Source organism: Triticum aestivum, chromosome 7B (assembly GCF_018294505.1).
Source record: "Triticum aestivum cultivar Chinese Spring chromosome 7B, IWGSC CS RefSeq v2.1, whole genome shotgun sequence".
Lineage (NCBI taxonomy): Eukaryota > Viridiplantae > Streptophyta > Magnoliopsida > Poales > Poaceae > Triticum > Triticum aestivum.
The window spans coordinates 108,547,775-108,619,863 of NC_057813.1; the positions used below are offsets into that span (position 1 = coordinate 108,547,775).

General features: G+C 46.3%; 2 protein-coding genes across 2 annotated transcripts; both read right to left on the minus strand.

Moving 5' to 3' along the window:
* Window positions 1–39,233: 39,233 nt before the first annotated feature.
* Window positions 39,234–40,459, minus strand: LOC123160900 (sphinganine C4-monooxygenase 1-like). Its single transcript, XM_044578745.1, has 2 exons — window positions 40,147–40,459; window positions 39,234–39,999 (listed from the first exon to the last, which is right to left on the minus strand). Exons 1-2 carry the CDS (start codon window positions 40,375–40,377, stop codon window positions 39,427–39,429), a joined length of 804 nt encoding a protein of 267 aa, XP_044434680.1. The 5' UTR covers window positions 40,378–40,459; the 3' UTR covers window positions 39,234–39,426.
* A 4,629-nt stretch (window positions 40,460–45,088) lies between these two features.
* On the minus strand, window positions 45,089–50,313 carry LOC123155690 (uncharacterized). Its single transcript, XM_044573842.1, has 5 exons — window positions 50,231–50,313; window positions 49,062–50,097; window positions 46,532–46,648; window positions 45,944–46,410; window positions 45,089–45,811 (listed from the first exon to the last, which is right to left on the minus strand). Exons 2-5 carry the CDS (start codon window positions 50,010–50,012, stop codon window positions 45,268–45,270), a joined length of 2,079 nt encoding a protein of 692 aa, XP_044429777.1. The 5' UTR covers window positions 50,013–50,097; window positions 50,231–50,313; the 3' UTR covers window positions 45,089–45,267.
* Window positions 50,314–72,089: the final 21,776 nt, after the last annotated feature.

Consider the following 72,089-nt stretch of genomic DNA (forward strand, 5'->3'; position numbering starts at 1 on the left):
GGCAACCCGAAGCCGCGCTCAAAGTGCGTGAGGAAGACGATGTGCTCCTGCCCCTCGGGCCGGGGCCTCTGCTCGCCGTGCGGCAGATGGACGCCGACTTCCGTCTCCTGCGGCAGGCGCCGCAAGGACCGAAGGTAGGTGATGTCGTCGGCGGTCATGGTCGAGCCCATCCAGGAGCCCGACGGCAGTGACATCACCGGAAGAAGAAGAGGAAGAAGGACGACGGAGAAAGTCTCTGCTCGAGGCTGCAGGCGCAGTTGTGCGTCGGTGGCAAGAAGCAGAGCGAGAGCAGGGGGACAGGAGGGCATGAGCGAGAATAATGTCCGCCGCCCCCTTGCCCCCCCCCCAATTTATAACCCCCAGTTCAAACGTGGGGGAGTGGGATCGTCTGCACGCGCTCGTTCCACTACCCCGCAATAAGTGCGCACGTACACATGCACTAACTATGCGGGGAAGTGCAACCGGCCCCAGACGCCGTAATAAATCCGCTCCCGTGGCCAGGGGCGTGCGGCGGTGGGCCCCGGCCCGTCGCCCAGTCCCGTCACGCGCGTGGCCTGTCAGGCCCCTCCGACTTCCGGGCACCACATGGCACCTGCGTGAAGCCCGAGGGATCGCCTCAAGATTCGACGGACTCCTCGGTTCCCGCCACGGCCGGGATGCCGCGATCCGGTTTCCGAGAAAACCGGCACACAGTGGGTGTTGCCGGACTCGGCGTTCGTAGATTCCGCCTTGCTCAAGGGGGAAGCTGTGAAGGCCCACTCATCCGAAGACGGCGGACCTTCATAGCTTCGGGGACTACTGTCGGGGGGATGAACCCTAGGCAGGTAACGGAACCCGGATCTATTTCAAAAACAGCAGGGCCCGCATCGCCCCGCAAACCGGCGTGCGCCAGGCCGGGTCGCTCGACCCAGCAAGGCGCGCAACCCGGCCAAGACCCTCGACTCGGCAAGGTATGTCGACCCGGCCGCAGTGGCCGGCGCAAGGCAACTCAACCCGCCGCAACCTTGGCTTCCCCAGTAAGCCAGCCCATCCGTGGCGTCCACGGCAACCCAGCCACGGGTCAGCTCCCGTCCCATCCAGGTCGTACGATGGGACGAGACCGCAATCACCGATGACCAAGACTACAGTGCCCCCGTCCATTCCCGTGGTCAGCCAGAGCATGGCAATAGTGCCCCTTACCTACCCGCTGACCAGGGCTGGCACGGCAACAGTGTCCCCGCCCTCACCACTGACGACAGCAAGCGGCGGCCTAACAGAGAACACTATGTGCGGCTCGACTCGGCCACACCATGACGATCGACAAGATGGCACACGGTCCCCCTAAGCACACGGGGCCCGCACCTAGGGGAACCCGACGAACCACAAGCCGCCAAGCGGGACCCAGCCCAGTGTCCCGGACGCCGACAATACGGACCCACCGACTCGGCATATTACCATTGTAACCCTGGGTGGGTTGATCTATAAAACCCCCCAGGAGTACACGCCCACAGGGGCACAGCATGATACTTGAGATCCCCGGCACGCAAAGCCACTCGAGATAAAGCAAGCAAGATAGGACTAGCCACTACCTAGCAACACCAGGGAGAAGAAGCAGCCCGAGCCTCGGCCAGCCTCCTTCCTCCTCGATACAGCTCCAGGAGAAACATTGTACTATCGACCATCCAACTAAACTCAGCAGGACTAGGGGTGTTATCTCTCCGAAGAGCCCCGAACCTGGGTATGTTCGGTGTCCCGCGCCCGCGCATATCAACCTTGCCTCCCAAGCCCACCAGTGCCCTTGGCTTCTGTCGTGCGCCCACCATGACACTCTTAAAGGCCCATGATATCAGTGGTCCAACTAAGGCCCGAGATATGTTTCGGCCTGGTAACGGCCGTGAGCTAACTGGGCCCAAAAAGGCCCGGTCTACATTTCGGCCTGCTGAAGGCCCGTCGACGACTAGTGAAAATTGAGGCCCAACATGCATTTTAGCCTGCTAAAGGCTCGTGGTTTCATCTTGGCCGTAACAGGCCAGTACAATATTCAGCCTATTAATGGCCCAACGCTACCTGGGCCAAACTAAGCGTTGGGTCGACAAAAGGCCCAACTAAAATATAGGCTGGTGTAAGTTTGGGCCTGGCGCAATGTGTGAAGGCCCCAATAATTTGGTCCCAAGAAAGACGCAGGCCAGCCCAATTGTGGCCTGCTAAATACCTGGCCCGTTAGAGTCGAATGTTTCGGCCCGGTCGACTACATCTGTTTTTTCAGATAGCGAACGATGGCAGTAACTAGTAGGAATTAAGAACAAAACTACTCTATACAATAAAGGAATTATGGCATAGTAACTAAGAATAAACCTACACTATACAATAAAGGATTTAAGGTATATTACATCTAGTAGGCATCGAAGTTCGCCACCAGTGATCATAAAGCGCAACGAAGAAGCAGATTACAAAAACTGGGCACCATTGCAGCATAACAAAATAATACTGAGCCGAGACCACTTCCAAGACAGTTCAAGAAAGGTTAGCCTTGTGAGGGAACTATTGCACAAGCTACTAAGCAAGGCTGTGAGACCGGCCAGCATGTCGGTCATAGCTTCCAGGTGTAGCTGTTTAGCGATGAGGTTCTCATTGGTATTCTCCGCAATCTTTCTTAGAGATAGGACTTCAAGTCAAAGTTGAGTTACAGAATGCCTTTCTGCTAGAACTTGGGACTGAAGAAGTCGAACTGATTCAGACAACAAATTCTATGAGCTTGTCTGACTGTTAGTCTCAAGTAACTTGAACACTGCATCAAGACAAGACTTTGGGGTTGTCTCGCTATCTTCAAGATGTTTTGCCTTCTTTGCTGCAATATATGTTGGATTTGTCTCACAGCCTTCAACAGACTTGTGCATGCCATCAGGCATATCACCCTGAAACAAAGCAGAGACATGACAGGTTTTGCACGTGTATAAACAAAGATGATAACTGTGTTGTCAATTCCATCCAATTTCAAATTAGAAAATAAAGAGTAAGTTCAAAATATCAATAGCATAATTTGGCATTGTTCATAATGCGGGGAGCTTCACCACACTACTGGATTACCATGTCAACATAACAAGCATAGAAGGCAAAGAAAATCATTGTATCTATTTTGGATAATGTGCATGGCATGTTGTTCATATCATTAGCTACATCAGTAAGATAAAACAGGAGATGACAAGGTGCAAACGTGGGCTGCTTCACCACACACTGGATTATAAATACACAAAAACAAGCATACATATAGGGATTATTAAGTAATGTGCATGGTATGAATAAGGAATTTGGTTTTACAAGTAAAACTTAGAACTTACGGTTCTTGCGACCATGCATTTTGGTAGAAACAGCAAACTAAACAGCAGTAAATGATAGGGAGTATGAGCAAATTAAATAGCAGTTGAGGATAAAGGCTTTAGAAGGACTGACCTACATTAACAGTTAACACTGGCTTTATAATGCCCTTCTCCATGTCAAGGGAAGGATAACTCAAGAATTTCAGCACAGAATCTTCTTCATAAGCATTGCATGTACTCTATATTTTGTAGAGAGTAATTATAGATATGATAATACTGGAAGGGATAGAGGATAATGAAGATAAGATGCATACTGATGCTACATAATCAACTACCAATCCCTGGAAGTACAAGCATTACAGGACAAAATGTACTGACAAGAGCAATAGGCTACACTTCTGCACTGGCATTGTCTGTGTATTCTACTTGTTGGTAAGATTAAATATAGATCTGATCTTTTTTAGTAAATGGTGGGCGAGGGAGATAAGATGCAGAATGCTACAAAATCAACCAATCCCTCTTCCCATAATACAAGAGTGTTTTGAACACTCGTGTACTATACAACACGTTCTTATATTATGGGACGGAGGGAGTAGCTGTTAATGTAAGTACAGTGATATACCACGTTCAGTCCTTACAAGAGGACTGCAGAGCTAAACCTCTTCAAAAGCATTGGGTTGGTTCTAAATTTAGGTAAGAGTCCATACGGATCTTATAATGTCCACCAAATGGACGATTACGAGGCTAACATGTGCAGTGATGCTACATAATCAAACAGCTATGAAAGTAAGTATGGTCATACAGGGCAAGAGGTACTCACAAGAGCAATGCAGTGTGCAGTATAGTTGCAAGATTCTATGGTCCCTTGAGAAGGAATGTTCTTCTGCTAACAGTTTTCATACAAGTGAGACATTAAGGCAAATGCAGAAATGTAGTTCAAATTGTGATGTGATATCATAGAAAGTACCTTACGCTGCAGCCGAGACCAATGTGTAACAAGATTATTCCAGTCACCGTCGGATAAATGTAGCACCGGAGACTTTACAGAAATTTCGTTCAGAGGCTTGCCATCGAAGTGCGCTTGCCTCATGTAGGAACGATACTTCATCAACGAGTGCTTGAAAAGCGCAACCAACCCTTGCTCATCATCACAATCCAGTTTGCTCCTCGCCTATTTAAAAGAATGAAATCTTGTGTCTTCTGTCAGCAGAAACATATGCAGTAATGACCATGAATAACATTAGTACATTACTTACGCGTAAGTTGTGGAGGAAGACTGGAAATTTTTCTGTGTCTGCGGTATAATCTTTCCATGAAGGAAAGATGCGCACAAAGTTCTTGACAACAACATAAGCTTCGTCTTCTAAACTGGGAAGAAATGGAACAGGGGTCCTATTTGCTGTAATTGGGGCTCTCTCTAGTTCGAAAAGGGATTTGGCAACTGGATTTGGTGTACTCTTTGCTGGAATGGGGGTTTTGCATCGTACAGCTGGTGCTATGTCAACTGGCATAATCATACTGTTTGCTGCAGCTGGGGTCTGCTGAGTTGGGGCATTAGAAATGACCAGTGTAGTAGGGCTAGAGTCTGCTAGATTTGGGGTGTTTTGTGGGTCAGGTGATATTGCAACTAAACCTAATGGGCTATTTGATTTATCAGGTGCCACTACCTTTTCCAAATACTTTGCTTGTGCTCCTCCACGATCAGCAATTGCCCTCTTCCTTTTGAACGTCTGATACACAAGAACAGCATTTGAATGGATAAATATGGTATGATGACAGATGGAATATGTACTGAAAATGGATAGGCAGAGCCTATTCACATACACGATGTGTAAACTAAGCTAATGACAGTTCAACAAAGTAGAAGCAATGCAAGGCATTAGTTGCAAGATATGTGCGAGCAATGTAACCTTGGAAAGTTAGAGCAAGTACCTTGATGGGTGAATAAGATAGGGCATCTTCCTCTGACTCCTCCACTAGGGAGCTACATTGACTTAGGTCTCCCTCTAGATCAGAATCACTGTTAGGATCATATTCTGAGCATGAATCTGTAGGTGGAGAGCATTTGCATTGCGTTGCATCCAGACTTGATTTCAGTCCCTTAATGCCAAGTTTGACAGCCATGGCATTGTTCTGCTTTATTCTTTTCATGCGCAAGCTCATAATCATTATGATGTTGTTCAGAATCTGAGATTCATGAAAACATAAAAAGTAGTCAGATTATCTATGGAATGCATTGCGGATTCAACTCGGAAAGTGTCTCCCTATAAACCCCTGCATATGCAAAGTTCACCTCCCTAACCGTGCTGACCAGACCACACACAGAAATACAAACCCCTTATGTCTCTATAACAGGTAGGCACACATTTCAAAACTGAAGTAGGAACATTAGAATCATATGAAATTCGTATTTGAACAAATAAACTAAGAAATTATGAGTGGCATAATGTTTAGCTTCAAGGGTGGAGTGTTGGTAGTGCGACACAAAGCAAGTAGGCAGATTGTATTCCATGTAAAAGATCGAAACCTATGTAAAAGCTGGAAATGACACTTTCTTTCTATACAATGCAGTGTTCGTTGCCCACACATAATGGAAGAGATCACATAGAGCAATACTATTCACTCATGTCTACGGTTCCAGTATTTAGAAATAGGGTGGTCCACCCTAAAAGAATATTGACAACAAATATGACAAGGCAAGCATAGCTGTAGTGAATCAATCATTTACTTGCGAGCTTACTAGGACAAGCATGCAGAACTGTAACTGCAGTAAGAGACCGTCCAAAATCTGAATGAAGAACTTTGTCTAGCACTTATTGTTTGCAACTAATCGACGTGAATAATTGGATATTATATCGAATGAGTAAGAAAGACAAGTAAAATTGTCAACAAACCTGGATTGCAGTAGTAATCTGGGTCAATGTCAGTACGACCAACAATCCAAAATGACTAGTGTCTGTTCTGAGGGCCGGAATTTTGAAAACCCTATGAACTTTAGAGGTACTAAAGATTACCGAAATACATCTGAACCATTAAGTGTAGGTAGCACTGAGCACACAACAAACCCTAATGACAGTCCTGCCTAATGAGTAACGAATCAATTAGAAAATGGGTGATGAGGAGTGGATGCTGAGTGTTGAGGACGTATCTCAGGATAAATCGGGTTGGCTTGGTGGGTGCTGCACTCCTGAGCCCTGAACGGACTGGGAAGGTAGGCACGCTGGCGCGCCTGGGCAGCGGTGACGCTGTTGGGTGAGCGGCTCCTGGCCTCCTGTTAGTCTGGCGTCTCCTCCTAGAGTCATGCCATCCGGGGACGGCAAGTCGCCGGCGAGGCAGGCGGCTAGGGGCGAGTAGAGATCGGAAGCGTGTAGTAGAACAAAGGGGAATCGGGGCCTGGGACAACCCAAAATCCCAGGGTGGGCCGGCGCACCGTGGGCACCCTGTAGAGATACACACCCGAGCGGCAAACATGCATTTTCGAAACTAATTTAGGAACATTTAGCCGACCAATTAAACAACTCTATTTTAATAATATCATATTCGTATTTGAACAACTAAGCTTGTTTAGCTTGATGGGTGGAGCAGTGTTATTATGACACGAAGCACGTATTCGGATCATATAGTGATCATAAAAGGGGGAAACTCTAAGCATATTTTTTTTAGCAAAAGAGTGTTTCCCCTCCAATTTCTATTAAAAAACCACCACGGAACCAACATGATCAATTAAACCCTAAGCATGATCAATTAAACCGTATTATGGTTGTGCCATGGCAGATTTGAAGCTGCAAACTGGAGAAATGATATTTAGCATCCATTGTTTGCTTCGAACTAAGAAATAAATTCTAAGAGCTGAAAAGAAAGTATAGTAACCAAGTTAGGATCTATTTTCTGGTTGAGATCAAAAAGTTGAGGAGATATGAAGTACCACCTCTCTTGCGGCGTCGTGTAGGCATCGAGGGTGCGATGGCTGTCGGTGGTGTTGAAGCAGATCTGCGACAGTAGACGGGTGCATTGGGGGATAAGTCCCGTTGCGGTGGAAGAGAAGGTCGTGTGAGCGGCCCCGGCAAAGAGGACGACGGCGCCAATGAAGCGAGAGGACGCGATGCAAGGCTATTGGTCCATTGTCGTGGATGAGAAATGTCCATCTCTAGCAGTGGACGACATGGTCTTGGTAGGCGCTCCGGCATGGTGGAGGACAGTGGCGATGGATGTGGTGGAGGACGGCGGCGATGGATGGGGTGGAGGACGGAGGCTGGTGTGGCGATGGGGTGTTCTAGCGTGGACGGTGTATGAATGGTAAAATGGAGGAGAGGTACGGGGAACCATGTTTTTGGGATGCTCCTGTCTGAAATATGGGAAAGTTACAAACTTAGCCCCCGTTTAAAATTTGGACGTCTCGTCGGTTGGGGATAGGACGGTAATCTCGCATCTCGCCAATATTTGCCCAGAGCGATTTCGGGCGAGGAGAGGGTGGTTGGCGCCCATGGTTGGCGCCCATGGTGTATGAACGGGGCTGACAGGTAGGGCAGTTGTGTCACGTCTGAGTGAAGTTACAAACCTGCCCCTATTGAAAATATTTGCCTACATCGATTTCGGCCGAGTCGAGTTTGTTTTGCCGTCCACCATGTATGAATGGGGAATGGAGGGAGAAACAGACATCTTTCGGACGAGCTTGAATCAAATGTGTTTTGCCGCCCATGTTTGACGCCCACCGTGTTGGAATGGGCTCAGAGGCGGTCGTGTCACGTCTAATTGAAGTTACTAACCTACCCCTATTTAGAGTAGTGCAAATCAGGCCGATGGATTGTCCGTGTAATGGGTAGACAGTAATTTCCATCTCCCAAACACTTTGCTTTGGGCAGCCGATGTGGGAGTGGACATTTTGCCGCTTCTTTCGAATTTTGGGATAATAAGCATCCACGTTTACCCTGGCAACTAAATTCGAATCCATTTTGTATTCCTATATGAATCTTTATAAATCATTCTATGTGTTTTTATATATCTTCAAAAGGACGACAAAGATGTATTCCACTGTCATATATGAATATGGTTTACAAATGCCGATACTCAAATTCAGAAGCTAGAATCCATTTTAAGGTGAATTCGAATATTTGGAACACTTCATGTCCAACTCAAATGTCACACACAGCATAATGTGTACTCCCATTTAGATATGTACACAAGCGATGTATCAAGATTCAAATACCAAGTCAATCAACCAAGAATGTACAGAACTAACAGACATATAAACACTTATAGAGTATATGGATCAATAATATCAACTAACATACATAAGCCAGGCCGCTGTACTTTTTTTTGGCTACAACAGCATCCTTTTTTTAGCCAGCATCTTGGCCCTTTCCGATGCGTGCCACTTATGGTCCATCTATACTACTACTATTGTTGAATGCACATTCAGCCCGATTGGCATATTTGTAGGTCTGGCACAGCAATCCAAATGAAATGTCTCTGAGTCTTATCAATTAATACAGACTTGTGCTCAAATAAAATTACAAACCAAAAAACAAAAAAAACAATTATTACATGATCTCTGAGACAAATGGTTTTATTGATTACATGAACAGACAACACAAAGGTTATTCAACGATGGAAAGAACATTTCACCTATAATTTACCAAGTAAGAATTTAATTTCCTTTTTTCCTTCAGGACCTTAACAATCTGGTCAGTCTCAGCTTGCTTCGTTTTAAAATCCACCAAATATTTAATGGTTGTCTTGGGTACTTCTTGTGATTGTGATGTTTGCTTCCTCAACATGTCAACTTCATCTCTAAGTGCAGAAGCAGAATCTCTTTCTACCACTAGTTTAGCCTCTAGAGCATCAGCAGTTGGCAATTCATAATGCACGATTGGGCCGGTGCCACTGCTGTGGGATGATGCAACGTCCATGGGGACCTCATTCTTTGATCTTGGGCTAACCTGTTTTGCCATTAAAGTTCCGATTGGATTCAGAAAAGTTGAAGTTAGCAAAACATATCAACTGGGAGTTATAACAGGAAACCAGTTAAACAAACAAGGAATTAAAGAGTTTCAATTGGATGCTGAAAAGTAGTTATTAACATCATTGTAACCCACTATTGCAGCAACAAAGCAGTTAAACAAACAAGTAGATATTTAAGTTAAGGCAAACAGGTAATTCTTAACAGTAAGTATCAAACACGTAGATAGGCGTAGACTACAATATGATTAACATGCTGTGGCATTATGTAATCAGTAGCAAACTAAATTAAGCCAAGCAACATAATTGAACAATTTTGCAATAAGTGCCTAACTAAAATTCCGAAAAGCAGGTAACTGGCCTTATGCTAGTTCTTTGTACAGGCACACTGCAACTTCTTTTTCGCTTACAAGGTTGTACGAAGGAGTCCATGGCATCAATTGCTTAGATACGCAGTCCCAATACTTCTTTATTCCCACACTGCATGGATAAGTCGAATGGTTAATCTGGTAATATGGTGCGTCCTTGATATGTTATATGAGGACGTGAAGTCAGACTACTTGTAGCCACACACATCACACTGGCTTTTACTGTATATTTCATGCAATTACTTTTGGCATATCGAGATCTAAGAAATCTACAATAGGATGAAAAGACTGGCATCCTTCACATTATTGGCGAACTCAGTTCATAGAAACAAGCAACTCAACCATTTTGTGGGTAAATCAAAAGCGCCACTGGAATATTTTTCACTATCCAATCATACATGCTGTCGTGGAATTAACACATCAGATGTCCTTAGTGTGAGGACTTAGTCGCGGGGCCAACGCATCTATGTGGTAGCTTGAGAGGGGTTGAGCGAAATCGAGAGACGCAACACAAGACAAGGGTTTAGACAACTTCGGGCCCCGGGAAACATTATTCGGTAAAAACCCTACATGTTGTTTGAGGCTAGATCTCATTATCATCACGAGGGAGTCGCTGTAAACCGGTTCTCCTCTAATTGTGTCTATCCCTAGAGATTGTTTCTTGCTTCTAGTCCCTCTTTGGGGAGCCCTGCCCCTCCTTATATATGTTGAAGGGGCGGGTTACATGACTAGTCCTAGTAGGATTAGGATTACTCTATTACAAGTGGAATCCTAGTCTTGCTTCCTTTGTAGAAAAATATTCCTTGTGCTTTCCTCATAAACCGGCCCACCATAGCGTGATCCGGCCTTCCATAAACTGCCCGTTGGGCCACCGGGTCTTGTCGCTCCTCTGACCCGCCTGCCGGATGACCAATGAATCTTAAACCGCCAGGTCCAAGTGGGTCGTCGGTGAATCGCCAAACTCTAGCCGGGTCATACATCCGGCGGTTTATACAGCGGGTTATATCCCCGACACATGCAAAAAGGGGCGACGCCACCATAGGGACTGGTATGGGCGGCCGCTTCAGGTGGCTGGAAAATGTGCACCTAGTTTGAGTCGTCCAGGTTGGCCCATGCTAGTTTTGTTCGTCCCAACGCACGAGCAGGAAATGTAAAAATGAAGAAAAATGTTTCGATTTGGATGGGCCAATAACATAAGTGCAAGGCAGGCTCGCGGCCCAAATGAGCGCCTCCCATATCGATCGACAGCAGGAAAAATCCCAATTCATTCGCTCCAGCCTCCAGTCTGGTTTGCTCCTAACCTAGCCGCCGCTGAACAGACCGACACAGCACTTCCTCGCGCCCTCGTTGGAGGGCGGTCGCCGGGCTTCAAGCGAACGGAAGGACAAGAAGATGAAGATCCAACCCTGGGTGTAGCCTGCGTGGGAGGCAGTGGCGGCAGCACGGGCATGGCATCGACCTTGCACAAACGGACAGTCGCAGCTTGCAAGAGTAGCATGCACAACAAGCCCGTACATCACACCCCTGATTATATCTAATTCCACTCTTCAATTTCTCGCCAATAGTTAAACCTGACGGTGTTGTAAAACTGCTTGTATGTAGGGAATCTATGAGAAAATGAAACCAATTTCTACTTATTTTATAACTCCCCCAATCAATACTGAACTGACTAAATCTGGTGTACCTAATCAAGTTTCCGGTGCAAACATACAAGCTCATGTTGTTCTTGAGCCTGAAGTGTCTAATGAACAGACTGCTAATGAAGGATTTGATGCAAACATTTTACATGCTCCTGGTGAAGAACATATAGTGTCTAATGAGGGATCTAATGCAAGCATTTTGCAAGCTCATTAAAGGATTTAGTGTCTAATGATGATCTACTATGTTGAGAGAGACAGAGATTTGCAGCCATTGATGACAAGCAAATTATAGTGCATTTTCATAGCTTGAGGAAATATCGAGGCCATCTACCAGAAAGTCCCCGTATCATTACAACATAGCATAAATACTTTTCTAATCTGTTGTTTGAAACTATTGGCATACTTGTGCAGGATAGATATATTGATATGCAGTTTGCGCACTGGTTATACGTGCAATTACACTTCGATATTTTCAGCCAGAGAACGAATAATTCAAGCAGGTACAGACCATGTTTGTAGTCCTTGTACACCATGTTGCATTTTGTGTTTTTTGGTGCTTGCATCATTTAGTGTTTATAATCTGAACTACTTTGGATCATTAGCTGGTTTTCAAAGTGCATGTAGCTTCACATTTCTCAAGTTATGTTGATTTCCGGAGTGCAAGTGCCTTCGTATTTTTTAAGTTAAATGTTCTCCCCTGGTAACTTGAATTCGTGGATCAGCCACTGCACACAAATCATACACAAATGCCAGTACGAATTAAATGAAATGCAGGGACTTACACTAGCTCGTTGTACAGGCTCACTTCAGCTCTGCTTGTGCTTGGGATGTTCCATGTACAAGTCCATGTTACCACTTGCTTGGATGAGCAGGCCTTGTGCTCCTTGCATCCCCCTCTGCATTTTTGACACGGTGAATGGTTGATCAAATAAGAGGAATCGACCTTGATGTTGTACCGGAGGACAGATACTTACAAGGTTATACGGGTGTGCGGGATGTGTACCAGATCCCGTAGCACCTTCATGCTTCCTTAAAAAATGGATTTGCTTGTTTCAGATGATATCTCCAGAAGAAATAAGAGTTAACGTTAGAGTTGCACAGGCGTGTAAGCTAAGAGAGCAGTGAAAGGATATCCAAACATCGCCGGAATAGTGCACAAGGGAGTGATGTGTGGATACCTAGTTCAGGCCGGCATTTGGGCATGCTCGCCTAGCTAGAGTGTGGGTCACTTCAGAGCCATTGAGGGTGATGCCCTGGCGTTGGCTGGCCGCACACGGATGCAGATCTTGAGTGGCAGCAGAGCGCGACGATGCGGTGGATGAGACCGTTGTTGAAGCCCCAACGGCCTCGGGGGGCGTAGGTGCAACGATGTGCTCGGTGAAGTAGCCCCGGTGAGCTGGGAGACAGTGTCGGTGAAGCGCACCTGATGCGGTGGAACTCGGTGTCTGTGAGGCACGTCGGTTGCAGCGGCCGACATTGTCGGAGGACCACCCAGTGCGGTGGATGAGGGCGTAGATGAGGTAGCTCCGATGCGGTGGTGAAGCGCGACCGTCGTCTTCGTCGTCGTCGTCCGGCACAGAGGTGGGGAACGGTGGGGAAAGAGACGAGACGAGGGGTGATTCGAACTTTGCTTGGGTTGGCGGCGAATTAGGGATTTGAGCAATCTGAGCGCAGAAGGGGACGGAGGAGAAGAGAGATTTTGCAGGGCTGGAATTGGGGCCGCCAGATATTTCAATCCGAAACGTGGAAGCGCAAACTTATTTTGTCGTCGTCCTTTGGGGGGTGGCTGGGTGCTACGTGTCCGTCCGACACACGCGACCACCCCGACAGGACTATGCTTTGGTGGCTTAAGGCACCTGCCTTTGTGTCCATGACATGTGGGCCCAATAGGTGGTTGGCCCACATGTCAGTGACCCAAAGTCAGTTGCCTTTAAGGCACCGAGGCAGCATCCACCCCGACACGACCCTGGTCTGCCTAGTGCGCCTACATTTGAGAATGCAAATGAATCTTCTTTCATTTGCAAACGAATCTGTATGTATTACCATGCCTATGTTTTCCTTGCAATAATTAGTCATTCGAAAGGAGATACTCCCTCCGTTCACTTTTGTAAGTCGTTTCAGACAACTTAAAATGAACTGTTTTGCACATTGTCTGAAATGTCTTCAAGGTCTTATAAAAGTGAACAGAGGGAGTACTATAAATTAATTAATGAGGAGTTATTTGAAAAAAATCGAAACGGTACCCACGCTGACGTGGATTAGAGTGTGTGTCACATAATTAGTTATTTGAATTAGAGTGTGTGTCATGTAGTTAGTTATTTGAATTAGAGTGTGTGTCACGTAGCGATCTCCAATTCTAACGTGGATTTTGCATTTCACTGTATCCATGCTACTTTTTTAATACAAATTCATATGTATATGATGAACACCATGGTAGTGAGAAAACTTTTGGATGGATTCAAACATATGACCTACAAAAAGCACAACAAATTGAGTCAATGTCAACTTTTCGAAACTTAGTATGGCACGAATTCGAAATAATTACCCGTATGCCTGGTCCTCGGTTCAAATCTTACAATGTACACCGAATTGAAACATCGATTAAGTCTCATACTATGTACATTCAAATGTTGTTTTTAGCCCCCCCCCCCCCCGCACAAACGCTACATACTTCCTGTATCAGTCAATCTTCCTCTCCTAACCACCTTAGGAAGCTATCGGTTTCCAACACACGTTCATTCTTTCTCTCCATGTTTCGATCTCTAAGTCTCTCAACTACACAACCCCTTTTTCCACTCTGTTACCAAATGTATTTACCTCACACACCCGCCATTGCACCCCATGTCGAGCTCTCCCTCTCTCTCTCTCTCTCTCCCCTCTCCCTCTCACCCTCTCGCGCTAAATACATGCATTGCCTATCTAGCCCCCCCCAACCTCTCGTGTGCATGCATGCATGTTGTATATCTAGGTCACTCCCTCGAGACTGTCTCACTCTTTCTTCCGCACGGCGGGCCACACTCGCTCAATCTCGCTCTCTTTATCTGAGTCTCGTTTAACCTCGTTTTCTTTCACACACAAATGATATATCTCCCTATTCGGGCCTCGATCGACACACTCTATACTCTCTCACGTAGATTGTCTATCTAGGTTAGTCCATCCAAGCCGCTGCCACTCTTTCCACCTCATGGTGGGCCACGCTCACTCAATCTCTCTCTCTCTCTCTCTCTCTCTCTCTCTCTCTCTCTCTTTGTATGTCTCGATTGACCTCGCTCTTTCTCGGACAAAAACGATATATCACCATGTTTGAGCCCAATTCGACCTATTCACATTGTATACTCTCTCACGCACATTGTATATCTAGGTCACTCTCTCCAACCCATCTCACTCTTTCGATCGCACGGCGACCCTATGTGATCGGTTGACCTTGCTTCCTCCCACACACAAAATATATCTACACGTCTGTGACTGGATCATCTTTCAAGCTCTATCTTACAGCCCTCACCCTTGCCAAAAGCTCAATCGGACAATATCCCTCCAGAGCATATATATTTGTTCAATGAATGTCGGACCACACTCACTTTGTCTCTCTATCTATATGTCTCTCGATTGACCTCGCTTTCTCACACCGTATCTTCCACGCGTTGAAGCTACTACCTCTCCATCCCTCGCAAAGCCGGAGCTATTTACATTGCGAGGGGCACTCCAACCTTGGATTAATTTGTGTAGGCATTTATTCCGGTCGGTTTAGATTATATTTTCGTAGCATTCGGCCCACAACTACTCCAAACACCGTTGCAACCCACGCAACTCCCCTAGTTGATTTCCCTCTGGCTCGGTCATCGCTCTCTCGCACGTCCTTTCTCGCCTTCAACGTCGCACCATGGTATTATTGAAAAAACTATGTTGTTCTCTTTAATTATTATAAATAAGCTACAAAACTACACACCGATAGTCCACTTGGAATGGAACAAATTTCGACCCACAAATTAAAGTGCTACAAACTACACACCGAGGGGCCCACATGTCATGAAACAAATTTGGACCCATATACAAATTAAAAAATAAAGGACGAGGATCGAACATGCGACCGGGCCTTCAAGCCGCACGTCAATAGGCAACATACGTAGAATAGCAATGTTTGTTGTACCCCCCTTTGTTCACATAATGTTTTTATATTACCACAGCCTAATTAATGGATAACATGTAATATTATTTTTAGTACTATTCGCCTTCACTTACTGGTGGGTTCCATGTGTGCTCTCTCTCTCCTCCCCTTCTGCGTTTAGACGCACGGGCAAACAGGAAGAACTCGCGGGCGATGTTGCCGTTGACCATATCTGGACGCGTTCACAAGTCACGGCACCAGTTTCACGTACTAGCAGCACTAGTCAGTGTGTACGTGCAATGCACGTTAATTTGGAAGTATATTAAGTGCATGCGGATATTAAGTACTAGGATATTATTTGCGTGTTGTTATGTGATTAGCACTATTTTTGGCATGAAATTAACTGCACGCTAAACGTGTTGAGCGCTCGACATTGAAGCAGTCTAGGTCGTTGGATGACAAGGAATACATGTGGCTTGATGACGTTTTATATTTAATTCGATACGGCTCTAGCAGAACATTCAATCGATCAAACCATAGATTTCGTTCAGTCTGACTCCGACTTTAAATTATACGATGATCGACATAAAATAAACAGAAATGGTAAACGTTCGGATTTTAAGCATGGCAATCCGAACGTTTTTCATGGCAAATTTAGATTACGCGGCGGCGGCGGCGGCGGCTCGCGGTGGGAAGTGGCTGCTCTGCCGTGCTCTATGTGTCGTCGGGCCACTGACCGACGGCGACGGCGGCATCTTGCACCGTTGTTGGTGTACTCCTGGACGTTGGCCTAGCTTCAAGGAAGGCCAAAATGTTTTGGACTTCGAAGCGAGTCAACTGGCGGGAGGAGGCAACTGGCGTTGGTGCAAGAAAGCGGTCGACGGCGGCCATCCATGCCGCTGAGGGGGGCACTGCCACCCGCGTGGGGACATGCACTGTCAATGGCGCGATGGAGACATTCGTGTGCACGAGCACCGGCACGGGCGCGCACGTCAGTGCACGCGCAGACGCATGCGTTGGCAGGTGCACGGGCGTGCGCGTCAGTGCACGCGCATGCGCTGGAAGGTGCACGGGCGCGTGAAAGTCGGCGGGGACCTCGTGGAACCTCGTGGGATCAAGCTCGGCGACAATGTGCGGCTCCCAACCCATCAATGCCACGGGGATGGGTGCTGGCGCAGTCGGGGCGACGGGAGCCGGAACGGGAGCGGGGACAGGCGCGGCGTCTTCCCGCAAGGCCACTTCAAGCTCGTCCCAAAGCGCCTTATGTTCTTGAGACTCCGGCTGGGTGTCTTCCTCAGGAAACTGGAACACTAAGGGCAGACCATCGTGATGCGGCATGGCGTACGTTTAGGTCAGGCTAGTTGGAGGTAGACGACATGAGAATCGGAGAGGAAGAGAGAAGATTGTAGCGATACGGGTAGTGCGGGGTTGATTTTAAACTGCGGCGCCGGCGACATTAAAAAAGTGGGAGCAGTTGGGACGACGGTGGGCGGCGGAGCCTGGTCAAAGGGCTCGCCTCCCGGTGAGCCTGCACAGCAGTCTGCTCGCACGCCTCCCTGACAGCCGGCGCAGCGGTCTGCTCGCACGCCTCCCGTTGACTCACACGCTTGCTCGGACGGCCCCTGCCGATGAGAAGCGGGGACTCATGGCGGCACGTAAAGGCCCACGGTTTCAATAGTGAAAGCGTTCGCCTTAATGTGACAGGTCTTTGTTCCAAAATACCTTGGCTCTTCATTTGTGCAACTTGTCATAGGCAGCTTGTCTCAAATTGAAGAAAAAACTTACGAAGTAATATTTGTGCCATATCACGTGACCATGCTCAGTTTCAAGAATTTATGCTCACTTTTGGATTTTCTGAAATTTAAGATCCAGGATTCGAAACAATATCATAACCTGCATCATGCAATAAATTTTCAAGCCGTACATCTGTCCTGTTGTATTTCTTAAGAAAGGATTTGGTCAAACATTTTGCTTAGTTAGACTTCAGACAAGTTATATATGCAGAGTAAAAGGATAATCCCTCCGTACCAGTGCATTGCCTGATATATTAACTCAAGTACTAGGCACGAACAAACGGGCTCAATTCTGTGCTCATCCTGGTGTAGTAGTAGTAGTACTAGGCAATGCAGTTGACGGGTGACCTTGACGAGCGGCGACCGAGGGAATTGAACCGTGCTCGGCACGGTAGGTAACGTTGTCTAGTTACTAAAGCATCCCTCCGTTGTTCATCGGTAGTCATTATGGACCGGGGACATGAGGGGAATTTCCTAGGGCTGGAATTCTGGCCGCCAGATATTTCGACTTGAAACGCTGAGGCTCGACTGGTTGGGGTTGCCTAATGTGCGTACCACGCACGCCACCGAAGGACACGAGCCCGGTTTTTTTTAGGATCAACACGAGCCAAGGTCTGGCTGGTACGCCGTTGGGTCCTACCATTCGAGAATACGAAAGGAACCTTTTAAATTGCCGAACGAATCTATGTGTATTACAATACCCGTATTTTCCTTGCAAATACTAATCTCAACGTGGTAATTGATTTATGACGAGTTGTTGAATTAGAGTGAGTTTGTGATATAGTGATCTCAACGTGGATTTCACATTTCATGGTATCCCTAGTAAGTTTTCCAATGCAAATTCAAATTTAAAAGATGAACAATATGGAGCTGAGAAAACTTTGTATGTATCAAGCATATGACACACACACACACACACGCGCATGAACACAACAACAATCCAATAAGTATAGTGCATCTATTTTTCCAAACCATGCATGTATGACACGAATTCAAAAATACTCCTTCTATTCCTAAATATTAGTCTTTTAGAGAGTTCAACAAGTGACTACATACGGAGCAAAATGAGTGAATCTAGACTCTAAAATATGTCTATATACATCCGTATGTGCCAGTCCATTTGAAACCTCTAAAAAGACTAATATTTAGGAACGAAGGGAGTAAAATGTAAGACATCCATGGTCCTCAGTTCAATATTTAAAATGAACATGAAACTGAAACATGAATATTAAGTCTAGTACTACAGTACATGCAAATGTTGTGTTTAGGCGGAGCTATGATTGTCGGGGGTCAACCCCTCGACCTTAGATAAAATTGTGGAGCTCTGTTTAGGGTTGTTTAGATTATATTTGTCCCCACCCTCCCAACCACCGATTGGTTGTGCACCCCCACCCCTCCTCCCCGGGAGAATATCATGTGCCCCCATACCTTAGATGCTATATGCCGATACGAGTTGCTTGGAGCTTGTAGATCTGAGATATAGCAGCTCACATGATGTGTCTTAATATTTTTGCAGGAAACCTTGATGAGTTTGAGAATTGCACACAATTTGTACAAAAACTACTCAGATGCCCTTTGATCCCATATCCAACGACCTCGAAGCTCGTATCACCGTAGCATCTAAGATGAAGGAGGACATCATATTCTCCTGTATGTAAGAATATCATGTGCTACCACACCTTAGATGCTTTGGTGATACAAGCTCTTCGGAGGCGTTGGATTTGTGACCCAACACCTCCTCGGTGGTTCGAATGGTTTTTTGCAGAAAAGCCCCAAAAGAGTTCGGCCACTGCTTACAAGCACAAAGACTGCTCAGATGCCATTGGATCTCAGATCAAACGACCTCCAAGCTCGTATCACCGTAGCATCCAAGCTGCGATAGCACCTTATGTTTTCTCGCACGGGAGAATATGAGGTGCTCCCGCACCGTAGATTCTATGGTGATACGAGTTCACTGAGATCTAACGGCCCACAGTAGGAGGTTTGAATGTTTTTGCAATATACGGCTGATAGAGTTTGGGAAATGCGCAGAAAGTACAAGTACTACGCATGTGCCATCTGATCACTGATCATACGACCTAGATGCTCATATCACCGTAGCGGGTAATTAAGCTACGGGGAGCACCTAATATGAGCAACGGGGAGCCGTTGGATCGAAGATGCAGCGGCACACACGAGGCCTGAATGTTTTGTTTGCAAAAAAACCTTTGGAGAGTTTGGAAATTGCGCATAATTACAAAGACTACTCCCAAGCCATTGGATCTCACTTCCAACGGTGTAAAAACTCGTATCACCATAGTATCTAAGCTGCGGGGTGGATGTGATATTCTATGCCGCTGTCATTTTTGTTCGTAAACTTGCAAAATACGTGTAACTCGTGCCGTTACTTGTCTAACCGCGCAAAGTGTTTGTTCAAAAAAACCATCCTACACTGAAATATCGGAACAACACACGGGGGTCCCACTTGTCATTAATCAAATTTGGACCTAAAACTAACAAATCTGAAAGACGAGATTCGAACTGGCAACCTGGACTACAAAGCGTAAGTCGATAGCCTGAAAAAACAAACGGTTGTTGGCTTTGTCCCATAACTTGATTTTATACAGTACTTGCGTTGAGTAGAGTAGAGGGAGTGCCTCGTCAACACGTGCATGACCGTTGTCTCACTTACTGGTGGGTCCCAGGTCTGCGATCTCAATCTCTCTTCTCTCCATCGTCTAACCTTTGCACGGGCACACACGAAGAGCGGCGCTAGCTTGCCGTGGTGTTATTACAACTAAAAAAGCTTGGAAAATAGAAGAATCGCCTAGAACAAGAGACGTTGTGGCTGGTCGAGACGGAGCTAACCACATCTATCCTCCGTGCCACGTTTGCATGATGAAGCTGTGTGGCTAGTGGGGTGTTTTCGACCGACTGGCTGGGTCCCGAGGTCGAACCATAGGTACTACGTCTGATACAGTATATTTTTACACGCACATTTTTCCTCCGTGCCGAGACGTGGCACACCCTACCGCGCGGTTTCGGGGTCCTCCCGGGTGGTGCACGCATATATTCTTCCTGACGTGGGACGCCCTACCGCGCGTTTTCTGGGTCCTCCTCGGTCGTAGCGCCGAAGCAAGTAAATGAGTCGTCAAATCACGAAAGACCACCTTTCCCGCCGAGTACATCAGTGAAGCACGGTGGCTAGCTAGTTGGGCTAGTTCGACCGATTAGCTAGGCCGCCGCCACATTTGTTTTTTCACCCCTTTTTTATCTACTTGCCGGCAGGTAAATTTAAATATCCACCGCGGCGTTGCTCTGGTGTTTGGGTGCGGCAGGATTTTTAATTTTTTGATTGACGGGAGCAGGCGCGGCAGGATTTTTAATTTTTTGATTGACGGGAGCAGGCGCGGCAGCAATTAGTCACGATGACTCCGCCTGTAAAACCCACTGCTCCCTGATGTGAGAAGTCGTCGACTGGTGTTTTACCGTGGTGAAAACCAAAAGATTCCCCGCTCCTCGGCTGGCTCCCTCCGCCTTCCCGTAGATTGCATTGCCTTTCAGCCGTTTCGCCCCCTTTGCTTCCTCTCCCCATTGCTTCTACCTGGTGCCATGGCGGCGCAGCAGATCACGGAGTCCGAGGTGAGGCGCCTGACACAGGAGCTCCATGCCAAGGATGCGGAGCTCAGGGCCAAGGACGTGGAGCTCCGTGAGCTCAAGGAGGAGAGGAGTGCCATGCTCCTCCGTTATGTGCGGGAGTTCACGGAGCTTCAAAAGCGGCAGGCGTCCACCACAAAGATGCTCGAGGCGTCGGCGGTGTTGCTGCAGAAAGCGGGAGATACGATAGGCCGTCAGGGGAGCCGGCTGGAGCGCGAGCGGGCCGATCGTGACGAGGTCCAGGATCGCCTCAGCCACTTGGTGAACCAAGTTGCCACACACGTGTTGCGGCTGCGCGATGCCTACCGTCGTGCCAGCGCGACGATGCCGGCCGTCGGGCTAAACCCGTTCGACCACCCGGTCGACTTCAACGAGCTGCGGCTTCCTGACCTGGTCTCCTTCTTCACCTATATCTCCGAGGAGCTGAGCCGTCTCCGCGCGATGGTGGGGGCTGAGCTGGACAAGGAGGGGTTGCGGGCTGCCGTCGCCGTTGCCGGGCGAATCCTTTCAGGGCTCCGTCACCGGAATCCATTCGTGCCATTGGACGCCGTCTTTGACGAGCTGGCTCCCGTCGACCGGGAGCGGGCTCTGCGGGCGGTTGCACCCTGCATCACCAACGTCGTGCGCCTCGAGAAGCAGAGGGACTTCGGTGGTGTTTAGGCGCCCTCTGCATGGGCATGTCCATGTCTCGGCGCAACATGACCGTTGGATCAAACTCAGACGGTGCAGATCAGTCACTGTAGCACAAAGCGTGTGGGTGTGTTTGGTTGCATTCTCATCTCAATATAGTTGTTTCCTCTTCGTGTATTTTTGTCAACCTACTAGTGTGGACTCATGCACCCTTCATGCACTCTGCCAAACACCCAAAAGTGGGTCGAGAAGGGAACTTTTGCTCCCATCCCGTGCACCCTTCATACACCCTGCCTAACACTATTCGTGCTTCATATGGTTCATGTTTCGTGGAGTACTGTAGCACCGTACTCTCCGTGCGCTGTGGACCTAGTTCTGTTAACATTGATCTCACCGTTCATTCTCGACCGGACAGTCGAAAAAGCGGTACTATGTTACATATAGGAGTAGTTGACATGCGCACAACATCATTTGTTATCGTCATATCTTACTACACTAGCAACAAGATTGTGTAGTACTGACGTATGAACCACTGCACATGCCTAGTAGTAGGAGCACTGTGTATGTTCAAGTGGCTGCCGTGTTTCGCACTCCTCCGTCGTAAGAGTGGAAACGCTTGCTGTAATCATTTTTTTCTTCAGAAAAACAGTGGACACGCTCTACCGTGCGGATCCTCCTCCAGCCATGCACTAAATTACTCACTTTCGCCGACGTGTGGGACAGCCAGCACCTGGGTCCACCAGCCATGCACTAAATTACTCCGTAGTAGAGTGACGGTAGACTACCCCGATCGAACCGCCGCAGTAATGCCCAATGAGCCGTCAAATCACAAAACCCCCTCCTTTCCAGCAGTAAGTTGGACGGACGAAGCAACCATCATTTCACTCTTCTCTCTCAGCTTCCTCTCTTGAAGAAAACCCCCACTCGCTTCGCTTCTCCCTCATCTCGTTCCTCCTTTCACTCTTCTCTCTCAGCTTCCTCTCTTGGATGGACGCCGGAGCACCGGCCGACGTGATGTCTATGGCTCTGGCCAAAACCGTCGAGGCTCATGGTACGAAGAAGCGCAAGCACCCCGCCGAGACTACCGCAGACAAGCTCAAAGCCATCGCCCTGTCCAAGCCCCCCTCTCCGGGATCCCTCATTAAGCAAGTCCAGGTAATGTCTCTTGTTGACGATCTTTTTCTCGATCTTGATCGTGTTTTTTCATCTAACACGCAGTACTAGTACTGGTAGTACAACTTTCTGGGTGATCTTGCATGTGATTTTAGTGTGCCAAATGACGGTTCTAAATTCCTCTTTTGACCAAAACATGCGAGAGGTTGACACTGATTTCTTATAGATTACTTTCAACTACTCCCTCTGTCCCAAATTTCTTGTCTTAGATTTGTCTAGATACGGATGTATCTAATACTAAAATGTGACTTGATACATCCGTATCTAGACAAATCTAAGACAAGAATTTTGGGACGGAGGGAGTACTTTATGAACATCAATGCTACCTTTTAAGAGGGTATATTTGCCTCAGTAACTTGTGTTATGGATATTGCATGTAATCCCTCTGCTCTCATGCCTTTGAAGACATGTTCTAGTGTCTTTGTTCACTCATTTCTGTGCGTATATGTAGTCATATATGGAGTATAATATCGAAAATCATCTTATATTTCTGAACGGAGGTAGTAATAAAATATGGTTTCTGTTTGAATTAGAACCAGGTCCGCGGTGGAGATGAAGTTCTCAAAGTCATGCCGTGTGAACTGGAAGACCTGATGATGAGTTCTACTGCTGAACTATCCAGCTGTTGTGTCCTTGTCGCCACGTGTCCTGAACTAGTGTTTTCCTGTAGCATTGTTGTCAGGCGTGTTCTCGAGGCTGTACTTGACCACAACAATTTCCTGGTTGTGCCTTCGATTACGAAGGGTGTGGTTCTTGTAAAGCTTCCCAACAAATCTGATGCGGCCTGTCTTCATCATCATGTTTATGAGTGGAAAGACCACTCTGTTAGGTTCTCCAAGGTTGACAAGATGGTGATGGTGCATGTAGACATCTCACACGAAGTCCATGGCCTAGTCAGTTATGCGGGGTTCATCCCGTAGGTCGGTGGCAAGAAATAGTCTGCAGAGTTTAGTTAGTGCAACTTTGCTTGTCTGTAGTAAGTACTATTGTTCAGTACTTGATTTGTGTTTGTGAACCCTGTATTGTTTATTAGTACTGCCGCTTTTGGTGTGTGGTCAGTCCTGAGAACGGTCTATGTTAATGTCTGTCCACTCAATTCAGTCTGTATATTTTGAAGTATCCAGATCATATTTTTTGTGAGGACGGTTTATCAATTATGGTTACACTCCAATATCTGTATGCATTGCAGGGTTTATCGCACCCACCAGGATTTCCAGTCCCATGGATGTTCGGTCCATACGATTTGTCACGACCTTTGGACTGTCCTGCTTGTGGGAGTAGGCGGGGCCCCTGCATGCCACGCGTAGTTGGACGATCAATCTTCTGTTTAGTACTTCAACATAGTGATTTCCTGGTAAGGATTCACTCGTGTCACATCAAGTAAATCTTATTGATTTACTGTCTAAATCTTATTGATTTAATGTCATGTTTTCTTTCTTTTCCTGCAATTTTACGATGCAGGTTTTGCCATGTGACATTCATCACAGAATAAACCGTTTGGTTTGCTCTACGATGGCTATTTTTGCAGGTTTCACTTCTTATGTCGTGTCAGTAACGAAGGCACTGTCCATCACTTATATTACTGGAAAAAATTGGATCAGTCTGTTGTCTGAGTACAAGCTGAATCCCTATGATGAACTGCAGTTTGGTTTAACAAAAACGCCACAATTAGTCCTTCTCGCGTTTAAAAGAAATGAAGAAAAAAACTGGATCACGGTCACGGATCCTAGTCAAGTTAGAAAGCTGATCATAGCAGACCAGACACGATCGCCGCTGTCTCGCACATCGGTACCACCTTCAGCAACGGATCGAGCACCGGCAGTTGCTCTAGCACTGACAGCGGCAGCAGCTCAGTCTGATCCAGCTGAGGATTGGGCACCGACCGCGTCAGCGGATCAGTCTGATCTACCGGAGGATCGGGCATCGACACCGGCACCTGCTCCGACACCGGCACCAGCTCTACAAGGAGCACCATCTCCGGCAGCAGCAGCGGCTTCGGCACCTGCACCAACACTTGCACTTGCATCTGCTCCGGCCCGTGCAGTTGCACCGGCAACAGACTGGGCTGCAGTTCGCACTTCATATACCAAAGTCCTTACAAAAACCGACATGTCCACCTTCTTGGTAAGCATTGGCCGCCCAAGTGCTTCGTTCTTTTTTCTTTCCATGTTGTTTCACATGATTCACTGTGTTGATCTAACTGTTTGGGTATGTCTTCTTGTTTGCAAACAGAGAATTCCTAGAGCAACGAGGGAGTCGTTCAACAATCCGGGCGACCGCGGCCAAGTTTCTCTTACCATGCGCAGCCTTGGTGTGAATGAACCTGCTCAATATACCGTAAGTACAAAGGATGGTCGCATGATGATTGATGCTAAAGGATGGTCAAGGTTCAAATCTAAATCATATCTTGCGGTAGGGGATGATGTCAAAATCGAACTTTCTCGGCAAGGAGAGCTGGTCCAAATCAACTTTGAAATTCTTCAGTAGCAGCACGCAACTGCCGAACTGATCTATCCTCCGAGAGATTTTGATGTAATAATCTGGCATGGTGAAACAAGTGTCCTGTGTGTATAAGTAGTACGACAGTATTATTTATCACATGGTATATCGTTGATAGAATTGCAACTCTGATTGCTGGTTAGGAACTGTCGTTCGATTTCATTCCAACAGCTGCCGTGCTTTATTCAATTTTGTGTATTCGCCTTGCGACAGCATCTAAAACCAGCGCCGTACCGATCGCTTGCAATATGAAAAGCGCTGAGGTAGAACACATGGGCCCCCAAACATGCAGGGTCGGCCTGCGGCCCAAAGTCCAGAACCGTGAGCCTATCTGAGTATTATATTCTCAGCTGAACCCCCATAAAAAAGCTGAACCCCCATAATGCCCGTGCGTTGCAGAGGGAGTATATTTCTCGGCAAGGTGAGCCTGTGATATAAAAGATTTGTATATTTCTTTACAGAGGGAGTATCTCTCTGTCAAAAATATATTTATGTGTAACTAGTTACTCCTGTCTTTCTACTTCCTTTCGCTGATATGTGGGGCAACCGGCAACGGGGTCCACGTGCCATATGCACAAATTAGAGTGCACAACTTCACGGTAGACACACCCCGGTCGTAGCGCCGCAGTAATGCCCAATGAGCCGTCAAATCACAACCCCCCCCTTTCCAGCTTTAGCAGTAAGCTGGACGGACGAAGCGGCAATATTTCACTGGGCCTGAATCCCCTTCTCCCTCGTCTGCTTGTTCAGAGAAAACCCCCTCTCGGCGATTGCATAGGGTTTTCTCATGGAGAACCAGGTACGAATTCTTCATCCATCCCCGATAAATCCAAGTCCCTTGGTCGCAGGTAATCCTAGGATGGCAGCCGCCGCCGTTGATGCATTTTTCTTCCTACTGAATCTAGTGTGTTTCATTTGCAGTGCCCAAAGTGCGAGTACCCTACAGGTTTCTGCGCCCTCGGCGAGACGCCACACTTGTTCCTTCTCATCCTAACACAGCATTTTGAAACGCGCACAGTATGTTCCTAGAATCCTCTTTTCTATCCGGGAGGGTGGGTTTTTTTGAACATGCTGTGTTCTCATATTATTTTTCCTGCAGTGTATTATTTGCTCTGCCAGAACACATGTACTCAAGATGCTCGGCCTTGCCATAACTGAATACACTAGTTTAATGGTCACAGTGAAGACAAGCCATGGATATAAGTTCCGAGTTGGGTTCATGAACCAAGAAGATCGCTGCTTTTTTTATGGCCGAACTTGGATAAACTTTCTCAAGTGTTACGGACTGAAAGTTGGCGCACGAATGTTGATGGAAATAGCAGAACCTGGTCTCATCTTCACTGCGATCTTCCACCCCGACGTCGTTCCAATTGTTCATCCATGTTAGTTTTGTATCTGGTTCTTGCTTGTTGCCTCGATTACTTCTTAATCCACCTATTCTGTCTAACTAATCACAATTTAACTTTAGAAGTAGCAACGAATCTCTCACGAAGATGCTACTTCTAACTAATATTTTCTTATAATTGGTGGCACGTGTAGGTTTTTTCAGAGTTAAGCAGTCTGCTCGTTTGTTACTCTGTAATAACTCGGCTGTTACTGATGGCACTGAAGTTGACTGGATCGACATCCACAAGTTCCTACACTTTATTGATCGTCTTGAGGTCCTTGTGGGGCGTTTCAATGGTGGAAGGCCACGTGGGATATGTGTGCCACTGCTGCACTCGTTGAACAGGTCCAACTGTGTCGAGAAACTTATGGTACGAGCTGTTTTCTGTTATATATGTTGTTCATAAACTATTGCTTATACACAGTTTTACAGCTGTGATCTTCTTGAAACAGGAACTGCCCAGTTCTATTGTTCCTATACAGATGCCTGACCATGGTCGGGTCAGACTTGCGCTTGGTCACAACATGATGTTTATGTCGACCTACTCAATTCCCCTTGGAGGTGAAAAGATACTTATTCATGGGTGGTCTCAAATAATGAAGGCCCGTCCATCTTGGAGAATAGGACAGAAGATTATGTTCATGCTTTTCCATGGCTCTAAAGCGAATATCCTGTTTATTGACCACGTTGCGAGATGAAGCCGCTTTCAGAAGGTTGTGGATGCGCGGGGTGGCGCCTGGGCCTTGTCCTGGGGCTTGGCGGCCTCACCCTTGGTTAACTGTAGGCAAAGTAGCACTGTTCGAGGCGTGCTTTGTACGGTTGAACCTGTATAAGTACTCATACTACTTTCAGCTTTGGTTGTTAAGTGCCCCTGCTGGTTTCAGTTAAGGTTGTTAAGTACTCCTGCTGCTTTTACAGTCTGTCGTGTTTCTTCAGTCCTGTCTTCCTCCAGCCGCCAAAACCAAACCAGCGCCGGCGGGGCCGCCTGCTTCCGCCTCCCACGGCTGGCTGCGCCTCAGCGCACGCATCGCCGCCCCACCGTCTCCTAAATCATTAACGCCGACGTCCTCCGCGCGCTTTGGTGCGCTCGCCGCGGCGCCGCCCTCTCGCGTTGTCAACATGGTCAACAAACAACAGGAATCAGCAGAAGTACGTGGAGAGGATGACAGTAGGGGCCCACCACGTCAGCGTATGGAAAAATAAAATGCTTCCTCCTAGTGTTTTCCTGACATCTGGGACCCACGACATTGTGAGCGTATATAGTCAATAGACAAGAGAACATCACAAGATCGGCTGACACCTGGGACGTAGCTACTCGAGCAGTATTTTTTTTGTTATTTTTGAGACGGAGCAGGGTTTGAACTGGGCTGTGGCCCGTCTAGCCCAGGCTTATATTTTATGTTCACCATGTGACCAGCCCAGCTATTTTTTCTTTGTGAAAATGAGCCCAGTTTATTTTTTCTGAAGAATACCCAATCCAGGCCTACTTATTTTTCTACGCCCTGATGGGCTGCAACTCTTTCAAGACGCCTGCAAATCTTGAAAGTAATATGAAATGGGTTGTAAATATAAAAACAGATGACAAATTGGCAATTACTTTATAATTTCTGATTTTTTTCACATTTTCAGATTCCTATTTCACTGGGCATTAACCTAATTTAAATATATCTTCAAAGTACTTTAAATCTGGCTCGACATTTCGGTATTAAAAATAGTTTGGAACCCACAGAAATATGCGAAATTGGCCCTGGCCAACCAAAAAAACGACTGCAATAAATTGCATAAGAAGTTGCCATGAGCTATATATAAATTATTAAAAAAAGAGGGAGTGGTCTGACTTGTGGGCCTGTTTAGTTGACGCGTATGCAAGATTTTTTTAGTTATTATATATGTCAACAAACGATTCTAGCAGACGTAACCGTTGGATGTCAATCCAACGGCCGTCGTGTTTCTTCAATCTCTGATCTTCTTGCTCCAGCCGCCAAAGCAGCGCCGGCGGGACCGCCTGCTCCCGCCTCCCGTGGCGGCTGTGCTGCCGCGCAGGCCTCAGCGCCCCCTACTACTCCCACCGCTGGCCAGGGCATCCCTCTACTCACCCACACCCCTTGTTATTCTGCGGCGACGACAGCCTCACACCACAGCCGAACCGGTGAACCCTCGTACTCCTCTCCGCGCGGGCTTCCACTGCCGCGTCTTCCTCGGCTCCAAGTCGTCCCCTTCCTAGGCCTCGCTGTCGTCCACCGCCGTGGTGCTCTCGGCACAGCGTGGTCAATGTGGTCAACGGCCGACTTCCATCGGAAGAGTACTGTACGTGGAGAGGCTGACAGCTGGGTCCACGGCAGCTGCAAGGAAGTGCCTCCTTATTACGCGGAAAATAATTATTCCTCCACCTGACAATAGGGACCCACCGGACGGGCCACCAGTATTTCGTGAAAAAAACGTTTCCCACTGACTGCTGGGACCCACCGGACGGGCCACCGTATTTCGTGAAAAAATGTTCCCCCCGCTGTCAGCTCGGCCCACCGGAAGTGCCTCCTTATTACGCAGAAAAAAATGAATACCCCCTGCTAGCTGGGACCCACCTTGGTGGGAGGCTGACTTGTGGGCCTACTAAGTTGACTGGGACGGAGGCCTTTGTCAACTTTAGTCAATATATGAACAATTCTAGCTCCAGTGACCGTACGATGTCCATCCAACGGCCGTAGTGCTTCTTCAACCTCTGGTCTTCTTGCTCCAGCCGCCCAAAGCAGCGCCGTCGTGCCGCCTGCTCCTGACCGCCCGTGGCCGGCTGTGATGCCGCGGAGGCCTCACCGCCCCCTACTACTCCCACCGCTGGCCAGGCCATCCCTCTACGCACCCCACACCCCCTGTATTCTGCGGCGACGGAGCCTCACACCGCGGCCGAACGAACGTGGAACACTCATACTCCTCATCGCGGTGGGCATCCACTGCCGCGTCTTCCCCGCTCCGCGTCGTTCCCTAGGCCTCGCCATCGTCCACCGCCCTGGTGCTCTCGGCATGGCGTGGTCAATGTGGTCAAGGAACGGCTTCCATCGGACGTGGACTGTACGTGGAGAGGCTGACAGCTATGTCCACGGCCGCAGCAAGGAAGTGCCTCCTCATTACGCGCAAAATAATTATTCATCCACCTGACAACGGGGACCCACCGGACGGGCCACCGTATTTCGTGAAAAAAAAACATTTCCCCCTGACTGCTGGGACCCACCAGCTACATCTTCGCACGCAAGGAAGTCCGTCCGGGCAAAAAAAAGATTCGCCCCCTAACTGCTGGGACCCACCAGCTACATCTTCGCACACAAGGAAGTGTGTCTGAGCAAAACAAACGATTCGTCCCCCCTGACTGCTGGGACCCACCAGCTACATCTTCGCACGCAAGGAAGTGCGCCCGGGCAAAAAAAACGATTCGCTCCCCTGACTGCTGGGGCCCACCAGCTACATCTTCGCACGCAAGGAAGTGCGTCCGGGGAAAAAAATGATTCGCCCCCCTGACTGCTGGGACCCACCAGCTACATTTTCGCACGCAAGGAAGTGCCTGACAGTCGGGACCCACCTGGTTGAAGCGTATGTAGCGTTGTCATTCTGGTCGCGAACGTGTACGTACATATATACTGGTCGATGTAGAGGCGTGCACGTGTCATAGTAAAGGCGCGCACGTAGCATGTACACGTACGTACAACAGCCAGGGTGCAAGAAAGAAAATACGGCCACGTACGTACATACGGGCGGGGTCTCGAATGCCTACTCGCATGTACGTACGGCCAGGGCTCGTGTACATGGCTGGGTCGGAATGGAGAAACAGCGTCGTCGTTGTGTTCATGGGGAGCCAACTAGCTGGGTCGGAACGGAATGCGTCGCCGTGTTCATCGGGAGGGCTTGGACGGAACAGGCGATGGAAACGAGGCTTGGTGTACCGCAGAACGGAGGAAACGGCCTTGTGTTTGACCGGCCACGTTCGAAACGGGATCCTGTTCATCGAGAGGGGTCTGGCGTACCACAAAATGGAGGAAACGGACCTCCTACGGTCGAAACGGGGGTCCTGTTGATCGGGAGGGGTGTGGCGTACCGCAAAACAGATGAAACAGACTTGTGTTGGAGCGCTATGGTCGAAATGGGGGTCCTGTTCATCGGGAGGGGTGTGGCGTACCGCAAAACGAGACTCCACGGGATACTGTTCATCTCCACCGTCAACCTCTTCCAGCCTCCACAGGCTACTGTTCATCCACCGTCGACCTCCTCCAGCCTCCACCTGCGACTGTTCACCCACGGGCTCCTGTTCATCCAGCCTCCACCACGTGCTACTCCACCGGCTACTATTCAACCACCCCTCTCCATGGGCTCCTGTTCAACCAACCCTCCACGGGCTACTGTTTATCCACCCCTCCACCATCTACTATTCATCCAGCCCTCCACGGGGTCGTCCTGTTCATCCAGCCCTTCACAGGGTCCTGTTCATCCAACCCCAACCGGCTTGATCGATAGGGGTCATGTTCATCCAGAGGCAACGCCACGTCCTGTTCATCCACTCCCACCGCTCACTTTTCATCCAAACCCCCCGCAACGCTCACTGTTCATCCAGAGAGGTAGCATCGATCGGCTTCAGTTAGCAGCAGTAGCGAAGGAATCGCTCGATCAGGTTCAGTTAACAGCCATCGATCGATCACTCGGGTTCAGTAACGCGTGCAATTGCTCGGGTTAGTAGAGCCCAACGCCTCGCTCGGGTTCAGTTAGAGCCAACGCCTCACACACACGCACATATGTGTATGAGAGAAACGCGCATCGCTCGGCCCCCGACCTCCCACCGTAACCGAGAACTCCCTGAAATTTTCCTCGCCCTCTCTTCTACCATGATTTTTTCCGTCATGGACGGCCCAAAGAATGTCATGCAGCTACGTCTTCGGCCCGCCCAGGACGAAAAGCCCATTTTCTGTCATGATTTTTTGTCATAGAAGTAGGAGCCCACCACATCTATGATGATACGGGGTTTTATCACAATTATCGTCATAGAAGTGTCATATGTATGACAGGAAAAAAATCGTTCGGCCCAAAATGTCACGGATGTGTCTTTTTTTGTAGTGTATGGTGTTCCGCACAGCATCATCGCTGATAATGGGTCGAACTTCGATTCTGATGAGTTCAGAGCCTTTTGTGCTTCCCAAGGCACGAGGGTCGACTACGCTTCAGTCGCCCATCCTCGGTCAAATGGGCAGGCTGAAGGAGGAAATGGATTGATATTCAAAGGACTGAAACCCCGATTGATGCGTGACCTCAAGCATGCAGCAGGTGTCTGGGTCGATGAACTTCCATCAGTACTTTACAGATTGAGGACAACTCCTAATCGGTCGACTAGACGAACTCCATTCTTCTTAGTCTATGCAGCTGAAGTTGTACTCCCGAGTGATTTGCTTCACAATGCACCCCGAGTCGAACTTTTCTCAGAAGAAGAAGCGGAACAGGATCGGCAAGATGCAATCGATCTCCTGGAAGAGGAAAGAGAGATGGCCTTGATTTGGTCGACCATTTATCAGCAAGACCTGCATCGATTCCACGCCAGAAACGTGAGGGGTCGAGCATTTCAAGAGGGAGACTTGGTTCTTCGAGTGGACCAACAGAAACCTCACAAGCTCGCTCTGCTTGGGAAGGCCCCTTCGTCGTCACCAAAGTGCTCCACAATGGAGCATATCGTATTTTCAACGCTGAACACAATAAAGACGAGCCACGCGCTTGGAATGCGGAGCTGCTCCGCCCCTTTTACTCTTAAGCATTTAGACTGTTTAGATGTAATAAGAAATACATTTTAGTTTGATTATCAAAGACATGATTTTACAGTCTTCCGAATGATTGTTGTTCATTTTTTTACATGTTTTAAATCCCCCAGTGGGTGCCCTAGTCGTCAATCCGTTTCGCCTAAGTTGAAAAGAAAAATCCTACCGAGTGGTGAGCAAGCCTCTCACTCGGGGGGCTTAGCTGTGAATCCGTTTCACCTAAGTTGAAAAGAAAAATCCTACCGAGTGGTGAGCAAGCCTCTCACTCGGAGGCTTAGCTACGAATCCGTTTCGCCTAAATTGAAAATAAAAATCCTATCGAGTGATGAGCAAGCCTCGCACTCGGAGGCTTAGCTGCAGTCCAGTACTCGCCTAAGTTTGAAAAATCCTACCGAGCGGTGAGCAATCCTCCCACTCGGAGGCTTAGCTGCAGTCCAGTACTCGCCTAAGTTTGAAAAATCCTACCGAGTGGTGAGCAATCCTCCCACTCAGGGGCTTAGCTGCAGTCCCATACTCGCCTAAGTTTGAAAAATCCTACCGAGCGGTGAGCAATCCTCCCACTCGGAGGCTTAGCTGCAGTCCAGTACTCGCCTAAGTTTGAAAAATCCTACCGAGTGGTGAGCAATCCTCCCACTCGGGGGCTTAGCTGCAGTCCCGTACTCGCCTAAGTATGAAAAATCCTACCGAGTGGTGAGAAATCCTCCCACTCGGGGGCTTAGCTGCAGTCCAGTACTCGCCTAAGTTTGAAAAATCCTACCGAGTGGTGAGCAATCCTCCCACTCGGGGGCTTAGCTGCAGTCCAGTACTCACTTAAATTTGAAAAATCCTACCGAGTGGTGAGCAATCCTCCCACTCGGGGGCTTAGCTGCAGTCCCGTACTCGCCTAAGTTTGAAAAATCCTACCGAGTGGTGAGCAATCCTCCCACTCAGGGACTTAGCTGCAGTCCAGTACTCGCCTAAGTTTGAAAAATCCTACCGAGTGGAGAGCAATCCTCCCATTCGGGGCTTAGCTCCAGTCCAGTACTCGCCCAAGTTTGAAAAATCCTACCGAGTGGTGAGCAATCCTCACACTCGGAGGCTTAGCTGCAGCCCAGTACTCGCCTAATTTTGAAAAATCCTAACGAGTGGTGAGCAATCCTCACACTCGGGGGCTTAGCCATATGCTCCATTCCGATCCGCAAGGACAGCGAGGTGCGGGTCAGCCTTGACCCCCTCCTCAGAGTTGCACCATCAAGAAGAAGGACGAGATTGAGCGTGTTGCCAAGCCAAATCACTTTCAGGAACGTCAAGACCATTGATGAGTGCCTCGCTAATGAGCTGATCAATGCTGCCAAGGTCTCACCCAACAGCTAATGCCACGGCGAGCCGCTTTCAGGAATGTCAAGACCATTGTTGAGTGCCTTGCTGATGAGCTGATCAATGCTACCAAGGACTCATCCAACAGCTAATGCCACGGCAAACCTCTTTCAGGAACGTCAAGACCATTGATGAGTGCCTTGCTGATGAGCTGATCAATGCAGCCGAAGGGCTCATCCAACGGTTGTTCCGACCTGATCCACAAGGATGACGAGGAACAGGTCGACTGCGACCTCTTCCTCAGAAACGCATCAAAAATACAAGAGCTAACCCGAGTGAAGAACAAGTTCCACTCGAAGACAAAACACAACATATTCAAAGATAAATCCAAAGGTTCCGAACCACGGATTAAAGTGCTCGGGCGTCAAGCCCGAAGGAGTTTTCAGCGATTACAAAATCACTCGGCATTCCAAGGCAAATAAAGGTGAAGCATAATGTTTTTCACTCGTCGGGAGAAGGGCTGGCTGGATAACAGAAGCTGTCAACGTCAATGTTGTCTGCAATGCGAGTGGTAGCCTCAAGGAAGGTGTCCATGAAAGATTGGAAGGAGTGTTTCTTAGCATTCGCGACCTTGAGGGCCGCCAGCTTGTCTTCTCTAGCATCCTTGCAGTGCACTCGGACGAATAACAGGGCAACGTCAGTGCCACAGTGAGCAAATGACATCTTCCATTCCTGCACTCAGCCAGGGATCTGATTCAGTCAAGTCATCAATGACTCAAGATCTTGTGAAAGCTCCACCTGGGGCCAGAGTTCGGCATCAATCCGAGTCATCGCCGTCTTCATCCGAGCCAGATAAGCGACAGCACTGTCCATGCGCGATTTCAACCGCAGCAAGTTCATCGCAACGTCATCTTTCACAGGACAATTGATGGGGTCGAGACCCGTCTCGACCCACCCAGTCTCAGCTTCAAAATCCTGACAAAGTTCTGCACAATCAGGAAAAGTGGTGAGTCGACAATATAACAAAATATTCTAGTCGACGGCAATTAACCAGTCGAGTGGTGATACCTTTGAGCTTCAGGACCAGTTTTGCAGCAAGTTGTCCCAAATAGGACTCCATTTTGCTTGTCTTGGCTCTGAGGCTTCCGAATTCATTGGTCAGGTTCTCCTTGTCCTTTTTCAGTCGCTCAACTTCCTGATTGGCTTCAGAGATGGCAGTCTTCAGCTTCGAGTTCTCCTCTTCCAATTTGCCAACCGAAGTCAGCTTCTTGTCCGCAAGCACTGTCTTCTCTCGTGCTTCCTTCTGAGCAACAGCAAGATCTAGATTCTTCTTCTCCAGAGCTTCCTTCATTTTCTCTAAAGAAACAACACTCTTCAGGCAAGCTTGAAGCTAACGGTTTTCACTACGCACATCTGCTCGTGTGAAGTCACTCGGTTCAAAGAGACTGAAAGAAACAACACTGAAAAGCACGAGCCACAAGGTGGGCAAGTGTCGATTGATTACCTCCCATGATGGCAGTTTCTTCTTGAGCAATCTTGAGGTTCTTCTTCGCCAGTTCCAGATCAAGTTCGAGGTTGATGTGCTTCTTGTTAACTCAGAAAGTCGAGCTCCAAGATCACAAGACCTCTGCAGTCAGCGAGAGAGATATGTCAGTCGACAGAAACAAAAGACAATGACAGTGAAAGTTACTCTAAGACTACTGCCGAATCACATATTCAACAGTAGTCTCGGGGACTACACCCAGTGGGTGCACTTAGCGTGCTCCCGCTGACCTAGAAAAACACTCAGCATGGTCTGCCCAGTGTGAGTCAAAAAAAGGGAAATAACAAAAGTAGATTCTCAGACCTCAGTCGACTGCCAGCAGTCCACTGTGGTCTCGGGGACTACACCCAGTGGGTGCACTCTGCGTGCCCCCACTGGTTCGGACAAAACATTAAGACTCAAAACGAGTCGAGTGGAGTGGAAGATCTCTTAAAACTCTAATGCAAGCACACTCCAGTGAGTGATCGGATATGAAACATAGACTCATGATAGTAGATTCACATTCTGGACAGCATTAAAAAGTTCAATCGGGAGATCACTGACCTTGACATTGGTCTGTAGAGCGGTGCTGGCGTTATAGGCCACCTGGCTGGCCTCATGCATCACCTTCACCTGCTCCATAACAAGGTTCACCTGGCGAAGAGCCTCCCTGGCAGCACTCGGCGAGTCATCCGGGGTCTGGTATGCAGTAAAAAGTGATGGCTCCAAGGCGGCTGAAGCAGCCGCTGGGTTAGATGCGTGGAGTTGCACCGGAGCAACAGGAGCAGGAACAGTCGACCCCGACGGGCGATCAGTTGTCAGCGGGTTGGCGAATGTGACGTTGGTCCGAACTAGATCCCCGGATCGCTCGACCACTGCCTCAAGCACCGGCGTCGATTGAGGGACTTGAACTTCAAGCCCCCTCCTGCTTGAACCCCTGCCTCTCCTCCTCCTCTCCTGTAGAGGCACTTCTTCTTCTTCATCGGGAAGCACGATGATGTCTCGTGGAACTGCAGCAAAAGAAAAACATCGGAAATTTAAATGACCGATAACTCAATCGACTAAGCGAGTTCGGGTCGAGCAGACTTACCAGCTCGGGAAGTGGCTGCATCGTCGGTCTCCTCGTCTCCTGGAGCCTTGACAATATCCATGTCAGTCGTAGCATAGGTTGGGCTGGAAAGGAACATGATCCATTCGGTCAGAACGGAAGTATCAGTCGGCCTAGATAAACTCAAGAAAGATGCTCACCCCGAGGCAACAGGGACGTCCATCTTGATCCTCGGCAGAGTCTTCCGAGTCTTAGGAGGAGCGACCCTGGGCTGCTTGGCGACCTTCTCTGCTGGCTCCGGGGTCGACGTCCGAGTGCGCTTCTGCGTTTGGGTGCTTGGAGCCGTTTTTTTCCGCGCCCGCCTATCGGGTCATGGTGTTGCTTGGATCGGCGTTCGGAGTGGGGCGGTGAGTCGACCGCCTCCTCATCGTCTGACTCCTCGCTCTCCTCCTCGTCATCATCATCTGAAGATTCCCACTCACCTCTCTCCTCCATGCTGGCCTCTCCCTCCTGGCCTTGCTCCAGAACTTGTTCACCATTGGGCATCGAATACATGTCTGTAAAAACCTACAAGACAAGAAGTCGAGTGAAAGTCAGTCGAGCTCAAGAGCAGTCAGAATGTATATGCAAAAACAGTCGGAATGAAGAACACACCTTGTCGGGCTGATTGTCACCACTGAAGGGGACGACTCTCCTGGCTCCTCTAGGGTTGTCCTTGTTGCCTGTAATGCTCTTCAACCACATGGCCACGGTCTTGGCTTGCACTTCCTCTGGGTGAACCCGAGCAGTGTCGTCAGCCCCAGAGTACATCCACATGGGATGGTCACGAGCCTGGAGGGTTTGGATGCGTCGACTGAGAAATACTTCCAGCAGATCCATACCAGTGACACCCTCGTTGATCAGTTGGACCACCCTCTCAACTAGCATGTTTGTCTCCATGTTCTCAACAGCAGTCACTTTCAGCGAAGAAGGAGTCTGGACACAGTCAAAGGTGAAGTCGGGAAGTCCGATCGACTGACCTGGGGTTGCGAGGTCCTGGCAGTAGAACCAGGTCGACTGCCAGCCTCTAACCGATTCAGGGAGAGTCATGGAAGGGAAAGAGCTCCTCTGCCTTTTTTGGATACCCAAACCCCCACACATCTGAATGACATGGGTTTTCTCGTCGCTCGTATTTTCTTTCGTTACCGACTGAGAACGGATGGTGAAAATATGCTTGAAAAGACCCGAGTGCGGTCGACACCCAAGAAAGTTTTCACACATAGACACGAAGGCAGCAAGGTACGTGATGGTATTGGGAGAAAAGTGATGGAGTTGTGCACCAAAGAAATTCAAGAATCCCCGGAAGAAGGGGTGCGGAGGAAGCGAGAAGCCCCGGTCGACGTGGGTAGCGAGCAGTACACACTCACCCGTTTGAGGTTGCGGCTCCGACTCTCCCTCAGGCAGCCTCGCTGCACCCTTCGCGATCAGCCCGGACTCCACCAGCTCGTCCAGATCTTCTTGCCGGAGCGAAGACTGGATCCAATCACCTTGGATCCAACCTGGCGGCAGCCCCGAGCGCGACGACGACCCGCGATTCTGCTTCTTGCCCTTCGCTGCCCCCGTCGCCTTCTTCGCGCGTTCCAGCGTCGCCATCTTGTCCTTCACCATAGTGGCGGAGCGGCGGCGTCGAGAGCGGAGGAGCTGGATGCGGTGGAGAAGCGGAGGAAGAAGAGAGAAAACAGACACGCACAGTACAGACGCCTCGGCTCCGTCACCTTATAAAGGACCGCTTTCGAGTGGCTGGACGCGTGGGACCAGACGATCCTGTCAAATCCCACAACAGTCGCGCGCGTCGTACGTGGCGAAAAAGGTGGTGCGGAGATCGAGGCGCTCCTATTTATCCACCCCGCTGACTTCGGCGCGCTCCGTCCCACGCGCTTCCCCGAAATTTCGAATCCCGTGAAATCCAGGATACACTGCAATCAATCGTGCCAAAGATTCTACGCCCCAAAGCAATACTCGACAGATGATGTCACAAGTTCACTCGACGATTTTCTGAATCGATCAAGGCGACTGAATTGAAGCTGAAGTTTCAACAGGAGTCCTTCGTCATGCGTAAAACATTCGCGAGGCGCAAAGCTCAGAGCAAGTTCAACTTCAACCTACTTTCCACTCGGACCTTAATCCACTCAGGGGCTACTGATGAGGATACAGACCCGGGATAGGGTCATAGGCCTGACCTATACGCTCTACCCAAGGTCACTACCCTAGAAGCAAAGAAGTCCAAGAGACGACAAAGAACCCCCAGTCAAAGGTGTCGAGTGCAATCCACTCGACCAATCATATCACTCGGGTACCCTTCTTACCTGAGTCACTCGACCATACAAGGAACCACTCGACCTACTGAAGACCAGGAGTCGCTCAATATTGCAACGGTCAGGCATTCACTCTGTAGTCTTTAAGGTCATTTATAGCACTTATGGCTGGCGTTATCAGTAACGCCCCATCTTTATGTACATTCAACCCTCTGTAACGGGGGATGGCTGGGGTCCTGGCGAACTCTATATAAGCCACCCCCCTCCTTTGAGACAAGGGTTCGCACCCCCTGTAACACCACACACATATAATCCAGTCGACCGCATCCGGGCACCGAGACGTAGGGCTATTACTTCCTCCGCGAAGGGGCTGAACTCGTAAATCTTGTGTGTACACCTTCACCATAGCTAAGATCTTGCCTCTCCATACCTACCATCATTTCTACTGTCAGTCTTAGTACCACGACACTGCCCACTGTCATAGGACAGTCAGCTGCAAACGGCCGTGCCACGTGGCTCCTATTTGCCGGGTGCCTCTACAGGGCATTCGCTATACTATGCATAAGCCGAGTGCCTTTATGTTTGCCGAGTGTATAACCGGCAGGACTCGGTAGAGCTTCCCATGTGCCGTGTCATAGTGTGTGCTGAGACTTGTACTCGGCTTAGATGTCTTTTGCCGTTATACCATGTTCTTGTACTCGGCAAAGACAAAAGAACTCGGTAACGACGATTTTTGTACGGTTAGGCAGTTTCCTTGGCTTTTGTAGATCGTGTTCTTTATATTTCTCTTATCCAAACAACGCCTTAAGGTACAAGCACAGAACATATACATATTCATAAGGGAGCACAAGATATAATATTCATAAGGGAGCACAACATATAAATAGTGAGAAACCACATTATTAGTGCGAGAACATGAGCACGTACGGCTGTAGTGAAGTTCTATATATCTTGCCAAGTGAACATGCATATATATCAGGGGAAACCAAACCAGCTGCTCAATCGGACTTGTGCTGCTCGTGCGCCGCAAGGGCGTGCTTAACCGGGCGCGCCTCTACCCCTCCACCCTCACGGCTCTGGAGCGTGAAGGGCATGTACGTTCCGAGGATCTTGTCCCACACGACGAAGAAGGGCTGCGAGAAGTTGTGCTTGTTGCCGTAGAGCTGGTGGTGGATGTTGTGGAAGGCGCTGTTGTTGGCGAAGACAGCGTGGAAGACGTTGCCGGGCAGCCAGAGGCCACAGTGGTCGTCGACGGTCTTGATGGCGCCGAACGAGATGAAGAAGATGGCGGTCCGGGGGGTCATCCCGGACGCGAGGAAGCCGACGGCGCCGCTGGCCGTGTCCATGAGCAGGCCCTCAAGCGGGTGGCTGTAGAGCGCCCCGAAGGCGTAGGGCACCAGGATGGTGTGGTGCTGCGCGTGGACGTGCTTGTACAGGAACTTGTTGGTGTGGAGATACCTGTGCACGAAGTATTGCCACGTGTCCATGGCGAACATCGCCACGACGAACTGCAGCGCTATCACCGGTGCCGGAGGCTGCTCCCTCGTGTCGTGGCTTCCATCGCCGGTGATCTGCATGCATGATAGTTAGTACAAAGTTAAGTCATTTATTTTGAAATGGGGAAGTACTACTTCATCCCGTAATGTAAAACGTTTTTTCATACTAGACTACCAACTTGTGCATGCATGGCACGACGAGGGGATGGGATTAGAGAGTACCTTGAAGACGATGAGGGAGACGGCGACCTGGACGGCCTGTTGGAGGAGGACGCCCTTGAGGACGGTGCGCTTGGAGGGTATGTTCCTCGTCTCCTCGTCCTCCTTGGGGTGGAGGCGGTAGCAGTCGGCCGTCCCCAGCGCGTCCAGCACGATGTACAGCCCCGAGTAGAGCCAGTACACCGCGATGGGCACGAACGTGCCCAGTAGCTCGTCCGAGACTGCGAAGGCCATCTGGATGAGTCTGTGGCCAAACCCCAACACCCCAGATCTTTACAGCGCACACCGATGGATTGCCTCTTCTAGCTTGGACATGAATAGATGAATGGTTGATGTAGGCCACGGCTGCTGCTGCAGCGACCATTTATAGGGGTTGAGGAGTAGTGACAATGCGGCGGGTCTACGAAGGCCCGCGAGACAGGGGAGAAAACTTGGGGTATCTCTGCACGTGCTTGGGAAGAGAATTCAAGCTAGGGAGGCGGAGGCCGACGGGAAAGCATGCAACACTCGCACGTGTCTTGTGTCTGTACTAATGATCAAAAAAAATGTAACGGACGAGCGTATGTGATCAGTCCAGCTATCTTCTTTACCCTGTGTGCTCGGTAGATCGCTGGAACGATCGAGACGTGAGCTGAAGCGGTCCCGCTTGGTGTTCTGCAAATGTTCTACGTTATCTGACTGCGCTTCGTCAACTCCGCGGAACGACAAAATGTTGTTCGTCCAACTCTATCTGTCAGTACTTGTCTCACCTTCTTTGCGTTTCGAAATGTGCGGGCTGTTCCATTTGGTCAGCGACGCCTTGATAGATATTCCATGCAGCCGCAGCTATCGAGCACCATTTTTCTCCCAAGACTTCGCAAGCATACTCGCTAACATTTCAAATTAGACGTCTTGACCTTCACAGCGAATGACAAATCGTCTCTCATCCCCACGACCTGGGCCTTCACCAGAGATAGCACTAGTGCACGACAAGTCTGACAAATGAGATATTTGAATTCAGAGAATAGGAGCTCTCAGTACTCACGAGTTTCGAGTCAGGCAGCCCATCCTTGGCCCCAGGGTGGTCGGTGGTGTGGAACCTACCGCCTCCGCCGAAAGAAAAATCGAGGAGGCTAGGAGGCGATTGCCCACACTGTCGATAACAAAAACTGTGCAAGCTTAGAATTCCTCTTCGAGTGAATAACTTTTCTTGTTTATAAACATGTGTGTGATCTTGATTAGTGATAACCTAACTGGTCTTAGTTAGCAAGGTAGTAAGAGCAACTCCAACGGGCCGACCCACACGGACGATGATTTTGTCCGTTTTTTATCCGTTTGGGTTGTTAGGCGGACATAAATGTCCACTTCCACATTTAGGTCGGCGTATGCGCCTAACGCTCGCCCGATCCATTTTGACGGCGCCGACAAAAAAAATAGTGCATGCATATTTGAAATAAAAACAACTTAATTAAACATTAAAGCCGGCCAGGAAGGCCGGCGAGAGTCCACGCGTCCATATTAGCATTAAATAAAACTAAAAGCAAACTAAACTACGAGGCGGTGCGCTGCCCTAGGAGTCGTCGTCGTCGTCCTCGGGGTCGGTGAGGTCGATGAGCGTCGGCGCGGGGCCGGCCCAGGGGAACGCCGTGTTCCAGGCGGCGGCGATGTCGGCTGTGGGCAGTGCCGGCGCGGGGGGCTGTGCAGCCGCGGCCTGGTGTGCCTCCTCCTCGGCCTCGCGCTGCTCCTCCTCGAGGTCGCGCTCGAGCATCTCCTCGTACTCGCCGCGACGGCGCTCCTCGGCCAGTCGTCGCTAGCGCCACATCTCGAGGTACGCCGACTCCTGCGCCGGCGTTGCCTCCATCCAAACCGGTGGCGCGGAGACCCACTCGCGCACTACTCCCGTCCAGGAGTAGCTCTCGATGGGGGACGGCTCCGGCTCGGGCTCTGGCTGCGGCTCCGTCTCAGCTTTGACGCGGCGTCAGGGAAGGGACGGCGGGGTCACCGACGGTAGCACGCAGTCGCCCGCCGCAGAGAGGGCAATGGCCTGCGCCATGGCCGCCTCGTTCCGAGCCCCCTCTTTCTCTACCGCCTCCACCCTCCGCCGCTCGTCCTCCTCGCTCCCCCGTTAGACCGCCGCAAGGGCCGCCTGGTCCTCCTCGCGGACAACGAGCGGTGGCGGCGGCACGCTGCGATCGACCTCGCGCACGCCGCGTCACCTCGCCTCCTCGTGCTCGAAGGTGAACCACCTCGCCCAGTTGGGCGAGTCGGTTGCGTAGGCGATGTCGCGGCGCTGCTCCGGCGTCAGCAGCGCCCTCTAGTGCCGCAGCTCCTCCGCGTGCGCCCTAGCCGACCGCGGCGCCGCCGGCACTGGGATCCTCTCCGGATCCAGATGCCAGTCGTGCGGCGGGATGGCGTCGGGGTACGGGAGAGGCACGCGGTGCTGCCAGTGCCACTCCGCCTGATGCACTGGCACGTTCACGCGCTGCCTCTGCCGGCGGAGGCGGGAGGAACTCCGAGGGAAAAGGGATGGCGGGGGCCTTGCCCTTGGCCTTACTGGTACTGGCGCCGGAGAAGAGTCCCATCTCACCGTGGTGGTGGTGGCTAAGGTTTGCCGCCGACCGGAGAGCAGAGCTTGCTAGATGTGGACAGCAATTTGGATGAGAACGGCCCAGCCGCACGGTTGGCTTAAAAAAAGACGACCGCCGTCGCTAACGTGTGGGTCCGAGGTCATAAATTAAGCTGACCAGGTTGGCCGCGGGCGGTTGGACGACCGCCAGGTGGGGCCACGACGGACAGCGAGAAGGCGTGTGTGGCGTCCGTTCCGCGTCGGCGCCGACGCATTTGGGGCGCAAATTTAGGCCGCAAATGCGTCAGCGTGGACGCGAAGCGGACGAGATTTGGGTTTGGGTCGGCTCGTTGGACCACCACTTTTGCCCGCGCCAATCCAAACGGACGCAGGCAGACGAAATGGGTCGGCCCATTGAAGTTGCTCTAAGACATGTGTTTTTTCTGTCAACATGACTGAGTCTATTAAACAAAACAATTAGTGTAAATTTGTCTGTTTCGTGTGACCCATAGTTCAAGTAGCTTCAAACCTTTATCCCACTATAATATGTTCGGCAATTGGTTGTAGGATTTTCACACAAGGAAATCTGGACATAATATTATGGGGGCGGCAGATTTATGTTGGGCTTTGTGGTTTACGAGGAATAATGTCGGTTTTAAAATAAAATGTGCTTCATCTCCGGTGCAGGTTATACATGTATGTATGGGTGGCTCCGTACTTGGTCCTACAGATACTTTTTTTATGATGGTGTCTACCAAAACTAGAGTATACAAAAGGTTTTCTCTCATCATGGGTGGCGGTTTCATCTTCAGATAGGATCTACCTCACGTTAAGTTGGTCCCCTTTATCAGCCATGTGTTACACACACGTCACCGCCGCCAACAATGACCACCATAGCACAAACACCCAGGCCTCCTTTGATTCATAGGATGGGATTTTCATAGAAATAGTAAACTTATAAAAATGAGATGACATGTATCTCAAATCTTATGAGTAGGAATGAGAACGGAGATGTCATTTGGTTCGCATAAGAGGAAATTTTCTTTTATTGAGTCTATGCTCATGTTTATTTTTTTGGCTCATTCGGTTTGGAGGAAATCAAAACGTAGGAATTAGGAGTAGTATAGGAATTTGATAGGATGGCACTTGACATCCTAAATAATTGACTTGCCTCGTTCCTACGCGCAAAATGAGCTTTGAGTAGATGTGTAGTTTCCTCCAAAAACATAGAAAATGAGTAGTATCCCTACGAAATTCCTGTACGCATTTCCTACAAACCGAATGCATATATAGGAAATTTTCCTCCGAAATCCTTGTTCCTATGTTTTCTCTACAAAAATCTTCCAAACCAAATGAGGTCTTGAAATGTGAAGGATAGGAACCAATCCTATTATAGGAATAGGAATCCATTTCTATGAATCAAAGGGCTGTAAAGAAAAAAATTCTATAAAAATCATATCCTATAGAATTCCTCCAAACCAAGAGGCCCAAGCGTGGGAGAGGACAGGAGAACCACCACATTCAGCATCGAACGGAACGTCGCCAACGGGCAACGCCGTTGCAGCCTCCGAGCACAGCCGGAGATCGGTTTCTTCCATCCCACGCTGCAATGCAATCCAGCCACCCTGCATATGCAAGCTCACTGCCGCCACCGGCCACGGACACCATACCACCACGAGGCTCATCGACGACCTCGCCCAGGGGTCGCCGTCCCGGCCTACTCGCGCAGCCACTCTATGCCACCGACGCAGACCAGATCCACAAGCCACTGTCCTCGAACCGACACTCCACGCCCCCGCCGTGGAGCTGCGGATGCCAGCCGAAACAACCCCATCCCAACCATCTTGCCACAATGCCAGCCACACCCGCGCCTCCCGACTCCCGGCAACCGCAGCCAGCTTTGCAACAGAACGCCTCCGAGCATACAGAAGTTCAATAGCGGTAGGTACCAAGGAGGAGACGAGTCAGGGCCGATTGACAAAACTAGCTAGGCTGACCTTCCAGCCATCCCCCACAGATTCGATCAGCCACGAAGACGAAGCATGCTCAGATGCTGCGAGCAAAAGCATGCCCGGGGCGAAAACCCCTACTCCCTCCATTTGGTTTGTAAGGAGAGCACACAGATGTTTCGATCTTCAATTTGACTAACAAATTGTGTGACACATTTCAACAAAGAAAATGTGTGTATGCCACAAAAAGTATATGTTTAGAAACTTCGTTCAGCGAAGAATCCAACGATATATTTTTAGTGGCATATAACACACGTTTCGCTAGCCAGTTTGACGACATAGAAACACCATTGTTCGTCTTACAAACCCAGATAGAGGTCACCAAGTCACCAACCACCGGCACAGGAAAAGTAGAAAACATAGTAACATCAACACAGCAACATGGACAGCATAGTCTGAACCTGAATGCCATTCATCCGGTAAGCAGTTTAACAAGCATACAAGATAAGAGAACAAAACATCCCGACTTCTCACAGTTAAGCTATAGTTTTTAACCAAAAAGTAAACATCCAACGACACAACTGGCAGTACAACCGACCCAAGGCACCGCATGTGAAATGCTGAGAAAATTCATCGATATGCTGGCGCTCCAGCGAAGGAATAGAGTGAGGAAACCGGGGCACCTGGTCCGTTGGCCCTTGCTGTAGGGACAGGTCTCTGACTGGCTTCAGCATAAGCAGGGTTGGAGGTCTGATAAGAATGTGGGAGATCTACGGCACGAGCATTTAGCTGGTCAGAACGGTAGAGCCCCCCATAAGAACCACGAGCATCTATCCCTCCTTGACGGTAGGGATCCTCCATACGAACATCGCGAGCAGCAACCTCTCCTGGACGGTAGAGATCCTCCATACGAGCACCACGAGAAGGAGCCTCTGCAGAGCGGTAGAGATCCTGGTAGAGATCCGCCACACGATCACCGCGAGAAGCAATCTCTCCTGGGCGGTAGAGTTCCTCCACACGAGCACCACGGGCAGCAAGCTCTCCTGGGCGGTAAGGATCCTCCAGGCGAGCATCATGAACAGTGGTTCGGTAGAGATCCGACATGTGGTCAGCACGAGCAGCCAACTCCCCAAGCTGTGCTGCGTAATCCCTTGGAGGTGTTCTGGCAGCAATGCTGAAATTCAAGGAATTTTATATTAGTCAAGAACACGATATATAACTTCAGTAAAGACATGATAGTATTGTAATAACCACAATGTGTTCAACTGTCAGTTTGAATTAGCAAAACATACGAATTTGAACTTACCGCTCATGCACTGGATCCACTCGAGAACGGTAGTAAGAATCATCAGATGAAGGAGCCAAATGGTGGTAATACACTAGTGGGACATGCCGAGGCTCTGGTACAGAAGGCGCATAGTGAGGCCCTGTGGCAATAGGAACTTGGCGAGCCTCGGGGGCAAGAGGAATGTGTTGAGACTCGGGTGCAGGAGGTGCTTGTTGATAATATCTGTGATCATCCTGGACATTAACCAAAAATTGGCCAGGTCGGGACTCGGTAGGAAATGGAGCATAGTGTGTTGCCCTATATGAGTCCTCAGGAGCAGGAACATGTACAACCACCTGCGGGCGCCTGTCTTCAACATGCAATGGATGTGGCCTATCTTCATGTTGATGCCTTCTTTCTTCATGGTGGTACCTTCCATCTAGATGACCCCTTGGAGCTGATTGCTGTACAGTGATAGGCTTGAATAGAGCCATCAGCCTACGAACCTGCATAAATCACATAATATGATAAACAACAAGGTAAAAATGTCATTTATGTTTGAAACTCCCATACTAGTTCTGTTGAGTAACTAACTAATTCAACAAAATTTATCCAAAGGACACTCACTTGTGTAGAGGTGATCTCAGGGTCGAATTTGCGGCTTGCACTGTAGTTCTCTTTGATGGCATGCTTGAAAGTACTCTCAGGAAGAGGAAGGCAATCTTTATCAGTTGTAAATTTCACCTACATCAAACACATCAAAGTAGTTTTCAGAACAATAAGAATATCCTTCTTCAGTACTAACTTCTCTGGCATAAGGTCCAGTTTTAATCAAAAGGTTGTGTGGCATCCTTCACCCATAAAATAGTGCTTGGCCACTGTGAGCACATAAAATTATGTGTCTGCTGTCCTCTGTACCACTTACAGCTATATGTTACAGGGCTAACACATTGAGCTTGAACCCAGCTGTTAGTAAAACAACCAGTCCAAACTCCAATGTACAGGACGACAAAACTTCAGCCTATGATCTCCAGCCTTACTCAAGCCGACTCCAACCACCCAACAGAAGTGCAATCAAACAGATTGACCCTTGAGAGTAAATACAACTACAAGCAAAACTAGATGTGCATACAAAATATAACTATGGTAGATACTAGATAGCATCAATCATTTTAACTATGAAATTTCCAGGGACCACTAACATATCACGCGCCTCTTCATTTTCGCATTCATCAAGTGTCATCATGATAACATTGGCACAATAACTGGAATTGCAATGCACAATATAGATCACCATTTTTCAGAGGAATAAGAAGCATCACTTCTTATATGGTTGTTGCCATGTTGCCACCATCCTCCAAAGGACTACCAAGTAGTATAAATAAAATAAAATTCACTAACTACCAAGAGAAGCATGCTTGCGCAATGAAAATCTTAAACAAAACAAGGTAAATGAAGGATTCATGCACAAGCGATGCTAGGTAGTTATGCTTTTGCCAAAAAAAAAAGAGAGGCAAATATCACTTGCTAGCCTTCATCCTTCCAAGGGCCAACTTAGAGGATAGCATATAACAAGTTGGGCTTCACAGGTAAACTTGTATAAGGGCGGCATAAGCTTGTTAGATACAATTTGTGAAGAAAGAGGCGATGTGTCAAGTAAAAAAACCTTTTACAAATGCTAACGTTGTAAACTTTTTAGACGGACAATTGAATAAGCATTTGAGTATGGAGTGGTTAGATTGGGTCAATGTCAGGGTATACCCCTCATAAATGATTTCTTCATACGAGGGGTTATTTAGATTTACATTAGTTGCATCCTTAAGTGTCATGATATTTCAGTTCTCAACCAATAACTAATTTGAAGAGTCAGCATGCTACCACCCAAAAAAATGATACACGTGATCACGTCTAACTAGACCTTGTGCTGGGCTGACACATAAAGTACACTACTTGTACACTCAACTACTCCCAGATAGAGCCTTAATAATATCAACTAAATCTCATCAAGAACCATTTAACATGAGAAAACCAGTGCATAGGTTTAACTACATATGTCATATTTGGTATATAATTTTGATAACTGCAAAACTTGCTTTACCATGAAGAAACCATGCTTTAGCAACTTCATTGACAGATTTTTTTTCCTTCAGTTTTAACGTTTCTTGTGTGTTGCAATAATTATGAAGTCTACTGCAGAAGAAAGATCAAGCACCAAAAGGGAAGGAAACTCATTGGTGGTTAATATTGGAGACATGGAAGACCATTTAGTTCTCGGCAAGAACGAGAAAACATAGAATAACTGGTAGAGGCATTAAGTTGGCCATTTTTATATGCTATGTAGGAATGCATCTCAATTATAATTGGAGAACGGAACGATGATTCGGTGATGGCCAACTAAATTCACGATCCGCCTAGCTACATCTTCCATAATAACTTTGGTAGAAGAAACAAAACTAAGGAACTCTATGCACATATATGGACGCATGCACATACTGTCCAATAGGATCACTAGTTTATTCTACTAATACATTTTAGGGCTTACAAACAATGGCATATAGTTCTCATCAAGAATGAGAAAACATAGATTAACTGGTTGAGGCGTTTAAGTCGGCCATTTTTATATCTATAGGATGCATGTTATAATTAGAAAACGAAACTATTATTTGATGATAACCAGCTAAAATCATGATACACCTAGCTACATCTTCCATAATAACTTGGGCAGAAGATATGAAACTAAGGAACCCTCTGCACATATATGGACACATGCACATACTATCCAACAAACAGAAGAAGTGTCACCAGTCTATTCTACTAACACATTTTTAGGGATGGCAAACAAGGGCATACATCCTCATTACTAGTGTTTGTGAACGCTTACGAACAATGCACAATTGAAGTTACAATGCAAGATTATCGCTAATTACTGTAATCCATGGCCCTGTTTGGACCTAAAATAGAGCTTATCTTTCTAGAAATAGTGTGACCCAGCAAGATTTCTACTCATGTGTCATGTCTAACATATTCATTTGTGTTGCAAAACTACTGGAGCACCTGAGCCACACACATCCTTAGGAACAATGCATACACCCATAAAATGCAAAACAGCTCACTCCACTACCATATATGGATCTAGGTAATGGAAAATCAAGATTACCTGAGCAGGAAACTTCCCGTTAAATGCATTTCTGATAAGGTTTATCCCGCCCTTTGATGTCGCCTTGTACACTCCATATAGCAGCCTCAAGTCAAAATCATACAGGAATACCTTTGTCCCTGGTCGGACCTTCTCCACCATCTCCTTCTTCCCCATAGGCATGCCAAACACGCGGTTCTGGAAGCACTCCGGCTTAGTCTGTGCATTGCACATGAAGATAAGCCCTCCTCCCCTGCTATCACCACCCCCTTCTTTCTTGGTCCCCTCCTCCTTCCCTATCCCCTTCTTATTCCCCTGCGCCCCCTCCTCCTTCCCCATCCCCTTCTTATTCCCCTGTGCCCCCTCCTCCTTCCCCATCCCCTTCTTATTCCCCTGCGCCCCCTCCTCCTTCCCCATCCCCTTCGTATTCCCCTGTGCCTCCTCCTGCTTCCCCTTTCCCTTCCAAGCCATAAGCCTCTCCTTATGCCCCTTCCTATTCTTCTTGCTACCACCACTACTACCGCTAGCACCCGCCCCATTGCTGGTGGCAGCTGCAGCATCAGCCTGCTTTGGCTTTGGCTTTGGCTTTGGCTTTGGAGTCGATGCTGATGCTTCTTCAGCGGTGTCTGGCTTTGGTGCCAGTACCTGGGCAGCAGATGATCCTTCAGCTACGGTGGCTGGCTTCAAAGATGTCGCAGGCGATGCACCAGAAGGAGTGGACGGTTTCGGCACAGACGCAGGGGCAGGTTCGTCCCTGCCGGCAGCGCCCGCGGAGGTCGACCCATCGGCCGCTGCCACAGCAGGGGCCGCGACCTTTGCGCCGGCGCCAATGGCTTTCCGTTTCTTAAACTTCGACGCCTTCGCTGAACCAGAGCCGGAAGCGCTCGCCGGGGACGGCCTGGCAGCGCCGCCGGCGCCGGAGGAGGCCGCCTTGGCCTTGGCCTTGGGGGTGCTATTGGGGGTCTTCACCATGGCCGCTCCACGGGGCGAGTCCGGGGCAAACAACAACAAAATCACCACAAAAATGGCGCCGCGCCCATCAAAATCGACGAGACATCTGGAAGGGCAGAACGAAACGGGGGATTCAATCGTAGTACGTCCTAGGGGGAATCAGGAACGAATTCGTGCGGGGGAAATTCGGAGGAAACCCTAGGTTGCTAGCCGAACGAGATGGGCCGCGGGCGGCTTACCTGGGATTCGCGAAGACGGCGAGAGGCGAGTGTGGAACTGAAACTGAAGGGCGAGCGAGCCAGCGGATGGGACGGGGCGAGGAATAAATAGAAGGGGGATGATTATCACCGCTACTGATGTCGTATATTTCGTATATTGCGTTTGGACGGCCCGGATTGAGCGATGGCCCATGAATAAATTGGGGGTGTTTAATTCGCTAAGATGTGTATATCTTTTTTTTGTAATCTATTTATTGTAGTTATTTATAGCCATCTATAGGATTTTCTTTCCTGCAAAATTTTTACAAAACTTTTTGAAGAACACCCCCCCCCCCTCGAACAATCTACACATCGTTTTTCTTGTATAAGAGAAATGGAAGACATCCAACAACTTTCGATGTCAATGCACCCTAAGGAAAAGACCATCTTCCTTCATTGTGTTATCTAGGGTTCATTGTATATAATGTATCCACTCATGTACAATGAGACTACCAGGTTCACATTGTTAACGCTCTCTATTCATCTTTGTAAAAACCTCCGAAAGACGGAGGTTAGGGTTCTAAGGAAACAAAGCATTCACACTCCCCTCCTTTGCCCCTGGACTTAGGTAGACTAATTGTTCCATCTTCATTGTGCCATCTTTTCTTAGTATATTGTTTCATTCATGAACAGTAATAATTATACTATGAAGTGTGACATTGTTAACGTCATCTCTTCTTCTTTGGAGAAACCCGTCGGCGACAAAAATTAGGGTTTTGCGAAAATAATTAAAGAGTTCACACAAGCCTCATTTGCCTCATGGACTTGGACGGTCAGTTGTCAATGGTGGTGGTCTGAAACTAGGTGATTTTATGAGTAAGGATGAAAAAGTTGGACAATATAAGGGCATGTCAACAAAATAAATGGCAATGAAATATGATAATATTTTTTCTTGGATGTACCAGGTTGAGCAAGAGGGGAAAATGGTTTTTTTATTTCTCAAATGTGTATTTATCTATTAGGTTTTCATATTTGTTTGCATCTATCTACAAAATTTTGTATCTCAAATATATTCACACACCAATTCTAAAAGCATGACACTAGTATAATTCATCAAGTCAGAGCAATGCACACACCCCTTTTGGCTATTAGAGATTAGAGAAGAATATTGTGTCTCGTCTTTTAGCAACTCAAGCTTTTGACGCCATTTCAAAAAAAAACTCAAGCTTTTGACACGTCCAAGGTAGAGACCATCATTTTTCCTTAAAGGTGCTTAATTACAATTCACATTTCCTTTAACACACATAAAAATTAGGCCAAGAGTCCAGTATGTCGTTCTTAATGCTCCCTCTTCTTCTCTGACGAAGGTAGAGGTGTAGAGGAGCCTAGGGTAAGTATAGGGCTCACACCCACTCTCCGCCTCAAGGTTTAGAGAGGTGTTACTTATATTAGTGGCCAAATGGTGTCAAGTTGTATTGACAATGGATGTTCTTTATGATGTGCATAATAATTAATCCATCTATTAGGTATACCTCCGGCATAATTAATGCTCTCCCTTTATCTATAACGAAGGATGAAACAGAAGAGGTTAGGGTAAGTGGAGAGTTCGCACCTCCTTCGTGCCTTGTAGGCTTATAGAGACGTTACTCATATTAGTGGTCCCATATTTGCGGATATATTGAAATGAACGTGTCCTATGCCGAAGCACACGCCATCTATCGAGTTTTCACTAGTTAACATTCCCTCTTCATCTCTAAAGAAGACCACATCGTGGAGCTTAGGGTTTGCGTAAATAGAGGGTCCACACACCGCTCTTGCCTCCTAGACATCTGTTATCAAAAGAAGTGGCAAGCCGATATATAGGAAGGAGGGGACTTAAATGCCATTCAAATAACTATATTGGGGGTGAGAGCTAGGCGCAGGTGGAGCTAGAGAGTTCACACTCACTATGTACCTCAATATTTTGCAGAAGAATGGTCAAGTAGGAGCAATCCACACCTGTTTTGTCTATCAGACAATAAGATTGTGTCTCATCTTCAAGCAACTTGAGCTTTCGATGCATACCCAAGGTAAAGATATTATTTATCGTAAAGGTGTTTTTATCTTCACAATACCTTCAACACAAACAACAATTAGACCACCAATCTAGTTTTACATAATTAATGCTCACACTTCATTTCTTGCGAAGGCAACAATGGAGAAAGCTAGGGTACGTATAGAGCACACACACCGTCACGGCCTCATAAGTTTAGGGGGTGTTACTTGTCAAGTTTGAAACAATTAGGTTCGTTATCAAGTTTGCCCTAGTTAATGTCCCTCATCATCTTTGATGAGGCCACGTCCGGAAGGCTAGGGTTTGGAGGAATAGGGGATGTGTTGAAGGACACATCGAGAAGCTTAGGGTTTGCAAAAATAGAGGGTCCAGCCCCTCTGTTGCCTCATGGGCTTGGTGGTAACTTTGAAGGACATGAGCAGAGTAGGAAGACAAATAGTCATGCCAACTGGTGGAGACAATACACATGACGGAGAAAAATGCTAACATGTCATCTCACTAGCTAAATTTGGGAGGAGAGGAGGGTGCCGGTCGGGTGGATAGGATTCATAGTCACTATATACCTCGGTTCTCCGCGGAAAAGCAAACAAGTATGAGTGATCAACACATCTCTTTAACTATTAGGCATGAATAGTGTGTCGTGTCTTCTAATAACTTAGGCTTTCGATGCATACCCAAGTTAAAGAGCATCCTCTTTCCCATGAAGGTGATTTGTCTCAATTCTTGTTTCCTTTAACACACTAAATAATTAGACCATCGATCCAGTCTAGGAGGCTAGGTTCAGTATAGAGTTCACACCTCTCCCTATATTTAGAGGGATGTTACTTGTATTGGAAGTTGCATTGACAACAGGTGTTCCCTCAGACGTGCATAATAATTAGGACATCTATCTAGTCTACCATGATTAATACTCTCTCTTTATCTCTTATGAAGTATGCAACGAAGGAGGCTAGGATAAGTAGAGTTTCACACCCCTCCCTACCTTGTGGGTTTAGAGAGATTTTGTCCACATTGCTCGTACCATAGTGGCGGAATATCGACATTAAATGTGTCTTCTAAACCATGCAACAATTAATTAGGCCATCTATCAAGTCTGCCTTAGTTAACATTCACTCTTTTTGTATTTAACAAAGGCCACACCATGAAGGTTAGAGTTTGCAGAAATAGGGGTTGTGTTGGCCACATCGTGAATGGTAGGGTTTGTGAAAATAGAGGGTCAATACCCCATCTTGATTCGTCTCTAACGTATCTATAATTATTTTATTATTCCATGCTATTATATTATCCATCTTGGATATTTTATATGCATTATGGTGCTATTTTATATCATTTTTGGGACTAACTTATTAACCTAGTGCCAATTGCTGTTTTTTCCTTTTTTTGTCTTCTACAGAAAATCAATACCAAACAGAGTCTAAATGGAACAAAACTTTTTGACGATTTTTCTTGGAAAAGAAGACACCCAAGAAGCTTCCGGAGGAGGCCAGAAGAGCACGAGAGAGCCACAAACCCTGGTGGCGCACCCTAGGGAAGGGTGCCCCCGGGGCTTGTGGGCCCCTCATGACTCTCCTAACCCTAATTCCAGCTCCATAAATACCCAAATATTCCTCGTATACTAGAGGGTACACCAAAATACTTTTCCGCCGCCAAAAGCTTCTGTTCTCGTGATATCCCATCTTGGGGCATTTTATGGAACTTTGCGGAGGGGGGATTCGATCACGGAGGGCCTCTACACCAACCTTGCTGCCCTTTCGATGATGTGAGTGTAGTTTACCACAGACCTACGGGTCCATGGCTAGTAGCTATATGGCTTCTTTTCTCTCTCTGATCTTTAATACAATGTTCTCCTCGATGTTCTTGGAGTTCTATTCAATGTAATCTTCTTTTGCGTTCCGTTTGTTGAGATCCGATGAATTATGAGTTTATGATCAGATTGTCTATGAATATTATTTGAGTCTTCTCTGAACTCTTTTATGCATGATTAAGATAGCTTTGTATTTCTCTCTGATCTATTGATTTGGTTTGGCCAACTAGATTGATTTTTCTTGCAATGGGAGAGGTGCTTCGTGATGGGTTCAATCTTGCGGTGTCCTCACCCAGTGATAGAAGGGGCAGCAAGGCACGTATTTGCATTGTTGCCATTAAGGATAAAAAGATGAGGTTTTTACCATATTGCTTGGATCTATCCCTCTACATCATGCCATCTTGCTTGCGTTACTCCGTTCTTGTTAACTTAATACACTAGATGCATCTTGGATAGCGGTCGATGTGTGGAGTAATAGCAGTAGATGCAGACAGGAGTCGGTCTACTTGTCACGGACGTGATGCCTATATTCATGATCATTGCCTTGGATATCGTCATAACTATGCACTTTTCTATAAAATCCTCAATGGTAATTTGTTTACCCACCATATGTTTCTTTCAAGAGAGAAGCCTCTAGTGAAACATATGGCCCTAGGGTCTATTTTCTATCATATTATTTTTAGATCTATAAAACCAAAAACCCAAAAATACCTTGCTGCAATTTATTTACCCTTACTTTATTTTGCATTTTTACTTATCTTTTGTACCTATCTCTATCAGATCTCACTCCTGCTAGCGACCATGAAAGGATTGACAATTTCGCGTCGTGTGCAAGTGTTTGTTAGTTTGTGCAAGTGCATCTATTGGGGACTTGTGTGTTCCTCCTACTGAATTGATACATTGGTTCTTAACTGTGGGAAATACTTATCTCTACTTTGCTGCATCATCATTTCCTCTTCAAGGGAAAAATCAACACAAGCTCAAGAAGTAGCACATCCGTTGCCTCCTGGGATTGGTTGGAATGACATGGACAAAGTAGGGCGATAATAGTCATGCCAAGTGGCAGAGCCAATACACGAGAAGGACGAAAATGCTAACATATCATTTGAATAACCAAATTTGAGGTGAGAGGCAGGTGCGGGTGGGGCTGAAAGGTTTCACCCTTAATGCATGTGTCGGTTTTCTACAAAACAACAAACAAGCAGAAGCAATCAACACATCTCTTTTGGCTATGAGACACTAATATTGTATCTCGTCATCTTAGTGACTCGGGATTTTGACACACAGACACCCAAGGTAAAGATCATCTTATTTCCTGTGAAGGTGCTTGATACGTCTCCGTCGTATCTATAATTTTTGATTGTTCCATGCCAATATTATTCAACTTTCATATACTTTTGGCAACTTTTTATACTATTTTTGGGACTGACATATTGATCCAGTGCCCAGTGCCAGTTCCTGTTTGCTGCATGTTTTTTGTTTCGCAGAAAACCCAGATCAAACGGAGTCCAAACGGAATAAAAATGGACAGAGATTTTTTTGGAATATTTATGAATTTTGGGAAGAAGAATCAACGCGAGACGATGCCTGATACGTCTCCAACGTATCTATAATTTATGAAGCATTCATGCTATTATATTATCTATTTTGGATGATTATGGGCTTTATTATACACTTTTATATTATTTTTTGGACTAATCTATTAACCGGAGGCCCAGCCCATATTGTTGTTTTCTTGCCTATTTCAGTGTTTCGAAGAAAAGGAATATCAAACGGAGTCCAAACGGAATGAAACCTTCGGGAAACTTATTTTTGGAACAGAAGCAATCCAGGGAACTTGGACTACAAGCCACGGAAGCTTCAAGGTGGCCACGAGGGTAGGGGCACCCCCCTCCCCCACTACTGGGCGCGCCCCTTGTCTCGTGGGCCCCTCGAGCATCCCCCGACCGACTTCTTTCACCTATATATCTCCATATACCCCGAAAACATCGAAACGAAAGATAGATCGGGAGTTCCGCCACCGCAAGCCTCTGTAGCCACCAAAAAACCAATCAGGACCCTGTTCCGGCACCCTGCCGGAGGGGGGATCCCTCATCGGTGGCCATCTTCATCATACCGGCGCTCTCCATAACGAGGAGGGAGTAGTTCACCCTCGGGGCTGAGGGCATGTACCAGTAGCTATGTGTTTGATCTCTCTCTCTTGTGTTCTCTCTATGGCACGATCTTGATGTATCGCGAGCTTTGCTATTATAGTTGGATCTTATGATGTTTCTCCACGTCTACTCTCTTGAAATGGATTGAGTTTTCCCTTTGAAGTTATCTTGTCGGATTGAATCTTTAAGGATTTGAGAACACTTGATGTATGTCTTGCCATGCTTATCTGTGGTGACAATGGGATATTCACATGATCCACTTGATGTATGTTTTGGTGATCAACTTGCGGGTTCTGCCCATGAACCTATGCATAGGGGTTGGCACACATTTTCGTCTTGACTCTCGGGTAGAAACTTTGGGGCACTCTTTGAAGTACTTTGTGTTGGTTGAATAGATGAATCTGAGATTGTGTGATGCATATCGTATAATCATGCCCACGGATACTTGAGGTGACAATGGAGTATCTAGGTGACATTAGGGTTTTGGTTGATTTGTGTCTTAAGGTGTTATTCTAGTATGAACTCTATGATAGATCGAACAGAAAGAATAGCTCTATGTTATTTTACTACGGACTCTTGAATAGATAGATCAAAAAGGATAACTTTGAGGTGGTTTCGTACCCTACCATAATCTCTTCGTTTGTTCTCCGCTATTAGTGACTTTGGATTGACTCTTTGTTGCATGTTGAGGGATATTTATATGATCCAATTATGTTATTATTGTTGAGAGAACTTGCACTAGTGAAAGTATGAACCTTAGGCCTTGTTTCCTACCATTGCAATACCGTTTACGCCCACTTTTATCGCTTGCTACCTTGCTGTTTTTATATTTTCAGATTACAAATACCTGCATCTACCATCCATATTGCACTTGTATCACCATCTCTTCGCTGAACTAGTGCACCTATACAATTTACCATTGTATTGGGTGTGTTGGGGACACAAGAGACTCTTTATTATTTGGTTGCAGGGCTGTTTGAGAGAGACCATCTTCATCCTACGCCTCCCACGGATTGATAAATCTTAGGTCATCCACTTGAGGGAAATTTGCTACTGTCCTACAAACCTCTGCACTTGGAGGCCCAACAACGTCTACAAGAAGAAGGTTGTGTAGTAGACATCAAGCTCTTTTCTGGCGCCGTTGCCGGAGAGGCTAGGTAAGTGGCACTAACACCCCGTCAACTAAGCTCTTTTCTGGCGCCGTTGCCAGGGAGGTGAGTGCTTGAAGGTATATCTTTAGATCTTGCAATCGAATCTTTTAGTTTCTTGTTTTATCACTAGTCTAGTCTATAAAAGAAAAGTAAAAAATGGAATTGAGTTTGTCTCATACGCTTCATCTTTTTAATATCTTTCGTGAGAATGATGGGAAGGAAAATTGTGCTCAAGTGCTAGAAGAAGAAATCTATAAAATGTTTGTCACTAAATATGTGAATGATGAGCATGATTGCAATGTTGTTAGTATGAAATCCTTGAATATCCATAGTACTAATGATGATTGCACTAGTTATGATGAAAATGTCTCCTATAAGCATGTCGATTTTTGTGGAGTGCATTGGGTTTGCAAGTACACACCAAATAGAGAAGATAGATATTGCAAGAGGCATAAGCATTTAGAAACTAAATTGTTGCAAGAAAGGTTAAATGTGACTGCCAAAAATTTATACTTCCTTTGCCGTACTTGTGAACTTTGCAATGAAAGTGGTCATTTACATCTGCGATGCAAAAAAATTCATGATCGAATCGTGTCCAAAAATTGTGATGATTTGATCTCCCTTGCACATTATAATGAACTTAGTTTGCTTATGGGTTACGAAGAAATGAAATGTTTAATTAATTACCTTCGAGAATTTGCCCGTAAGAAACTCCTTGGTTTTGATCTAGAGGAAATTTATATGTATTGTGTGGTGAATTGCATTGAAAATCCTTATATTGCCAATTACATAAAGAAAATAAAACAAATAGAAGATGATGAGAATACTAATGAAAGGGAAGAGACTTCCCAATATCCTCCTATCATTGCTTATGATGAATCAGGTAACGAGGAGGAGCTCAAAGAAGAAGGTTGAACCCACACATAATGTGAAAAAGAAAAAGAAAAGACAGAGCAGCAAAGATAGAAAGGTATCTCTCCCAAATGATGTTGCTCCCACTACTCATTGTGATCATGATAATTGCTATACTATTGGTGCTATCCATACTATTAATGATGGGAGTGATTATGCTTATGATATGAAAAGGCCCAAGCTTGGGGAAGCTATGTTTGATGAGGATAACATATTTGAAAATATATTTGCTGCAATTAATGTTTGTCCCAAGCTTGGGGATGCTACGTTTAATGAAGATGATATTTCTAGTCTCCCAAGTTTTGTTATACAAAGTTGTTATGATGATAGCATGCCTCCTATTTATGATGATTATATTGATGAAAGTGGGTTTGGAAGAGTGTCAACTTTAGGAAGTAATGATCCCACTATTTTGGAGGATGTTGAATCTTATTGTGATGAATATGAAAGTGGATTTGGAAGAGTGTCAACTTTATTTAGTGATGATTCCACTATCTTGGAAGAGGTTTCAATCGATTATGATGAGAACAAAGTTGCTACTTATGATGATTATTGTGATGAAACTTATGCTATAAAAAGTAGTGATGATTATATTTATAAAACTTGTCATGATTATGATTACCCTTTTTCTGAACATTACTCTTTTAATGTGGAAACAATTTATAGTATTCAAGTCTCTTATGATACTCCCACCATTCCGAATGAGAAGAATTTTGCTTATGTGTAGAGTAGTAAATTTTCTATGCTTGTAGATCATGAAAAGAATGCTTTATGTCATGGTTATATTGTTGAATTCATTCATGATGCTAATGAAAATTATTATGAGGGAGGAACATATGCTTGTAGGAATTGCAATAATATCAAGTTTCCTCTCTATGTGCTTAAAGTTTTGAAGTTATGCTTGTTTTGCCTTCCTATGCTAGTTGATTATTGTTCCCATAAGTTGTTTGGTCACAAAATCCCTATGAATAGTAAGGGTGTTAGACTTAAATGTTCTAGTCATATTCTTCATGATGATCTCTTTATGTTTCAATTCTTATCTTTTATGTGAGCATCATTGAAATCATCATGCCTAGCTAGGGGCGTTAAACGATAGCGCTTGTTGGGAGGCAACCCAACTTTATTTTGTTCTTTACTTTTTGCTCATATTTAGTAATAAATAATTCCTCTAGCCTCTGGTTAGAAGTGGTTTTATGTTTTAATTAGTGTTTGTGCCAAGTAGATCCTTTGGGAAGACTTGGGTGAAGTCTATATGATATTGCTGTAAAAAACAGAAACTTTGTGCTCACAAGATTAGCTGCCATTGTTTACTGGAGAGTGATTTCAGGTTGATTCTTTTTGCAGATGATTAATAGACAAATTCCTCAGGTCCACCAATTTATTTCAGAATTTTTGGAGTTCCATAAGTATACGTTTGATACATATTACTGCAGACTGTTCTGTTTTTGACAGATTCTGTTTTCATTGTGTTGTTTGCTTATTTTGATGAATCTATGAGTAGCATCGGAGGGTATGAACCATAGAGAAGTTGGAATACAGTAGATATTACACCAATATGAATTTAGAATGAGTTCACAACAGTACCTAAGTGGTGGTTTTATTTTCTTATACTAACGGAGCTTACGAGTTTTGTTTTGAGTTTTGTGTTGTGAAGTTTTCAAGTTTTGGGTAAAGATTCGATGGACTATGGAATAAGGAGTGGCAAGAGCCTAAGCTTGGGGATGCCCAAGGCACTACAAGGTAATATTCAAGGACAACCAAGAGCCTAAGCTTGGGGATGCCCCGGATGGCATCCCCTCTTTCATCTTCGTTCATCGCTAACTTTACTTGGAGCTATATTTTTATTTACCACATGATATGTGTTTTGCTTGGAGCGTCATTTTATTTTCCTAGTATTTGCTTGCTGTTAATTAGAATAATGTTTTACTTCTATATTTTCAATAAAAATGTCAAGGATAGCCTTTACCATGCTTATTTTGCTAGTATACATGTTGCTGTTTGAAAACAGAAAGTTTACCGCTGTTGCAAAAATTCCCTAGAAAAGTAAGAGAATGGTATAATGTTGAAAGGTTTTGCATATTGAGCTCTGATAAATCTTCTATAGCATAATATTTTTCTTATAATTTTTGGAGTTAGGGAAGTATGATGAATCTTGCATTCTTTACAAACTATACTGTTTTGGCAGATTTCTATTATGTTTGCATTGTTTGCATATGTTTGCTTGTTTAATGATTCTATTTGAGGATAGTAGTATTAAATATTCAGAGAGATTTAGTATGCAATGTTGAATAATAATTTAGTGATTTGTTACAGTAGAAAATGATAAGGTTTTTGCATTGGTTTATACTAACTTATCTCACGAGTTCTTGTTGAGTTTGGTGTGGATGAAGCTTTCGAGATTTAGGAAACCAACATATAAAAGGAATTAAGGAGGCATAAAAGCTCGAGCTTGGGGATGCCCAAGGCATCCCAAGATAATATTTCAAGAAGTCTCAAGCATCCAAGCTTGGGGATGCCCCGGTAGGCATCCCACTTTCTTCTTCAACAATTATCGGCTAGTATCGGTTGAGCCTAAGTTTTTGCTTCTTCACATGAGTCGTGCTATCCTTGCAATGCCATTTTTTTGCTTTGCTTGCTGTTTGAATAAAATACCAAGATCTGAAATTCTTAAATAAGAGAGAGTCTTCACATTGTTACATAATTATTTAACTACTCATTGATCTTCACTTATATCTTTTTGGAGTAATTTGTCATTTACTCGTGTGCTTCACTTATATCCTATGAGTAAATGGTTGAATGAGTTGAATGTCATAAATCTGAAATTATATATGTCTCATTTGCTTATCCCATGGGGAGTAATGACTTCACATTTAAGAAATAGAGGTAGTAAATTTATTGAAGGTTAGCAAGCATTGTATTGGTCATCTGAACAATTCATGAAAGAATATTGAAGGAAGAGAGATTTCACATATAAATATACTGTCTTAGACATCTTTTATAATTGTGAGCACTCATTAAGTATGATATGCTAAAGATTTGATGTTGGACAAGGAAGACAACGTAATGGGTTATGTTTTCTCACATCTCAGTTAAAGTATATTGTCATGGATCATTCAAACATGTTGAGCTTGCCTTTCCCCCTCATGCTAGCCAAAATTCATTGCACCAAGTAGATGTTGGAAATATGCCCTAGAGGCAATAATAAAATGGTTATTATTATATTTCCTTGTTCATGATAATTTTCTATTGTTCATGCTATAATTGTATTAACTGGAAACCGTAATACATGTGTGAATACATAGACCACAACATGTCCCTAGTGAGCCTCTAGTTGACTAGCTCGTTGATCAATAGATGGTTATGGTTTCCTGACCATGGACATTGGATGTCATTGATAACGGGATCACATCATTAGGAGAATGATGTGATGGACAAGACCCAATCCTAAGCATAGCACAAGATCGTGTAGTTCATTTGCCAAGAGCTTTTCTAATGTCAAGTATCGTTTCCTTAGACCATGAGATTGTGCAACTCCCGGATACCGTAGGAATGCTTTGGGTGTACCAAACGTCACAACGTAACTGGGTGGCTATAAAGGTGCACTACAGGTATCTCCGAAAGTGTCTGTTGGGTTGGCACGAATCGAGACTGGGATTTGTCACTCCGATGACGGAGAGGTATCTCTGGGCCCACTCGGTAATGCATCATCATAATGAGCTCAATGTGGCTAAGTAGTTAGTCACGGGATCATGCATTATGGAACGAGTAAAGTGACTTGCCGGTAACGAGATTGAACGAGGTATTGGGATACCGGCGATCGAATCTCGGGCAAGTAACGTACCGATTGACAAAGGGAATTGTATACGAGATTGCTTGAATCCTTGACATCGTGGTTCATCCGATGAGATCATCGTGAAACATGTGGGATCCAACATGGGTATCTAGATCCCGCTGTTGGTTATTGGCCAGAGAGCTGTCTCGGTCATGTTTGCATGATTCCCAAACCCGCAGGGTCTACACACATAAGGTTCGGTGACGCTAGAGGTTTTATGGGAATTAGTGTGCAGTTACCAAATGTTGTTTGGAGTCCCGGATGAGATCCTGAACATCACGAGGAGTTCCGGTATGGTTCGGAGGTAAAGATTTATATATGGGAAGTCCTATTTTGGCCACCGGAAAATGTTCGGGATTTTTCGGTATTGTACCGGGAAGGTTCTAGAAGGTTCCGGAGTGGGGCCCACCTGCATGGGGGACCCACATGAACGTGGGTACTGGGGGCAAGGCCCCACACCCCTAGTCAAGGCGCACTAAGATCCCCCCTTATAAGGAATAAGATCATATCCCGAAGGGATAAGATCAAGATCCCTAAAAAGGGGGGATAACAATCGGTGGGGAAGGAAATGATGAGATTTCTTTCCTCCCACCTTTGCCAACGCCCCAATGGACTTGGAGGGAAATAAACCAGCCCCCTCCACCCCTATATATAGTGGGGAGGCTCATGGGAGATTCACCCTTCCACTGGCGCAGCCCTCTCCCTTCTCCAACACCTCCTCCTCCTCCATAGTGCTTGGCGAAGCCCTGCCGGAGAACCACGAGCTCCATCACCACCATGCCGTCGTGCTGTCGGAGTTCTCCCTCAACTTCTCCTCTCCCCTTGCTGGATCAAGAAGGAGGAGATGTCCCCGGGCTGTACGTGTGTTGAACGCGGAGGCACCGTTGTTCGGTGCTTAGATCGGACTCGGCCACGATCTGAATCGCTTCGTGAACGACTCCACCGACCGCGTTCTTGTAACGCTTCCGCTTAGCGATCTTCAAGGGTATGAAGATGCACTCCCTCTCTCTCTCGTTGCTAGTCTCTCCATAGATTGATCTTGGTGATGCATAGAAAATTTTGAATTTCTGCTACGTTCCCCAATAGTGGCATCATGAGCTAGGTCTATTGCGTAGATTCTATGCACGAGTAGAAACAAGTTGTTGTGGGCGTTGATTTTGTTCAATATGCTTACCATTACTAGTCCTATCTTGTTTCGACGGTATTGTGGGATGAAGCGGCCCGGACCGACCTTACACGCACACTTACGTGAGACAGGTTTCACCGACTAACATGCACTTGTTGCATAAGGTGGCTAGCGGGTGCCAGTCTCTCCCACTTTAGTCGAATCAGATTTGATGAAAAGGGTCCTTATGAAGGGTAAATAGCAATTGGAATATCACATTGTGGTTTTGGCGTAGGTAAGAAACGTTCTTGCTAGAAACCTATAGCAGCCACGTAAAAACTTGCAACAACAAATTAGAGGACGTCTAACTTGTTTTTGCAGCATATGCCGCGTGATGTGATATGGCCAAAAAGGATGTGATGAATGAAATATATGTGATGTATGAGATTGATCATATTCTTGTAATAGGAATCACGACTTGCATGTCGATGAGTATGACAACCGGCAGGAGCCATAGGAGTTGTCTTTATTTGTATGACCTGCGTGTCACTGAATAACGCCATTTAATTACTTTACTTCATTGCTAAACGGTTAGCCATAGTAGTAGAAGTAATAGTTGGCGAGACAACTTCATGGAGACACGATGATGGAGATCATGATGATGGAGATCATGGTGTCATGCCGGTGATGATGATGATCTTGGAGCCCCGAAGATGGAGATCAAAAGGAGCAAAATGATATTGGCCATATCATGTCACTATTTGATTGCATGTGATGTTTATCATGTTTATGCATCTTATTTGCTTAGAACGGCGGTAGTAAATAAGATGATCCCTCATAATAATTTCAAGAAAGTGTTCCCCCTAACTGTGCACCGTTGCGAAAGATAGTTGCTTCGAAGCACCACGTGATGATCGAGTGTGATAGATTCCAACGTTCACATACAACGGGTGTAAGCCAGATTTACACACGTGAAACACTTAGGTTGACTTGAAGAGCTTAGCATGTACAGACATGGCGTCGGAACACAAGAGACCGAAAGGTCGAACATGAGTCATATAGTAGATACGATCAACATGAAGATGTTCACCGATGATGACTAGTCCGTCTCACGTGATGATCGAATACGGCCTAGTTGACTCGGATCATGTATCACTTAGTTGACTAGAGGGATGTCTATCTGAGTGGGAGTTCATCAAATAATGTGATTAGATGAACTTAATTATCATGGACATAGTCAAAAAGGTCTTTACAAATTATGTCGTAAGCTCGCGCTTTAGTTCTACCGTTTAGATATGTTCCTAGAGAAAATATAGTTGAAAGTTGATAATAGCAATTATGCGGACTGGGTTCGTAAACTGAGGATTGTCCTCATTGCTGTGCAGAAGGCTTATGTCCTTAATGCACCGCTCGGTGTGCTGAACCTCGAACTCGTCTGTGGATGTTGCGAACATATGACATACACGTTTTGATGACTACATGATAGTTCAGTAATGTTAAATGGTTTAGAATTGTGGCGCCGAAGACGTTTTTGAAACGTCGCGGAACATATGGGATGTTCCAAGGGCTGAAATTGGGATTTCAGGCTAGTGCCCATGTCAAGAGGTATGAGACCTCTGACGAGTTTCTTAGCCTACAAACTAAGGGAGAAAAGCTCAATCGTTGAGCTTGTACTTAGATTGTCTGGGTACAACAATCACTTGAATCGAGTGGGAGTTAATCTTCCAGATGAGATAGTGATGTTTCTCCAAAGTCATTGCCACCAAGCTACTAGAGCTTCGTAATGAACTATAACATATCAGGGATAGATATGATGATCCTTGAAATATTCGCGATGTTTGACACCGCGAAAGTGGAAATCAAGAAGGAGCATCAATTGTTGATGGTTAGTGAAACCACTAGTTTCAAGAAGGGCAAGGGCAAGAAGGGATACTTCATGATATGGTAAATCAGTTGCTGCTCTAGTGAAGAAACCCAAGGTTGAACCCAAACACGAGACTAAGTGCTTCTATAATGAGGGGAACGGTCACTGAAGCAGAACTACCCTAGATACTTGGTAGATGAGAAGGCTGGCAAGGTCAACAGAAGTATATTGGATATACATTATATTGATGTGTACTTTACTAGTACTCCTAGTAGCACCATCGTAATAGATACCGGTTCAGTTGCTAAGTGTTAGTAACTCGAAATAAAAGGCTACGAAATAAACGGAGACTAGCTAAAGGTGAGATGACGATATGTGTTGGAAGTGTTTCCAAGCTTGATGTGATCAAGCATCGCATACTCCCTCTACCATCGAGATTAGTGTTAAACCTAAATAATTGTCATTTAGTGTTTGCGTTGAGCATAGACATGATTGGATTATGTCTATCGCAATACGGTTATTCATTTAAGGAGAATAATGGTTACTCTGTTTATTTGAATAATACCTTCAATGATCTTGCACCTAAAATGAATGGTTTATTGAATCTCGATCATAGTGATACACATGTTCATGCCAAAAGATATAAGATAGTAATGATTATACCACATACTTGTGGCACTGCCATTTGAGTCATATTGGTATAAAACGCATGAAGAAGCTCCATGTTGATGGATCTTTGGACTCACTCGTTTTTGAAAAGATTGAGACATGCGAACCATGTCTATTGGTATATACGCACGAAGAAACTCCATGCAGATGGATCGTTTGGACTCACTTGATTTTGAATCACTTGAGTCACGCAAATCATACCACATGGGCAAGATGACTGAAAGGCCTCGTTTTTAGTGAAATGGAACAAGAAAGCAACTTGTTGGGAGTAATACATTTTGATGTGTGCAGTCCAATGAGTGCTGAGACACGCAGTGGATGCTGTTATGTTCTTACTTCACAGATGATTTCAGTAGATGCTGAGTATATTTACTTGATGAAACACAAGTCTGAATTATTGAAAGGTTCAAGTAATTTTAGAGTGAAGTTGAAGATCATCATGACAAGAGGATAAAATGTCTATGATATGATCATAGAGATGAATATATGAGTTACGAGTTTGGCACACAATTAAGACATTGTGGAAATTGTTTCACAACTAATACCGCCTGGAACACCATAGTGTGATGGTGTGTCCGAACATCATAACTGCACCCTATTGGATATGGTGGATACCATGATGTCTCTTATCGAATTACCGCTATTATTTATGGGTTTAAGCATTAGAGACAACCGCATTCACTTTAAATAGGGTACCACAAAATTCCGTTAAAGACGACACCGTATGAACTATGGTTTAACCTAAGTTGTTGTTTCTTAAAATTTGGGACTGCGACGCTTATGTGAAAAAGTTTCAGGCTAATAAGCTCGAACCCAAAGCGGATAAATGCATCTTCATAGGACACCCAAAACGGTTGGGTATACCTCCTGTCTCAGTTCCGGAAGCAAAAGTGATTGTTTCTTTCTCGAGGAAAAGTTTCTCTCAAAAGAATTGAGTGGGAGGATGGTGGAGACTTGATAAGGTTATTGAACCATCACTTCAACTAGTGTGTAGCAGGGCACATGAAGTTGTTCCTGTGGCGCCTACACCAATTGAAGTAGAAGCTTATGATAGTGATCATGAAACTTCGGATCAAGTCACTACCAAACCTCGTAGGTCGACAAGGATGCGTACTACTTTAGAGTGGTATGGTACTCCTGTCTTGGAGGTCATGTTGCTAGACAACAATGAACCTACGAGCCATGGCGAAGCGATGGTGGGCCCGGATTCCGACAAATGCTAGAGGCCATAAAATCCGAGAGAGGATCCATGTATGAGAACAAAGTGTGGACTTTGGAAGAACTACTTGATGGTCATAAGGCTATTGGGTACTGATGGATTTTAAAAGGAAGACGGACAATGATGGTAAGTATAACCATTAAGAAAGCTCGACTTGTCGTTAAGATGTTTTCCGACAAGTTCAAGGAGTTGACTACGATGAGACTTTCTCACTCGTAGCGATGCTAAGAGTCTGTTGGAATTATATTAGCAATTACTACATGATTTATGAAATCTTGCAGATAGGATGTCAAAACATTATTTCCTCGCCAATGTTCTTGAGGAAAGGTTGTATGTGATACAACCAGAAGGTTTTGCCAATCCTGAAAGATGCTAACAAGTATGCAAAGCTCCAGCAATCCTTCTAAGGACTGGAGTAAGCATCTCGGAATTGGAATATACACTTTGATGAAGACAATCAAAGATTTTGGGTTTATACAAAGTTTATGAGAAACTTGTATTTCCAAAGAAGTGAGCGGGAGCACTATATAATTTTTGATGAGTATATGTTGTTAACATATTGTTGATCAGAAATGTTATAGAATTTCTGGAAAGCATATAGGGTTGTTTGAAAGGTGTTTTTCAATGGAAAACCTGGATTAAGCTACTTGAACATTGAGCATCAAGATCTATAAGGATAGATCAAAATCGCTTAATAGTACTTTCAAACAAACACATACAGTGACAAGATTTTGAAGGAGTTCAAAATAGATCAGCAAAGAAGGAGTTCTTGGCTGTGTTAGTATTGAGTAAGACTCAAGACCTGACCACGACAGAAGAGAGAGAAAGGACGAAGGTCGTCCCCTATGCTTTAGACGTAGGCTCTAAAGTATGCTATGTTGTGTACCACACCTGAAGTGTGCCTTGCCATGAGTCAGTCAAGGGGTACAAGTGTGATCCAGGAATGGATCACATGACAGTGGTCAAACTTATCCTTAGTAACTAGTTGACTAAGGAATTTTCTCGATTATGGAGGTGGTAAAAGAGTTCGTCGTAAAGGGTTACGTCGATGCAAACTTTGACACTAATCCGGATGACTCTGAGTAGTAAACCGGATTCGTATAGTAGAGCAGTTGTTTGGAATAGCTCCAAGTAGCGCGTGGAAGCTGCATCTACAAGATGACATAGAGATTTGTAAAGCACACACAGATCAGAAAGTTTCAGACCTGTTGACTAATAAACCTCTCTCACAAGCGATATATGATCAAACACCATGGGTGTTGGATTCATTACAATCACGTAATGATGTGAACTAGATTATTGACTCTAGTGCAAGTGGGAGACTGTTGGAAATATGCCCTAGAGGCAATAATAAAATGGTTATTATTATATTTCCTTGTTCATGATAATTTTCTATTGTTCATGCTATAATTGTATTAACTGGAAACCGTAATACATGTGTGAATACATAGACCATAACATGTCCCTAGTGAGCCTCTAGTTGACTAGCTCGTTGATTAATAGATGGTTATGGTTTCCTGACCATGGACATTGGATGTCATTGATAACGGGATCACATCATTAGGAGAATGATGTGATGGACAAGACCCAATCCTAAGCATAGCACAAGATCGTGTAGTTCATTTGCTAAGAGCTTTTCTAATGTCAAGTATCATTTCCTTAGACCATGAGATTGTGCAACTCCCGGATACCGTAGGAATGCTTTGGGTGTACCAAACGTCATAACGTAACTGGGTGGCTATAAAGGTGCACTACAGGTATCTCTGAAAGTGTTTGTTGGGTTGGCACGAATTGAGACTGGGATTTGTCACTCCGATGACGGAGAGGTATCTCTGGGCCCACTCGGTAATGCATCATCATAATGAGCTCAATGTGACTAAATAGTTAGTCACGGGATCATGCATTACGGAACGAGTAAAGTGACTTGCCGGTAATGAGATTGAACGAGGTATTGGGATACCGGCGATCGAATCTCGGGCAAGTAACGTACCGATTGACAAAGGGAATTGTATACGGGATTGCTTGAATCCTTGACATCGTGGTTCATCCGATGAGATCATCGTGGAACATGTGGGAGACAACATGGGTATCCAGATCCCGCTGTTGGTTATTGGCCAGAGAGTTGTCTCGGTCATGTCTGCATGATTCCCGAACCCGTAGGGTCTACACACTTAAGGTTCGGTGACGCTAGAGGTTTTATGGGAATTAGTGTGCAGTTGACGAATGTTGTTTGGAGTCCCGGATGATATCCCGGACATCACGAGGAGTTCCGGAATGGTTCGGAGGTAAAGATTTATATATGAGAAGTCCTATTTTGGCCACCGGAAAATGTTCGGGATTTTTCGGTATTGTACCGGGAAGGTTCTAGAAGGTTCCGGAGTAGGGCCCACCTGCATGGGGGGACCCACATGAACGTGGGTAGTGGGGTCAAGGCCCCACACCCCTGGTTAAGGCGCACCAAGATCCCCCCTTATAAGGAATAAGATCATATCTCGAAGGGATAAGATCAAGATCCCTAAAAAGGGGGGATAACAATCGGTGGGGAAGGAAATGATGGGATTTCTTTCCTCCCACCTTTGCCAATGCCCCAATGGACTTGGAGGGCAAGAAAACAGCCCCCTCCACCCCCATATATAGTGGGGAGGCTCATGGGAGCTTCACCCTTCCCCTGGCGCAGCCCTCTCCCTCATCCAACACCTCCTCCTCCTCCGTAGTGCTTGGCGAAACCCTGTCGGAGAACCACGAGCTCCATCACCACCATGCCGTCATGTTGTCAGAGTTCTCCCTCAACTTCTCCTCTCCCCTTGCTGGATCAAGAAGGAGGATACATCCCCGGGATGTATGTGTGTTGAACGCGGAGGCACCGTTGTTCGGTGCTTAGATCGGACTCGGCCGCGATCTGAATCGCTTCGTGAACGACTCCACCGACCGCGTTCTTGTAACGCTTCCGCTTAGCGATCTTCAAGGGTATGAAGATGCACTCACTCTCTCTCTCGTTTCTAGTCTCTCCATAGATTGATCTTGGTGATGCATAGAAAATTTTGATTTTCTGCTACGTTGCCCAATAGTAGAGATACTACTTGTGCTTCCAAATATCCTTAAACCCAGTGTTTGCCATGAGAGTCCACCATACCTACCTATGGATTGAGTAATATCCTTCAAGTAAGTTGTCATTGGTGCATGCAATAAAAATTGCTCTCTAAATATGTATGACTTATTAGTGTGAAGAAAATAAGCTTTATACGATCTTGTTATGGAAGCTGTAAAAGCACGGACTGCATAATAAAGGTCCATATACAAGTGGAAATATAAAGTGACGTTCTTTTGCACTAAGATTTTGTGCATACAACTATAAAAGCGCATGACAACCTCTACTTCCCTCTGCGAAGGGCCTATCTTTTACCTTATGTCTTTTACTTTATGCAAGAGTCAAGGTGATCTTCACCTTTCCCTTTTTCATTTTATCCTTTGGCAAGCACCTCGTGTTGGAAAGATCCTGATACATATATCCAATTGGATGCAAGTTAGCATGAACTATTATTGTTGACATCACCCAAAGGTGAATACGTTGGGAGGCGAAATTATAAGCCCCTATCTTTCTCAGTGTCCGATTAAAACTCCATAACCATAAGTATTGCGTGAGTGTTAGCAATTGTAGAAGACTATATGATAGTTGATTATGTGGAGTTTGCTAATCAAAGCTCTGACATGGACCCTTCCTGAAAATAAGATGAATTGCAATTGTTTGATGACTGAGAATGAAGTTTGCTAGTTTTCAAGAAAGTTTATGGTCTATGCTTTAACATGTGAATAGCTTGTTACTTGACCGTGAGAAGTTTTATGATATGAACTATTGTTATGACATATAAACATGCTAGAAAAGGTGACTGAAATTATCATTGATCAAACTTGTGCACCTGCTAGCATTCACACTTCATAAATACTTTCTTTTATCATTTACCTACTCAAGGACGAGTAGGAATTAAGCTTGGGGATGTTGATACGTCTCCAACATATCTATAATTTATGAAGCATTCATGCTATTATATTATCTGTTTTGGATGATTATGGGCTTTATTATACACTTTTATATTATTTTTGGGACTAACCTATTAACGGAGGCCCAGCCCATATTGATGTTTTCTTGCCTATTTCAGTGTTTCAAAGAAAGGAATATCAAACGGAGTCCAAACGGAATGAAACCTTTGGGAAACTTATTTTTGGAACAGAAGCAATCCAGGGAACTTGGAGTACAAGCCAACAAAGCTTCCAGGTGGCCACGAGCATGCCCCCCCCTACTGGGCACGCCCCCTGTCTTGTGGGCCCCTTGAGCGTCCCCCGACCGACTTCTTTCACCTATATATCTCCATATACCCCGAAAACATCGAAACGAAAGATAGATCGGGAGTTCCGCCACCGCAAGCCTCTGTAGCCACCAAAAATCAATCGAGGCCCTGTTCCGGCACCCTGCCGGAGGGGGATCCCTCACCGGTGGCCATCTTCATCATCCCGGCGCTCTCCATGACGAGGAGGGAGTAGTTCACCCTTGGGGCTGAGGGTATGTACCAGTAGCTATGTGTTTGATCTCTCTCTCTTGTGTTCTCTCTATGGCACGATCTTGATGTATCGCGAGCTTTGCTATTATAGTTGGATCTTATGATGTTTCTCCCCGTCTACTCTCTTGTAATGGATTGAGTTTTCCCTTTGAAGTTATCTTGTCGGATTGAATCTTTAAGAATTTGAGAACACTTGATGTATGTCTTGCCGTGCTTGTCTGTGGTGACAATGGGATATTCACGTGATCCACTTGATGTATGTTTTGGTGATCAACTTGCGGGTTCCGCCCATGAACCTATGCATAGGGGTTGGCACACGTTTTCGTCTTGACTCTCCGGTAGAAACTTTTGGGCACTCTTTGAAGTACTTTGTGTTGGTTGAATAGATGAATCTGAGATTGTGTGATGCATATCGTATAATCATGCCCACGGATACTTGAGGTGATAATGGAGTATCTAGGTGACATTAGGGTTTTGGTTGATTTGTGTCTTAAGGTGTTATTCTAGTATGAACTCTATGATAGATCGAATGGAAAGAATAGCTCTATGTTATTTTACTACGGACTCTTGAATAGATAGATCA

Excerpts from the sequence above, each read along its gene's own strand:
- LOC123155690 (XM_044573842.1), bottom strand. The coding sequence starts at position 50,012 with ATGGTGAAGACCCCCAATAGCACCCCCAAGGCCAAGGCCAAGGCGGCC. Across the intron at positions 46,649-49,061 it reads ACGGGAAGTTTCCTGCTCAG|GTGAAATTTACAACTGATAA; the intron begins GTAATCTTGATT and ends TGTTTGATGTAG. Across the intron at positions 45,812-45,943 it reads GTGGATCCAGTGCATGAGCG|CATTGCTGCCAGAACACCTC; the intron begins GTAAGTTCAAAT and ends CTTGAATTTCAG.
- LOC123160900 (XM_044578745.1), bottom strand. The coding sequence starts at position 40,377 with ATGGCCTTCGCAGTCTCGGACGAGCTACTGGGCACGTTCGTGCCCATC. Across the intron at positions 40,000-40,146 it reads TCTCCCTCATCGTCTTCAAG|ATCACCGGCGATGGAAGCCA; the intron begins GTACTCTCTAAT and ends TCATGCATGCAG.